The sequence below is a fragment of the Macrotis lagotis genome, chromosome 7 (assembly GCF_037893015.1).
Source record: "Macrotis lagotis isolate mMagLag1 chromosome 7, bilby.v1.9.chrom.fasta, whole genome shotgun sequence".
NCBI classification, from domain to species: Eukaryota; Metazoa; Chordata; class Mammalia; order Peramelemorphia; family Peramelidae; genus Macrotis; species Macrotis lagotis.
The window spans coordinates 201,502,403-201,558,034 of NC_133664.1; the positions used below are offsets into that span (position 1 = coordinate 201,502,403).

Consider the following 55,632-nt stretch of genomic DNA (forward strand, 5'->3'; position numbering starts at 1 on the left):
TGCTCTCCAGAAAGTTTGGATGAGTTCACAGCTCCACCAACAATGTATTAGTGTCCCAGATAACCCACATCCCTTCCAACACTGATAATTGTCCTTTCTGGTCATATTGGCGAGTCTGAGAGGTGTGAGGTGGTATCTCAGAGATGCTTTCATTTGCATTTCTCTAATAAGTAATGATTTAGATCAATTTTTCATATGGCTATGGATTGCTTTGATTTCCTCAGCTGTAAATTGTCTTTGCATATCCTTTGACCATTTGTCAATTAGTGACCCCAGTTATTTCTAATGAGATAATAATTCTAATAGACATTCAATAAGGATAAATGCAAAGACTTAATCAACAAAAATGTATTAATTGCCAACTCTGTGCCTGGGACTATGCCTTTAAACCCTGAGGATACACAGACAAAACCAAACCCAGCCAAACCTGAAACAGTTCTTGTCCTCAGTGAGCTTATAGTTTAAAAGAGAAGTCAAGGACATAGGTAACAGTAGAGAGGAAGGCACTGGGGGTCAGGCAGGGAGAGCAGAAAAGGTCTCAGGAAGAAGGTAACCCAAGCTTGAAGGAAATTAAGGTTGCCAGGAGGTGGATATGAGAAGAAAGAACCTCCCAGACATGAGGGACAATGATAGTGGATGGAGCCACAATGAGGCTAGCGTATCTGGATAGAAGAGAGGAGACAGCAAAGTGATTAGAAAGGTTGGAAGGGGCCAGGTTGTAAATGACTTAAAAGGATAAAGTTAATATTGATCCTGAATATAATAAAAAAAAAAACACTTTAGTATATTGAGTGAGGAGTGATAGACTCTCATGGGGTGTAAAATAGAGAGACCAAACAGAGTGCTCTTGACATAATCCAGGTACGAGGTAATTAGAGTTATTGCTGTGTGAGTGAAAAGAAAGTGTTATATTTGAGAAAAAATGTGCAGTAAAGGTAACAATTTGGGGAACTGATTTGATAGATGGGTCGAGGAAGGTGGAGGGGTTGAAGATAGCAGTTGATGACCAGGAGGATGGAGTTGTCCTCAATAGAAAGAAGTTGGAAGAGGAGTAGATTTCATGGAAAAGATGATGGAGTCTCTTTTAGACATTCTGAGTTTGAGATATATATGGAACCTTGATTTTGAAGCTAAAGGGAAAGTTAGGCAAGCGGACTGGAGCTCAGGAAAGAGGCTGCGATGGGATAGATCTGGAAATCATTTGCTTTGACATTATAATTAAACCTATAGAAGCTGATAAGGGAAGTGTGTAGAGAGAAAAGATAATAACAGGGAACCAAGATTTGAGAAAACAACCACAGAGCTGAGTTATGATCCCTAAAGGAGACTGAGAAGGAGCTTCTGCTCTTAGTCTGAACTGCTTAATATTTTTCATCAATAAATAACCTATGAAAAATATAGATGACATTGATCCACTTTGCATATGACAAAAACTGGGGAGGAATAGTTCACATGGAGGTATTGTGACAAGCTGGAGCACTGGGTTAAATCTTTTTTGTTATTTTTTTTTTTAATCTTTTTATTTTTGAAGAGGCAATCGGGATTAAGTGACTTGGCTGGGGTCAAGTTAAGTATCTCACACAGGATTTGAACTCAGATCCTTCTGACTCCAAGCAGGAAGAGATTCAAAAGCCAGGAGTCACCACACAGTGGAAAGAAAAGAGTATCCGGTCAAAATGTACCATGGAGATCAAGAAGTGGGAGTATTGAAACAAAGGTATTAGATTTGCGAATTTGTTTACCTTCCAAAAATCAACTTTCCAATACAAAATGAGGGAGGGATAATTCTGAAAAAAGAAAAAAATCTGGAGTTTTTAGTGCACTGACAAACAAATATGAGTCAATGACGCCATATAAACTCTAGGTTCAAATATATAATCCTCTCTTTGACTTATAAAGCAAATTGTCCCCTTTCTACCTTTCCAGTCTTCTCACACTTTACTCCCATCAATGTATCCACTGATCCTGCACTGCGCTCCACCTCCTGACTCCTGACTTTTTCCTTTGGGTTACAATAATAATCCCAGAAGCAGTACCCCTTACCTGGAATGCTCTCCCTCTTCATCTCTGCCTCCTGGCTTCCCTTAAAATTCAACTCAAATTTTTTGTCTTTTTTGTTTTTTACAAGGCAATGGGGTTAAGTGACTGTCCAAGGTCACACAGCTAAGTATCAATCCAATCTGAGACTAAATTTGAACTCAGGTCTTCCTGACTCTGGGACAGTTGCTCTGTCCACTGCACCACCTAGCTGCCCCCTCAAATCTTATCTCCTTCAAGAAGCCTTTCACAAGCTCCATTCCCTATTCCTACCTGAGCCCCCCTTACCCATTCCAAATGCTTTTCCTCTGAAATTACCTTCAGTTTCCCCTATATACATCTTGATAAAGTACAAAAATGAGTAATACCTGGGGACCTCCCACCTCCCTGAAGGACACAGATTGGGGATGTCTTTTCATATCTCTTCTCTTGAGTCCTGTGTGATCTTTATAATTTTATAACATTTCCTTAGGTCTTTTTGGTGTGTCATTCTTTCCATTTGCATTACTATAGTTACTACATATATTGGAAAACTAATATTTATTAAATATTAGTTTATTTGATCCTCACAACAACCCCGGGGAAATAGTTACTGTTATTATCTCCATTTTATAGTTTGGGAAATTGAGGCAACCAGTTAGCTAGTAATTTCTTGAAGTTAGATTTGAATTTAGGTCCTTGACTCCCTGCCCAGATCAATATTCACTTCATTACCTGCCTTGGAAGAAGCCACTTTATGGCCCTTGGGTCTCAGTTTCTCCATCTATCACAGGAGGATATCAATACTAGGATTGTCAGAGTAGTAAAGAGCAAATGAAACAATGGTTGGGAGAGCTTGTGTTGACTTTAAAATGTAGTATAACTGTGATATTTGTGTGTGAAGTGCCTATTCCCAGTTTGTGACTGGGATTCTTCCTTTAAATAAGTGTTGTTGTGCAGTGGTACCTGACTCTTTGTGTCCCCATTTGGAGTTATCTTGCAGAGTTACTGGAGGGATTTGTCATTTCCTTCTCCAGCTCATTTACACATGAGGAAACAGAGGCTGACGGGGCAAGGTGACTTATCCAGGGTCACATACCTAGGAAATATCAGAGGCCATATTTGAATACAAAAAGATGAGTCTTCCTGACTCCAAAACTAGCAAATGCTTTATCCCTTTAGCTTTCCTTAATCCAGAGTGAGTCTAGGGATAGGAGGATATATAGTATGTTTTCAAGGGATCTGCAATAATAATATCTCAAGCTGAGACAATATTAAACTTTGCAAGGCCACACAGCTAGGTAATTATTAAGTATCTGAGACTGGATTTGAACCCAGGTACTCCTGACTCCAGGGCCGGTGCTTTATCCACTATGCCACCTAGCCGCCCCTACATTGCCTCTTTATAAAAAGTTTCTATATTTCAGATATGTGATATTCCTCTAGTGTTAGGATTTTTCCTTTGGGTTACAATAATAATCCCAGTAAAAATTCAAATACTTCATGAAGGGTGGCAAATTCTGCCATTTTCAATCATTAATATCTGTATTAAGGAATTAGTTAAAGAATTCAGTTTTCTGACAGGGGTGATATAAGGGGCAGTCTAGGTCCAGGCAGTTTTCAGAGTGGGGAAGTCATAATATCAGCACTGCTAATATTTCCACAGTTAGTGGAAAAACCCTGGAGACCTTAGTCTCCTTCCTTGGAATCATAGATAAGAACTCTCCTTTATCCTCTCTTCAACCCATAATGTCTCTCTCCTTTTTATGGGAAGGGGGAAAGGTAATGGGGTTAAGTGACTTGTCCAAGGTCACACCCATAATGATAATGACTCTTTTCTACCTTTCCCTCAATATCCTTTGGGGTTAGATAGACTTGTACAACCTCAATTCCCTTCCTCAGGTTTCATTGCTCACCCCTCATTTTAGAGCTTTTCCTCCTCTTTCCCTAAGTGACACTAGTCTATAAATAATAGCATGTCACTGTATTAGTTATCCAGCAAGGAATTAGAATCACTAGATTGTCTAAGAGGCAGTCTGCTTCTGCCTATCTGTCCAGGGCCTCATCCGTTTCTCTTGGGCTTGTTGTGCATCCTTTTAAAAATATTGCAGAATTCTTATTGTCCAACTGAAGTCACTCAATTTCAGAAACCTAGACTTTTACTTCTATTGCCAATCATGCAACTGTTATTTGATTCAGCCTTATCGGACTGGGCTTGAAATAAATTTAAGGAATAAAATAGAATTTACTCAAAATGTTAAAATATATTATATGGTCTATAGCAAGCCAATGGGCTCCCACCCATTTAGAACCCCCATCTGAATTCCTGACCACCATGGATAAAAAGACAATATACTGTGATAAAAATACTAATAGTTAATATTGAGTTTATTGTTCATGGTGTAAACCAGTTCTGGGTTCTGCCCACAGAGATTTAATCATAGAGCGGCAGGGAGATAGAGACTTGATATTCTAGATAGGTTGGTCTTATCCAGCGTTCCAAGTTCTGTGGTCAGCCTCTGACTGTAACCTTGAGATCTACAGAGTTAATTGGAATAAGAAAGAGAAGCTAATGCAAGTGGAGGAAGCAGGACACCATTACAAACAAGCAGATATGAGAGAAAGTCATGGAGCAACAGAAGGGGTTGGGTCAATATGAGGGGCTGTGGTGACCATTCCTTATCTAAGGCAGAGAGAACTAAATGTGAACTGAATTCACCTAGTCAAATCTGCACTGTTGGTGAAACATGGCCAAAGAAAGATGATGGCACACTCCCTTCCCTTCCTTTCCCTCACTCCCACATCCACATCTTTTCCCTTTTTCTAGGGAAAGAGCTGAATGTGTTGAGAGTTATCCACTTTAAACAAAAGTAAGCCTTTGATCTAAAAGTGTATAAACATTTCTGAGTCTTTAAATGTGACAAAGTGCTGATCAATATTGTTTTTGTCCATTTTTAAAATTTGTTTTTCTAACAACATGCAAGAATAGCTTTCACCAATCCTTTTTTTTCTGCAAGGTTTTGAGCTCTACATTTTTCTCCCTACTTCCCTTCTGCCCCCCTCCCAGAAAGCAATATATAGGCTCTACATGTGTATGCTGAAAATTCATATTAATTATGTTGTGAAAGAAGAATAAAATCCAAAAAAACTCAATATAATACACAAGACAACTCTTAAAGAGAGATAGTAAGCTTTAGTCTACATTTAAATTCCACAGTTCCCTCTCTGGATTTGAATGGTATTTTCCATCACAAGATTTTTAGAACTGTCTTTGATTATTGTGCTGCCGAAATGAACAAGTTCATCATCATTGATCATCACCCCATGTCATTAGTGTGTATAATTTTCTTCTGGTTCTGCTCATTTCCCTTAGTATCAGTTCATGTAAGTCTTTCCAGGCTTCTCTGAAATCCCATCCCTCATGATTTCTTATGGAACACTTAAAGAATACTAAACAATAGTGTTTCATCACATTCATTTACTACAACTTGTTCAGCCATTCCCCAATTGATGGACCAGTAGGATCAGAGTATCATAGTTTTATTGCCCAATTCCAAATGGCGCTCCAAAATGGTTGGATCAGTTCACAACTCCACCAACAATGCATTTGTGTCCTGTTTTCCCACAACCCCTCCAATAGTGATCATTTTCCTTTTTAGTCATATTGGCCAATCTGATGGGTGTGAGGTGGTACCTCAGTTATTTTAATTCAAATTTCCCTGATCAATAGTGACTATAGATAGTAGCAAAACTTTAATTTCTTAATCTGAGAATTGCCTTACTATATCCTTTGGCCATTTATCAATTGGGGAATGACTCGTTTTCTTAGAAATTTGATTCAGTTCTCTGTATATAATTTTAGAAATGAGTCTTTATCAGAAACACTAGTTGTAATTTAATACATTCTTTTTAATCTAGGTTGCATTAGTTTTCTTTGTGTAAAAACTTTTCACTCTAATGTAATCAAAATTATCCACTTTGTCTTTTATAATGTTCTCTCTCTTCTTTGGTCATAAACTGTTCCCCTTTCCATAGATCTAACAGATAAACTATTCCTCATTCTCCTAATTGGCTTATAATATTACTTTTTATGTCTAAATCCTGCACCCATTTTGATGTTATATTGGTATAGTGTGTGAAATGTTGGTCTATGCCTGGTTTCTACCATACTGTATTATTACTTAATGAAGAAGAGAGATCTTACCTCTTGTTTTAGAAACAAGATTTTGGTTGTCTCTTTGGTTTTAGAGACAAGAATTTGGGGTTTAGAGCTACATATTCGCTTAATAATTACCTAGCTGTGTGGCCTTGAGCAAGCCACTTAACCCCATTGCCTTGCAAAAAATAAAAATAAAAATAAATCACATATAACATGAAGGAAATCCAACAAAAACTCCTATTTGGAGACATCTCCCTACAACCATCTCCTAAAACTTCTTCAGATTCAGACCTTCCCTGATTTTTGAGTGTGTTTGGGGGGTTCCCAGTATATAGCCACAGCTAATGGAAAGGAATAAGGGAAGGGAGGAGAGTATATATTTATTTGTGTGTGTGTGTGTGTGTGTGTGTGTGTGTGAAGGGTTAGGGAGGAGAGTGTGTATTGGATGGGATAGCTCATAAATTCTTTTTTGTCTTACCCAATGGAAACTTCCTGACCCTGTGGGTTCCCACAGAGAAGAAAAGTCCATATTGGTAGAATAGTTGTGCTTCTAAAAGGGTTTGTCCATTCAAAAATGCAGTCATTATATACTGACACCTTGCCTCCCTGGCTTCCTTTAAGTCTCAACTAAAATCCCTTATTTTTATTTTTCCCCCCAACCCCTCAAAATTCTAGAGTCTACCTTCAAGTTACTTCCTATTTATCTAGTATATAGCTTGCTTTGTATACATTCTTATGTATTTTGTCTCTCTCCTTAGATTGTAAGCTCCCTGGAGGCAGGGACTGTCTTTTCTCCCTTTCTGATTCCTTAGGTATTTTTTTTTTTGGTCTGATATACAGTAGACAATATATGTTGATTGATTGAAAGTTTCCACTTTTTTTTAAGTTTTTTTTTTGCAAGAAAGTTTCCACTTTCATTGGCATTCTCTTCCCTGCCCTCTCCACTAAGAGAAATGCAAGAGGGGGATCTGCCTGGTTTTTGTTTTTAGTTCAGAATGGTGACTAAGGATGTATTGGAGGGATGTAAGGAAGGAGGACTTGAGGAGATGAACACATCCAGAGAGTCTTGTGAGGAGGAAAAAGACAGGTGAAACTCGGGAGAGATGGAACCTCAACTTGACCACAACTATCACAGTGCAGGCAATGTTATCTTCGGGGTCCAAGCCTCAAGCCTAATGCTAAACATGGGCAAATGACCTGATGCTTACCGGCAGTATTGACCTCATCCAGGTCTTTCAGTCAACAACCTTGGAAGGAATACTACATATAAAATAGTCAGCCAACCAACATATTTTAAGCTCCTACTAGATGCTAGGAGCTTATATTCTAATAGGGGCACAACATGCAAGCAATTATGTATGTCCAAGATCTATAAAGAGGAAATTGGAGGAATCTCTGAGGGGAGGCACTAGCAGAAATTGAAGGGGAAGGATGGGTGGTTAGAGAGGGAGAATATGATTGGAAAAGACTTGTTGTGGAAGATGGAATTTGAGCTGAATGTTTAAGTAAGCCAGGAGATAGACTAGGAAGGAGAACATTCCAGACCTGGAAACTGCCACCAAAAATAATGGAGTCAGGAGACCAGTGTCTTGTGTGAAGAACAGTAAGAACATTGTCATTAGTAGAGGGGAGCAAATTTAAGAAGACAGGGAGGAAGGAAGGAGACTGGTTGTGAAGGATGTCAAAATTTTACATTTGTTTTTCTAAGTATATATATATATATATATATATATATATATATATATTACATAATATATCACATAATATAATATGATTTTATATTTGATCTTGGAGGTAATAGGGAACTACTGGAATTTGAGGAGTTGGTGTTGACATGACCTGTTTTAGGAAGATCACTTTGGTGGTTGACAGATGGGATGGGGAAACTACCTGGAGGGTTAATGCATTCTCTAGGTATGAGATGATGAGGGCCTGCACTGGGGTGTTAGGAGAGTGGACTGAAGGAGCCAGAGGGAGCCAGAGAAGTTCTGACAGTAGAAATGACAAGATTTGGCAACAGATTGGAGATGATTAAAATCCAAACCCTGTCTTCAAGGAGCAAACAGTCCAGAAGGGCAGTGAAAGTGAGGAGAGAGAATCCACACAACACGATTGTCAAAAGCAGAAAGTGATTAATCTCGAGTTAGGGGTATAAAGTATTTGAGGTTCTTAAAGGTTCAAATCCTTTCAAGTAGGGGATCAGGGAAGGTTTCCTGGGGGTGAGTAGTATTTAGAGCTTTGAAATACAGCTAGGATTTTTAAGATGCACACAGGGAGATAGGGCATTTTATTACAAAATATGACTGAGGGAGAGAAGACAAGAACTACAAGGATGAGTTTTGTAAATGGCGATTATCTAGTTTAGCTGACTGACAGAGAAGAGTGGGAGGTAAAGTTGGAAAGAGAGTTTGAATCCAAAGCATAGAGGGTCTTGAATATTAGACTGAAAAGTATAAACTTTTGATAGAAAGTAATGAACCATTTAACAGATTTTTGAAAAGAGGAGAGGGGCATGATCAAAAGAAGATTAATCTGACTGGCTGTAGTACAGTTAGAAAAGGGGAGAATGCAGGCAGGGAGACCAGTTAGGAGACTATTTCAATAGTCTGGATCAGTCTTTATTGGTCTAATAGTTGATGCTGTTAACAGAAATGGGGAAGAGAAAGGGCAGGTTGGTCACTCAGTGAGCATTTATTACATGCTTCCTACACCCCAAACACTGAGCTAAGCCTTGGAGGTACAAAGAGAGACAACCTACAGTCAATTCACAAGTTTAATGGTCTCTAGTACCTGGGTTGAGGAAGGAGGTGATGAATTCAGTTTTGGACATGTTGAGTTCAGGGAGTATCCAAGTCATGACCAGAAAGCACTCTTAAGTTTAGGGAGAAACATCAGGGTCATCTTCTGCCTAGAGGGAATAATTGAGTTTCCAGGCTGGGAGGGTGGGGAAGGGTGTCCTCGGGCACCAGAGTGGGGTGAGGAAAGAGTCAGGAAATGGAGGGGAGAGATAAGAAGGGTGGGCAGGTCATCAGGAAAAGGCAGTGGATGCCGGATCAGAAATGCAGACACCTCTTACAGTGATCATAGTGGGCCACATATATCTACTTAGTCTGATCCTGGAAGCAAGGGCCAGAATAAAGGAAAACCAGACTCTGTTGCTTTTAAAGTGTATGGGAAGTGACTGGGGGGGGGGGGGAAGGGAAGGAGGAGGGGAGGAAGGAGAGAAGGAAACTGGAAGGGAAAGGGTTAAGGGAGCGGAGTGGGGGTGGGGAGCCAGCCTATGGCAGGAGGACACACCTGTGTGGCAACCCTTTGCAGGCGTGGCCCAGGTGAGCTAGGCGGTAGGAGGACGGAGGCAAGGGAGAGGCCTTGATGGTAGGCCTGTGGACACAGAAGCTCAGACTCTCCTTTACTATCCTATCCTGACCCTTGAAGTGGGGGCAGTCAAGGGTCCAGAGGAGGTAGGTAAAGGGGGGGGCAGGGTAGAGGCTGCTAGGCCCAGCCGGCCAACGAGGCAGATGAAGATCTACAATGGTGGTGAGGAGAGTGGAGCTTACAATGGGCATAGGCCTCAGACCTTGGAGAAGTAGAAAAGAGACTGGCACAGGCCTGGGGTTTGTGGACCGCGCAAGAGGACGGTAAGTGACTCCCAACTGGCCAATAGCAGTTCACTGTTTTCCGACATCTTGGAGGGTGCTGAGTGAGGTTGGGGGGGAAAGATTCTACTAGAAATGAAATGAGCCCAATACCTCCACACCCCCAAATAGAGCTAATTGTGAGGAAGGCATTTCTTTGGCCTCTTTCCAACCGGGGTTCAAGGGCTGTGGCATGCTAGCAGTGTTGGCACAGGCTGGCCTCCTTCTCACTGCCCAGACTGAACTGTACCTGTCACTTCCCCAGGGCTGGTGGCCCCACCTTCCTCATCTTGGGCAGGCTGGGACTGGTGCCCCATCTTACCCAGTAGTGTTTGGGTGCTGGTTGGGAGTCTCTAATACTGCCGGGTAATGATGGAGGTCCTTTCCTAATGACGCCTCCTGTTACCGATAGCCACAGGCTCCAGCCTAGAAATAGAATGTCAATATGGCTTTTTTCCCTTTTGATTTCTGATCTATTGGTAAGATTGGCTGGTTAGAGAAGGGACTCAGTGGGACAACTCTCCCATCACCCTCCTGTGATTGGTCAGCTTTCCCTCTGAGGTATGTGATTGGTCAACTTGTGAATCTATAACCCACAACTGACCAGGAATGTTCTTCTGGTGTTTGGGATTTGCTTTAGTTCTTTGGGGGACCCCCATTTAGCCTCAGAGAGTAGAGATCCCTGTTGTGATTGGTTAGCTCTGGCTCTGGATGCGCCCAGCCGGCCAGCTCTGGGGCCATCTTCCAGTGCAGTGTTGGATCATGTAATCTTGAAGCTTCTAACACTGTCTGGTAAAGATGCCCTCCGGGCTGGTTCTCCCTTCGATGACTTGACTCTGGAGATCTTCAGGGAGATCTGGGGTCCACTGAAAGGCTCCTTTTTATGCCTTTAGTAGGGTATTGGGAGATAGCAAGGGGTTGGGGTCCTTATTTCAGCTGAGGTCTTTGGACCATCCTTGAAGAGACAGATGGCTGCCCAGAAGGTGGGGCAGGACTTTGCTCTCTGCATCTCCATCCATTCATCAAAGGATCCCTATGCTCCTTGTTGTGGTAAAGAGTTAAATGAAGAAGGCAAAAGAGGGCTCTAGTGGAATCTGGGTGATTGTCCAAGCTTGGGGTCATCTATAATGTCTAGAATTAACTTTGCTAGTTCCAGTTTCTCTAGGTAATCCAGCTTTAGTTTTGCAAGCATTTTCTCTTAAGAGAGTATCCTTGAAGTGAAGACTCAAGGCAATTCAGGGTACCATCAACGATGAGGTTGTAGGGCAAGTCCCAAGAATCTGAGAGTAGCAGGCCCAGGTCAGATAGCAGATGAATCGGATAGAGATGCAAGCGACAAAAGGCTGAGTTGAATCGCTGCACTCCTGGAAGTTTGAACTGGGTCAATGTACATCTGAACTATAAGAATGGGGAACTGATGACTGAGGACAGAGCTGTGCTAGAATGAGGAGTGAGGAATGCTCTATGACCCTTCTGAATATGAAGTCTTATATTTCTGGGAAAAGAATCCCAAACTAAACAAAAGCTGACATTCTCTGGAGTTTTTAAAAACAGAGACAAGGACTCAAATAGATGCTTAGGCCCAGATTCCTTTCCTCACTTTAAGGGTGCTGTTTAACCCACACTACTGCTCATTTTAATTTTATATGGATGACTTTACCCTTCTTCAGTGGAAGAATGGAAAGTATACTTCCACTCTTTACTCTAGTAAACGTGTCATAAGTGATAAGGAAGGCTTGGCAGAGGTGTGAGGGCAAGCACCTGGGACAGGTACCATCTTCTGGAGTTAAACAGGTTCTGAGAAATTAGAACTGTGATCATAATCCCCTTCTTTTGATTCAGTCTACAGGTCTTCAATAATCAGTGTGCCTGGTCTTCTCAACAAACATACAAGCGTTAGCTAGGAAGTATTTGACTTAATTGTCATAACTCCCACAAAGATAAAAGATCTGATAAATGACAGGGGCAGTCCCCTATTGCCTAGGTCCAGCAAACCTGCTCTGCTGTTGCCTCAAGAAAGGAGCAAGTAGCTGAGGTTGGTTCTAGCTGCAAAACCAGGATGTAGATTAGTGCTTATCTGTGCTCAGGACTTAACCCCACAGCCAGCCCCCTTTTTCTGCTGGAACAGACTTTTGCACCCCACCTCCCCATACCTCACTACAGCACTGAGCCTGGGCTGAATTCTTTGCACCCCCTGCTGGTGAACCAGAAGATGTGCATCTGAGCAGTCCAGTTCTGAGCTTTTATTGGTGGAAAGATAAGCCAAGAAGCTCCAAAACTGTGATGGATTCCACTTAAGTAATAAAAATTTATTGAGAATTCCTGGGATAGCTGCTGTCTCCTCCCAGGCTTGGAGGGAAACCAGCTCTAAAAGAAATCACTGAGAAATCACACAGTCCTTATACCCCAGACTCCCAGCAAAATATGGGGAGGGGGATTAGGGAAAGAACATTTGTCAGTCTTCATTTATCCAACGAGTTGGGGAGGTGGTGGAGGAAAGTCACATGATGGTGGGGTGAGGGAGGTGGACCCATCTGCTGGCTCATCCAAGACTAACTCAGGGAGGAAGAGATCAGCTTTCTCTTGAGTTCAAGGCGAGGTCTCTATTTCTTGCCCTTGATGAGGCTGTCACTGTAGAGAAGGGTCAGCCATCAGAGACAGAGTAACCCAGTAAGACACCTCACCCAGTTTCCACAAAAAAGCAGAAGCACAATGTAATGATAGCAAGGATAACCTCAGGATGAGTTGTATCCAAGCTAGAGATGCTGAGGTCTCAGGAGAGGCCCCCCCCCCCAAGCTTGAGTTAGAAGGCAATTCTCATTGTATCCCCATCTCTAAGAAGGGCTTTCACCCACAATACCCATTCACAGCCACAACTTACCTTCCCCTGTAGGTAGCATGTAGAAAGGAGGCAGACATACAAAGAGAAAGAGATAATTTAGCATTCTTTGGGTTCAAAAAGTATTATCTTCCACCCTATACCCAGCAACCCTCCCTAAAAAATCTAAGGACAGCTAACAAGACAAATGAGGCTTGTACCTAGAACTAAAACCCACTGAGTTCTAGAACCCAAGCACTTACCCTGTCTCCTCCTTCATGCCCTCCCCTATAATTTAAGCCTCAAGGTTGGGAGCACAAGTCTTCCCCACTGAGACTGAGGCTGTGACTCTGCCCAAGGTCATGGATCTCACTAAAGACTAGAACTGAGGGATGGCTCTCCTCTGCCTTCCAGGGTTTTTTTGTGTGTGTGAGATTATCTCACCGAGTGAAGCTTTCATCCTGCAAGTTCAGTACAAGGTTGTCAGCAGTGAGATAGATTCGGTTCTGAGATGTGGCGATCTGGAGCCAAGGGAAAGGTGTGAGCCCCTTGCCAAGCTTGAGGTCTTTGCTGCCCCCCTCCTGACGCCCATCCCTGCTCTCCACACTTACGGTTTTGGAGATGTTCTGGGCAGCTCGAATCTTTCGAAGTTTGATGTAGCCAGGGTTCTTGCTCAGAGCTTCCCCAAGGTAAATATGCAGTTAAGGAGCCACAGAAGCATCACTGTCCTTCCTTATCCTGCCTCACATTCCTCCCTCTCTGAGGCTGTCAGATCTAGGGGTTTGCGCTCAGACGCAGCCAGTGCCTCTGCTTTTGCCCTGACCCCACCTGTGGGCCCCTGCTGGGTATAGCTGCCAAGGACTGGAGGCAGCCACTGGGAACCCAGGAGCCTGAGAATTCTGTTGATCTGCCTTTACAGCAGGGGTCCAGAACTTTGGCTCCCCTACCAAGATTTCAGACCCCCATTATTATAATCCCTCCAACCTCCCCCACCCTCCGGAGGAGCCAGGAGTCAGAAGGCACGGAGGTCGCATTCGCCTTGGAGTCATCATCCAGCCAGGGAGGAAAAAGTGGTGTCACCAATTCCCTCGGGATTGGTTTCTGGCATATGGAGGATATCATCTTGGCAGCCTCAGCTTCCCCCTCAGCTTGCACAATCTTCTGCCGCTGCTCCTGTTTTGCCTTTTCTACCAAAAACTGAGCCCTCTGGGCCTCCTGCTGGGCTATGGTGGGACAAAACATAGGTGTGTTTGCCTTCCTGCCCCATGCTGCACAGCAACTCTGATGCAGCACCCTGTAGATATCCACGTGACTCACCTACTTGCTTGGCCTCGACGGCGGCTGTGTACTCTCTGCTGAAACTCAGTTCAGTGATGGCTACGTCATCCAGAATGAGGCTGAAGTCCTTGGCCCGTTCTGTTAGCTCCCGACGGATCAACAAGGACACCTGGGGGGATGGGGGGTACGTGTGGACAGCAGCAAAGAAGGGTAAGAGAAGTTGAGTAAGGTAACAAGCTAAAACCCAGATTTCCAGAGGCTACCTTCTCCTTCTCCCTTGGGGTTCCTGCCTTGGTTCTGACAGGTCTTTAGTCTCCCTTAACACTGGCTTGTGGGTGGGGCCTCTCAGCTGGGTGAGCCTTTTTTGGTCTCCTGCTGTCTCTGGAGAATCCCTGCCCTCTAATCCCTCAATCTAGCACTACTCTCTTGCTCTTTCCCAGTTGCCCAAAGGATTCAGAAACTTCCAAGCTGCCTCTATATAAAAAATTCAAGAACTTCGCTACAACTCTGCCCTAGGAAATGAGCCCAGGTAGTTAGGGGCTTCAAATCCCTTAGGATTTGGCAGGAGGAAGAGGAAGGGGTCAGACCTGGGCCCTCTGGGTGATGAGCTGGGAGGCGTTGAACTTGGCCACAACGCTCTTGAGCACCTCATTGACAATAGAGGGCAGCACCCGCTCCTCATAATCCAACCCGAGGCGCTGGTACATGCTGGGCAGCTCCAGGGCATTGGGTCGGGAGAGCACTCGGAGGGAAATGTTCACCATCTGAAGGTCTTGGCAGGGAACAAGAGAAAGCATTAGTCAGGACTCAAGGATGCCCCATCCTTTTCCAGACATCCGAGTGACCTCCCACAGTCTCTTTAGTGCCTGACAATGCTGGGAACATGAGGCAGGAATTTTCTTAGCAGCTAACTAGGGACAGTACCGGATGCTTCGTGACCACTTGTGGATTATCAGAAAGAATCTTCCCTCCCCCAGATATATGAAAGAGACCTGAGAATTTCATTAAAGAATGTACAGACAAGCTCAGCTCAAGTCTGGGCTTTAGAGCAACAAATTCTAATCTTTGCTTGGGAAGTAGGGGGGGGTGGGGTGGAAAGGGAGAAGGCACATCTGAATTCATTCCTCATTTACTTAGTACCACAAATGCCAATAATGCCCAACATGCTACACAGTGAAAGATCCAACAGTCACTCCAAGCCTAAAACCACTTCATAGTGGGTTGATATTGGTTGGACTAAAGTACATCAATCAAGTAGTTCAAGTCAGTAAGCTTGAAGTACCTACTATGTACAGAAAACTGATGGAAATCAAGAGAGGTCTGGAGGAGAGAGTTAAAGGTAAAGCATAGTCTGGGACTTAAGTACTGGTCCTAAATCTCCCTTTAGAAATGTACCGCCTGAATGATTTTGTTTGTTTCCTTGCACATGAAAGTTCTTTCAAATTTTAAAGTGTTGAACAATGTACATGATGAAGACTTGGTGAAAGAGTTGGCCTTTGAATGACAGAACTTCAACGGGAAAGGAGACTCACTGTTGACTCAGTCCTGTTGAGAAGATCTATGGAAGTGGAAAATGCCAGGCTACACTCAGAATACACAGGTCTGAAAGGGGCTAGACTTGATGGCATCAGATTGTGGCAGGCTCTAAGTGGGCTTTGTTATAATTCAGTAATAAAAATACCTTTACTGTGAGTTTTGAGGTCTGCAAAGCACTTTAAATGTTTTACCCTCAAAAATGAGTTTGTGAAATTGGTTCTAGCATTACCTTCATTTTATGAAGAAACTGTGATTCAGAGGGATAACTGGTCCATAGTCATTCAACTAGTTAATTGTCTGAGAAAGTATTCCACCTAAACCTATCTAGGTCCAGTATTATTTCCATAATGCCATGCTACTTTCTCAGGATGCAGCTGTGATGTCTAAGAAAGAGAATAGCAAGACTAAATTTATATCAATAGAGGTCATTCCAGCAGCAGCTTGGAGTTTCCCTCATTGAGAAAAAAAATTAAAGTAGAAAGGCTCATTGCAAAAATATCAGACCAAGTAGGTCTAGACTAAAAAGAACTCTAGATAATATGAGAATAAGAATAGAAAAGATACCAAAATATCTTCTAGAATTTTAAATTTAATTTGGAGAAAAGTCTTGTAGATGGTTTGACTTTTGTTTAGAGCAAATGGGGAGCAGGTCTCTCTCATTCAGTTTCTTTGAAATTAGGGTTGCAATAGATAATCTCTAAGGTCCAGGACTCACAATAGAAAGGCAGAGTGACTATACATACCCACTTTAGGTTTGGGAGTATAGAGTTTATTCTAAGGACAACAAGAAGTCCATAAAAGTTTCTGAAAAGGAAGTAACAAGTGCCCTCAATAGGAGAAGATATTAGAAAAGGAAGACTAGTTAATCAACCTACCTCTAAATTTATGTCATGAAAATAACAATCCAGATGAGAGGTACTGAAGTCCTGAAAGAAAGGAAGGCTCCTGACTAGCAACAAGTGTGACTGGGAGGAATCAGAGATGATAGCCTTAAAGTAAGGGCTATGTTGTTTTTGTGTGATGCAAGAGGTCTCCCACCTTTATCCATCTGCGCCCTGGTCTCTCCTATACAAGTTATAGGCTTTAACCTCTTTGGGTCCCACCTCCTTCCCCTCCTTGCCTCCGGGTGCTCAGACCCACCTTTGGAGCCTGTGGGAGAAGATATCTTGCGGGGCCGGGCACGAATGTCATAGATGATGGGGTACTGGAACCAGGGGATCCTGGGGGTGAGGAGGGACGGGAAGAAGCTAAGTCATAGGGGGCTCACAGAGGGTCCTGCTATCCCTTACCCCTTCTAGCCACCTGAATCCCAGTCACCTTTCCCCTCCAGCCACAGAGGTTGAGGAGATACCTCTTCTCCCTATTGCTTTTTTTTTTTTTAGGTTTTTGCAAGGCCACACAGCTAGGTAATTATTAAGTGTCTGAGGCCGGATTTGAACCCAGGTACTCCTGACTCCAGGGCAGGTGCTTTATCCACCGCGCCACCTAGCCGCCCCTCTCCCTTTCACTCTTACACAAGTGTTCGATCCCTCAGGCCCTCTGAATAGGTATTGAAATGGGAATTTTAAAGATCTAACCCCGGGGGGACCCATTTGCAGAGGCTGCAGAGAATGTCGTCTTGTGAGATCCTCTCGGGGGAGGGGGAGAGGAAAAGATTGAGAAACTCGGAATGCAGGTGGCTTTGCCCAGGACCGAGGGCAAAATCCGGGCATCCTACATTTGGCCTTTCCGTGCCCCGACTTACCTGAAGTGCAGTCCTTCTGCGAGGATGGTGTCCTGCTGCACGCCCCCGATTCGGTTAAAGAAAATGGCTCTTTGCCCACCTTCCACTACAAGGGGGGAGAGGGAGGAGAGGATCAACAGAGAATAGCGGGGCCGGCGGGGGAGGGGCCGGGGCCGGGGCGCCGGGGCGGGGCCGCGTCCACGTGGGGCTCCCCCTCTCACCCGTGAACACGGACTCTCGCACTCCGTAGGCCACGGCCCCGGCCCCGAGCAGCAGCTTCAGCGCCGTGCCCATGCCGCGGGGCCCGGCGGGCAGCCGCCCTGCGAAGTCCTTCAGGTTCTGGGCCATGTCCGCTCCCTGACGCCGCGGCGGGGCACGAGGCCGGGGCAGCCGACCGCTTCTCCCCTTGCCCTTCCGCAAGTCCCCGGCCCTGGCCCTGGCCCCGCGGCCGGCGCTGCCTCTCCCGGGATCCGCGCCTCTCGCACGAGGCTCCGCCACCAGCCCGGCTCCTCCCAGGAGAAAGGGCACCGGAAGCGCGCTCTCTCCTCTACGTTCCCCCTATTTCCGGAGAGGCCGCGAAGCTGGGGCACTGCCGCCTCCGCGTGACCGGAAGTTGCGTCTCCCCGCCCGCCCCTTCCCGTGGGGCGGTCTTCCGGGGAGGGGTTTCAACAGCCTCTACGTTCGGTTCGCAAGTCCTCTTCCAAGAAGGCAACCGGAAGTCACGGCGTCCGGGCGGAAGTCGCGTCCCCACGCCCGTTTCAGGAGATCCTAGGTAAATCTATTTCCAACCCGTGCCCGGCCGCAAGATGGCGGCGCCCAGTGATGGTTTTCAGGCACGTGAACGGCGCAATCGGGATCCGGAGCGAGACTGGGAGGCGGCGGAGCCCAAACGGCCCCGTCTTGGAGCGGGGACCAAAGGCGGGGGTCGGCGACTCGTGGTGGTGCTGGAAGGAGCCAGTCTAGAGACCGTCAAGGTATCGTAGGAGAGGAGAGGAACCGGGGCGGGGGCAGAGCCCGGGTGCGGGGACGTTAGCAGCCTGTCCGACCCGCCCCCCTCGAGTTTGGGGGAGTCGTGGAGGCTCCCCCCCCCGGGGCCTAGTCACGCCGCGGTGGAACTCGTGGGCTTTAAGCCTGAATCTCAGGGCTTAGGGTTAGGGTTAGGAGGAGCTCGGCCCGGGCTGCGCCAGCGGCCTTCCGGGGGGCAGGCCGCGCTTGTCCCCCGCGCCGCCCCTCTCCTGGTGATGGCAGCACTTGGGGCCTCCCCGTGACAATTAACGGGAATCCCTTCCCTCACCGCTGGCTTCTTCTCATACTTTGAACCTATGGTTTTAACGAAGAGACCTATGGACTAGGTGGTCGGGTTACCTCTAGAGTGGAAAAAAGAGGCTCGGAGGAGCGGAGCGCATTTTGGGGGTTCACCATCCGCAATGCCTCGGGCAAGGCCTTCGGTTTCTTTGGTTACTGCTGAGGCCCTTCACACCTCATATCGATTGAGCTCAATCTTTTTGAGGATTAAATGGTGCTTACTAAAGTTTGGAACACTTGCAAAAAGACTTTGCTGTTTACAAGTATAGACTAGACTTGGTCCTTTCAGCAGCCTCATTCTCTCTACCACTTTTCTGAGACTATCATCTCCAATATCTCATTCTGGCAGAATTCTCAAAAAAATTTATGGTGTTTGACTTGCACTCAAATCTCCAAAAATTTTTAAAATTTTTTTTGCAAGACACTGGGATTAAGTGGCTAGCCCAAGGCCACACAGCTAGGTAATTATTAAGTGTCCGAGGCCGCATCTGAACTCGGGTCCTCCTGACTCCATCCACTGCGCCACCTAGCTGCCCCAATTTTCATCTTTCTTGATCTGCTTTGTTCAATACTATCGACTCTTCTGAGTCTACCTCTTTGGGTTTTGGGGACCCTGTCCTGGTTGTTTCTACTTTTTGTTGCTTCTCAGTTTCAGAGCTAGTTTGTTATTCATGTTATAACCCCTTGGCTGTAAGTGTTTCTTACAGTTCATTTCTGAGTTCCTTTATCTCTTCATGACCTCAGCCAGCTCTCGTGAATTTGATTATTCTTCATTTGACTGAGAGATCACTATTAAGGTCTTCAGCTTCATAAATGAAATCATTTTCTTAGACATACTCAGAGGCTCTTATCTGACACTTTACAATTTGTTAAGACTAGCCTCAGAGAGCCCACTATCCTCAGTGAAAGATCAGAATAGAACAGCAAAAGTCAAAAAACAAGAAAGGGTAAAGCAGACCATAGACTAGACAGATTTAGAAACATGCTGCCCTACCCCCTTTACTGAGCCATTGACCATGACCTAGCCATTTAATTGGATATCTAAAACTGAATTTATTGCCTTTCTCTCCAAACTTTTCAGTCTGTTAAAAGGCATGTGTTCTTTTCAATGTCTCAGATTGATAATCTTGATGTTATTCTCAACTCCTCAGGATTTCATCTCACATTTTGTGCCAAATCCCTTCCCTACCTCATTTCTTTCATCTGATCCTTTCTCACTCTCATAACAATGACCTTAAATGATTTTTGTATTCCTTTTTCATCTTACATGCTTAATTTGACCCAAATGAAAGGGTTTAAATGTCAAGTAGTCTAGTATGTCTAGGTATTTTTGGTGCCTAAAGACTAGGATAGCTGTATCCAGAAGCATCAGTTATTGTAGTTCTAGAAGACCACAGTTGTGATCAATATTAAGGGATGGGGTACCCATACTGATGAAAATACTGAGTACTCATTTGCAAACCTGTCTACGCAAAGTTTTAAGCTGTCTCTTTTGTGTTCCCACAAGTGTGAACTCTCAATGTAAATATTGAGTTATCTTTATATAGCACTTTTTAAAAAACAACTTAACAGAATGATTTGTCATTATCTCTTGTCAAAGTTCCTGTTAAAATATGTTATTTAGAACTCTTCGTATTCCCTATCAAAGGGTGAACACTCTACACTCTTAGATTATATTAGGGAGGAGAGGGAAATGCTATTAAATTTTAAATCATCTAAAAACTTGTCTTGCTATTAAGAGTTTTAAAAATCAGCCATCCCCCTTCTTCTCTATTGGTGTATTTAATACTACAAATATGATAATCAAGTGTGCCTTGTCATAGTCTCATTGAAAGCAGACCTGGGTCCTTTTGTCCAGATCCTCTTAAATTTATTAATTCCTTCCACTGAATCCCTGACAAGTGATTATCTGATACTGCTGCTGACACTACCTTTTTGTAATCGATCCTCTAACATTAAAAAAAAACCTTAAGGTTGCAGCTATACAGACTCTCCCCCTTATATCTTTGTACATTTCTGAATATTACAAAATAGTTGTGAATATGCTCAAAACTTCATTCTAGTTCTACTACTGTGATTTTTGAAGTTGCCTAGTTTGTACCCTCATTTTATAAATGAGGCAACAGTCGTAGAAAAGAGCTTCTTTGAGGCTGGGATACATTCTCAAGTCTTCAAGTCCACTTTTACTCCACAGTCCAAGTTTGTTACCTCTTCCACATTTCCCATTAGGTCTTTATCATTCTCCTGCCTGGCAATTTCTCATACTTGTACTATGTTTTTTGAATTCTTTGTTGCAGATTTATCTATAATTTTTATTTAGTTTGCTTGATGATGTCTACTCACCATTGGACCTTGGTCCTTAGTTCAACCTCCTTATTTTATTTCCCATCACAGTAACCTTTACCTACTCTGCAAACTTTACAATTTGTGTTCATCTTCATTCCTTTCTGTTATAATTGTACATATATATTATATTACTCCTATCTGCTTCAAAATTTGTCATGCTGAAAACAGCAATTGTGCTTTCCACCTAGGGGGCTTTTGTACTACTTGGCTTTATGTAGGGTTTCACTTGACAGGTGCTGTAACTTAAAATCATGATAGATTTCTTGAAACCCTATTTGTCTAGTTTCAGCCACAGTGAGTTTTTCAGTTTAACCTGGGGGGGGGGAATTTGGGGTAGATCATCTATTTCAAATGTACATGGGGTATCTTTGTAAACACAGTGGTAAATGCTTCATCCATCCTTATTATACTTCTTTCTCTTCCCAGGTAGGGAAAACCTATGAGCTGCTCAACTGTGACAAACACAAATCTATACTCTTGAAAAACGGACGGGACCCTGGAGAAGTGAGACCAGATATAGCCCACCAGGTAGCTTCAGGAACCAGGCCCATATACACTTCAAGACTTTACATGAAGAGTGAAGCTGATTACTTCTCTATTTTCACTGATTCTGATTACTATTTTTCTCAGAGCTTGTTGATGCTGATGGATAGCCCCCTGAACCGTGCTGGCTTGCTCCAGGTTTATATCCATACTCAGAAAAATGTTCTGATTGAAGTGAACCCCCAGACTCGGATTCCTAGGACCTTTGACCGCTTCTGTGGCCTCATGGGTGAGAGATAAATCTAATGAAGCAGGATGGCTAATTATGGGTATAGTAATCACCATACTATACCATGTGAACAGAAATAAGGTTGGGCTGTATTCAGTTTACAGACTTGATTGAAAGTCAGATGGGTCCACGGTCTTTCATAGTCTGACTAGCACTTGTTGGAAAGGAAGGCATGGTGGTCTGGTGGTGTTCTTGCTTTACAAAGGGGGCTCCTCTAATTTTTTCCTTGATGGGGGATGGAAATGATGAAATCCATTCTGCCTTTCTTTCTGTAGTTCAGCTCCTGCACAAACTCAGTGTTCGAGCAGCTGATGGCCCCCAGAAGCTGTTGAAGGTAAGGACTTAATCATTAGCAGGCTAAGGGGAGAGAAGAAAGGGAAGCCTGGGAAGTCCATTGTTTCTTAATTTTTAGTTCTTGTTTCTTAGACTGAACGTGTTGTCTCTTCTCCTTAGGTGATCAAGAATCCAGTGTCAGACCATTTTCCTGTAGGCTGTATGAAGATTGGCACTTCCTTTTCTGTCCCTGTAGTCAGTGATGTTAAAGAGTTAGCTCCCAGCAGTGACCCTGTCGTCTTTGTTGTTGGGGCCTTTGCCCACGGCTCGGTGAGAGATGCTTTTAGGACTGCCATAAAATGGCAGTGCAGTTTGATGTAAAAATAGGAAAGAAAAGGACTGTTTTTTGCAATATTGAAGTGAGGACCATGCTTGGATACTTTTGATGCAAGATATTTTGAGTAATGTTAGTATGGTTTGTCCTTAACAAGGCACAGAGATACCCCTATTAATCTCTCCTGAGATATTAACTGGTTTCAGTTATTTGCTTCCTGAGAGGAGACAGTTCTCTTTTTTTGTATAGCAACTCCTCTTCATTATTTTCTTTTTTCCCCTCTTTCTAGATCAACGTGGATTACACAGAGAAGATGGTATCCATCAGCAACTATCCCCTTTCTGCTGCTCTTACCTGTGCCAAACTTACCACTGCTTTTGAGGAAGCATGGGGTATCATTTAACTCTGGAAGACCTTGTTCCCTTTACATTAAGACTATTTATCCCAGCTTGAAAGTCATGGAACTGACTTCTGGACAGTCCTGCTTACAGGATGCTATTGCACCAAGGAACTGTTCTTTTCATACTGGCTTTTCCATGTAAATTTTTTTTATAAACAGGATTGTTCAAGGAGAATTTCTATGTTTACTGGGCAATCCTGATCTATTTAAACTGCAAATAGAGGACGAATCCATGGGTTCAAGAACAATGATTGATGGGAGAGGGAAAGGAATGGTCTTAGGAAAGCTCTTGACTAGGGGAGGAAAAAAGGCAGCCTGGAACACTAGATGAAAAACTGAACAAACAGAAGTGGTTTTATCTGGTACAATTCCAAGGTAGAAAAATGAAGCAGGTAGAACCTGTGTCCCTTCCATGGGGAGGTGGTTGTGGTATCGGCACATGTATGATCATAGTAAATCAGCAGAAAAGAAAACACAGATTCCCAGCTGGAAGGAGAGAGATAAGGCAATGTGTGTGGGGCAGCCCAGGAGATGGGTTCCTCCACACTCCCCTAGGGTTTCTTTCCCTTTAGCTGGCAGAGGAGACCTGCAGTAGCTGTTAAGCCTTCCTGTTCCTGGTTCTATCTTCTGCATATTCTCAGGGCAAAAAGAGTCCTGTGAAAAGGGAGGCAGTCCCTGCACCAGGCCCATTTTAGGCCACCTGCAAAAGAAGAGAAGAGGCTGACTAGAACCATTCCAACAATATAACTATCCAATATCCAAACTCTCATCTACTAATTGCTGCTCACTTACCAGGGAGGCAGATCACTCTGCTTTCTTTAATTTTTCTTTCCTTGGCACCATTATTTTACGAACGTAAGGCAATATAAACAGAAGGCTCAGGAAGAAGACATGGCCAAGAAAGTAGACAGACTTGTAGACCTGTGTGGAGATATGGATCATTGAGGCTGAGGATGTGATAAAATTCTTGAGCTTCACATCCTGGCTTTTAGTTATTCTTTCAATCGCAATGGGCAACCCCCCTCAATCCATCTCACAACTTACTTCGAACCATTTATCCCATGTAAAAAGGCAAAAGGCAGTCATAGAATAACCCATGAAGAGCCAATGAATGGTTTGCTGTACTAGGTAGAAGACAGGCTGCAGGATTGTAATGGATGACAGCTTGCTCAAGATAGGGCTTTCTGTAATCAAGCTGGCTACCTGTAAGGGATAGACAGGGATGACTAGTCAGTGCCTGGACCCCACTGCACCCTTCTCTTCAAGTCTAGTATTTGGGCCCCACCTGTCTCTCCACAATAACAATGAGGAACTCCATCTGAAAGCAAATCAGATAGCCAGAGTGCAGCCCATGCCACAGGGCCAAGAAAAGCAGGGACAGGCCCTGGGATACCATTTTGTTCCCGAGGAACTTGAGCCTCTTAAAGATGTACCTGGAGACAAGAAAAGAAATGGTTTGAGTCCTAAGCAAATCGGGTCTTTTCTCCCTGTACCCTCTGCTCTGTCCTGTCTCATTTCCCAAGAAAAGCTGGACCATTTGCTAGTTCCTTTATTGAAGCTGTTAAGACAGGCAGAAGGAACTGGGATGGGGGTGAAGAAAGGGATGGAAGCATGGTGCAGGTGGCAAAATAACTTTCCAAGGTACTAGGTTTTTGCCAGAGCTGAGGATGAAGCCAGTTCACTGCACCTGATCTCAGTCTCCAGGGTCATATAAATGAAGATGTAGCTCAGTTTCAGGCAAGGCCTAGTAAAGTACTGCTCAAAAGGAGATGATGAATGATGACAAGTCTGTTTCCAATTCTGGGTTAAGAGAAAAGGAGCTCAGTTGCTTACCGAGCTACCCAGGCATTGGTGTTGATGTTGAAAGAGGCAATTGTGCCTGTGAACCGGGGTGTGGTCTCAAATAGCCATACTTTCATGTTGGCACAAGCATCCCACAGTGGATGTTCCTTCTCGTCCAATCCATTGAAGCCCAGACCAGTCAGAATGCACACTCCTTCCTGAAGGAAGGAATAAATGAGTCAGGGGCACAACTACTGGTAAAGAGATAGCTTCTTTCTTACTCCGTCCGAGCTCTGTTCTCCTTCCCTTGTCTCTTTGCTACTCACCGTGACCAGCCAACAGGTGACGTATTTGTAGAGCACAAACTTGCCCCAAACTAGCATGTATAGACAACGGAACCAGAAGGGATGGTTCTTTGAGAAAGAGAAAACACGAATTAAGAACACTAATGAATCTAGGCCCCTCCAAGTAAAATCCTAATTTAACTTGTACTCTTGACTGACCTGCCCATCTGCCTCACACTTGATTCCATTTCTTCCTTACAATTTTACTGGCATTGGGTCTTACTCCATGGTTAGCTGTCAAGTAATTATTAGTTCTCTGTGTGCTCTGAGCACTGACCAAAAGAAGGGGAAAAAGGGAACATGTTCAGGTTTTCTGGCTGGTTAGATGGGAGGACAGAAACTGGAATTTGTTGCCTCCTGGGCCCTCTGACCTTCATGGAAGCCTCACATTAAACAATGTCCAGGCATAGAAAGAACATGTTGAGAGGACTTTGCTGGAGGGAAGCAGCTGGATACTGACAGTTCTAAGAACAGCTTGGCCTTGACATTAGTACTAATTGTCCCAGAATGAGGTAAGGTACATAAAGAACGCATGAGGGTGCCCATGAAAGTATTCTCTATACAGTTTCCCTGTCAACTAACAATGAGCCCCAGTGTTAATAGGTGGTATTCATCAGGATAAATACTCACTGCATAGTCTTCGGAGAGCAGATAGTCTTCTGGGATATAGGGACTGAGAAGGGTATAGCCCACCAGGTAGAAGAGGCCCAAACTCAGGCGCTTGAGAGCAGGGAGAAAACTGCAGGGAGAAGTGAAGTCAGTATATGTATCTTCACCCTTCTCATTTAAAACGTGGAGAAGGGTGGTCTAGATAGAGCCTTCACTGTGCAGCTGGAATGGGGGAGATACTTTCTAAAGTGCTCAGTTGTGATGACATGAGGTATTAGACATTAAAGAAGCATTTAGAGGGAGCTTTTGAAGTTTTAAAAGTCTAACAGTGCTTAGGTACTTAGAATAGAGATCTTCCCAACTACTTTCTTTTCTTTCAGGGATACTACAGATTTATCAACAAGATGAGGCTATAGCTATAAGAATGCAATGAAGACACTCAAATATTAACTGATTAAGCCACAAATGTTGGCTTGTTATATCTCCTAATTCATGGAGTGCTTGTTTGAGCAAACCCCAGAACTTTACTAGCAAAGATATGGACAAAATTTAGTTCATACAAGATGTGTTGAAAAAACAGTTGCATTTTATTCAATAGATTACCACAAGCTACACAAGTCAGGTGGAACATCTTGGCACATCTTTACTGATGGCCTATTTTAACAGTCTAGGAGTTAGATAATACAGGGGTCATGTTTTCCAGTGCTCTCTGGGATAGTCATTAGAAGAGTCCCTATAACAAGTGACTGCAATCCTAGAAGGATAAGATAGACTTCTTGATCTCTGGGGATACGATTACCTGTTGGGTTTCTTTCCTGGTACATCAGTCATCTGTCCCTGCACCAGCTTCATGTAGTTATTCATGGAAAACTGCGGTCCCACCAAAAAGCCCCCATAGAAGTAGGAGAAACCACCAATTTCCAACAAAGAAGGGACTCTCAAAATGGCATATTTTTGCTGCTCAACAGACAATGAATTCTGTGCCAAAGGAAAGAATGGATGTTTCAGGAATAGTCTTGTGACTCTCCCCACCAGACAGTTTGACTGATCTTCATTCTGAGCCCCATTTCTCTAGGATTCCAAAGCATCTACTTGAGAAGGGAAAGACCCCTGTGCAAGTCATTTTGTATGTGTATAAGTTGTTTGGGGAGGGAACTGAGCAATATGGAGCTCCTTTCTCTCAGTTGCCCTGTTGTCAGTGATCTCTGGACTTCTGTCAAGAGCTTGAACCTTGGCAGGTAAGATCTGCTGATCCTTGCTCAGGTGCTATCTAGAGCAGGACAATAACCCAGGCTATGGAAGATATCCTGCTCCTGAGATCTGAGGTCTATGCCTTGGTGATATTAGCCTTTTCCCCTCCCATTGGTTGTTTCCTCAGTCTCCCTGTGGAATGTATATTTACTTACCCAATCTCTCCCTCCATCATAGTAGTCAACAGCCAGACCTGGGCGGAGAGAGAAGGTGGGGTAAAGCGGAGGGGGAGGGTGACTGAATGTGGGTGGGAACTGCATAATCCTAAGAGGGAGGGGAGAAAATAGGAGAATCTTGGAGGACAGGGGAGGAGCCTAATACAGGCATCAGAACTGGACGAAAAGAATTGAAGTCATGATCACTTACCAATCAACTTCAAGGTCAGGACGCAGTGTGGCATTGTCCACTTGATGTCATATTTGTCAGTGGCTGTGTAAAAGTAGCCAGCAAGAAGGTAGGTCTGCCAGAAGGAACAGTATTTCATTATCACTACCACTTTGAATTTTATCTATTTCTTCCAGTGCAGTGTCTTACTACACCCTCTTTCCCATGAGACCATCCAATGAGAGCTATAGAGTGAAAAGAGAAAGTTACCATCTGGAATAAGAAGGTGGTCAAGACGGCAGTAACAGTGCGGCCCATCAGCCGAAGAATGAGGAACTGTAGCACCACACATATCAGAGAATGGTAGAGCTGGTTTCCTAAAAGGAGATGAAAGAATATGATTCTGAAGGTTTCACACTGTTTCTGAATATTTGAATCTGAGAAAGCTTATTAAGGAACAAAATCATTCTGAAACTAGATTCAGTTCCAGGACATTATGTTGGTTTCCCTTTATCCATAAAAAAGGATTTAGGTTGGAAACAATATTTTTGTAAAAGACCAGCAGCTCAGTGAGGTCATTAATTCCTGAGAATGTAGCACATCTGAGGATCCAAAATGTAGGCACTAGAAGGATGGCTTCTTTCTGATGTTAGTCATGCCACTTCAAAGTTCCTTTTGAAGTGAAAAAAATGTTTGGAATTAGAGGACCTGGTTTAAGTTCTTGATCACATGGATGAAATGATCTTTGACCTCATCAGTCTCTGGCCTCAGTTTTGAAGGAAAAACTGGAAGTTGGCTTTATCCATCTAAGGGAGTAGAAAACTCTTAATTGGCAAGTGATTCAGACCTAGGTTTGATTGCATCTCACAGGGTCAAAGGGAAATCAAACTTCTATTTATATTTATGGGAAACTACTCAAGCATTTTATTTTTTTTATGTTTTTGCAAGGCAAATGGGGTTAAGTGGCTTGCCCAAAGCCACACAGCTAGGTAATTATTAAGTGTCTGAGACCAGATTTGAACCCAGGTACTCCTGACTCCAGGGCTGGTGCTTTATTGGGAAATGTATTGGAGAGAAAAATTTCGGATGATCTGTTAGTCATTTTGAGATAAAAGGAAGAATCAATGTTTTCTTCTAAACAAACCATCTGCTTCTCAAGAAACTATTTATCCATCAGAGTCTCCTTAAGGTGACTGTATTTACTTTCCTCTCTTACTCCTATTATGAGGAGTATTTTACAAATGAGGATACTATCATAGTTCTTACGATAGTTCATAGTTACTTACCAAAGTTAAAATAGGCAATTGAGAGGCCTGTAAGAATGTGGAAGAGATGGATGAGGTAGCAATCCTTGTAGAAAAGGAACTGTCGATAAAACAAGGCAAAGGGGTATCCTGAAAAGAAGAAGAGATGCAAAGATTACCATCCCAGCTATCCAGGCACCATCCCAAAATTTTGCTAGGGAAGCTTCTCTAGCATGATACTTCTAAGCATAGAAGAAAAAAACAATGACATATGTGCTGATGATGAGGTCAGAAACAAGACCCCAGAAACAAATTATTTTCTATAAAAAGTTTTAGCACAGCAGAGTTAATTTTGGAGTGTTAATAATTTGGGCCTTGAGAAAGGTTTCCTGTTTATATACTTGAGAATCTTGAGGTTGCTTCTTTAAACTAAATTTTCCCTCTAAATGATCTAATTTGTAAATATGTATCATAAACTTTATCCTACATTATTACAGCCTGCTTCAGCAGTTTCAAGCATCATCGTAGGAGGAGTTACATTAATTATAAGTGTGGGAGGAAAAAACCCAACTAACTATCTTGGCACTAGTGGATGCTTATATATAATAATAAAAAAAAACTTTTTATTGTTTTAAGGCACAAATCATTTCTCACCCAGCTGCAATCTTGGACTTAACACTGCTCTACAGAAACTCATCATTCTTCAAATTTATATTAACCCTGAAAGTCACATTTATTAATATCATCTGCTCCTGAGACCCTTTCCTTCCTTTATCCATCTGACTGGGGAGAGAGTGGACATTGAGATTGCTCCTCCCAGATCCTTCATTAAAGAGGACTCCCAGATCATTCACCTAGTCATTTTCTTTCTTTTCTTTTTGAAAGGCAATGGGGACTTGCCCAAGGTCACAAAGCTAAGTAAAAATTTAGTGTCTGAGGTCAAATTTGAACTTAGGTCCTCCTGATTCCAGGGCCAGGTGCTCTATCTAGTGCTTCACCTAGCTGCCCCCCCACCTAATCATTTTCTACCTAGCTTCATATGTCACTCTTCTCCCTTTAGATTGTAAACTCCTTGTGACCAGGGACTGTCTTTCACATTTCTTTACATCACAATCCCTGGTTCACTTCCTAGAACATAGTGCTTAATGTCTATTGATCAAAGGAGTGACATGTAGAGATGTGAAGACCAAAGCAAATTGATGGAGCCAGTGTCAACTCAATGTGCCATGGCATAATTGTCCTTTGAAAGTAGAAACAGTTTGTTTTAGGGTGAATTTTAAAGGAATTATCAAAGATCCTGGACCTAAACTCTAGAACACTTGGATAATTCATTGAAGATAACAATATCTCACTGAGGCTTAGGCAGCCAGATGATATAATAGTCTTTGTAATTTGCATATATGGCAAATCAGAAGAGGCTTGATAAAGGTAAATTAATAACAGGGTAGAAAAGAGAAATCAGGATAACTGACTACCAATGCTATAATATGGCCACCCTCAGACAATGCATGCCAAGCAGAGCCTAAGGCCATTCTGGTAACCAATTGGGTAGACTTGGACAAATCCAAGTAGTAGCAACAGTTTATATCAGCTTAGGTACACTAACTGGGAAGTAAGCTTAGACCAAAGGTATACCACAGGAGGTAATAATGCAGGATAAATTTATATATGTAAATTATATATATACACATGTATATACATACATAAAAATATAAAAAATAAAATATGGTATATTTGGAAATTTTGTCTTCCATTTGGGGGAAAAACTTAGTAAAGACACAACCTTAATATACTCAGTGTATTTACATGAAGTTAGAACTATTTGGGTCAAATCACAGGCCTTCTCAATAGGGAAGATTATGGGCAATAAAGTTTATATTAGGATACCCCATCATTAAAAAGTGAAATGAACTCTGATGAGCTATTTCTTAGGCTCCTTAAGGACTTCTAGCTTTCTACCAAGTCCTACTTATCTGATGACTCATTGTGACAGAATAGTGCCCTATTATAACCTTCTCAAAGGTTATGCATACAGATTGCATGCTCTGACATGATCTACCTGGACTGGAAAGGTTTCAAATATGGTCTCAGCACCAGGCTGTGTCTACTTTCTAATGGTCACCCTGGCCAGATATGGAGTAGCTTATTTTGAGTAGGTTGGTGTATCATTAAGTGATGAATTCCCCTCGAGTTCAACAACTCAGGACTCAAAAATAATAGACGGCTGTACTCTTGGGCAGTCCCCTTGGTGGACTAAGACTTGGGATGTGCTAAGAATCACTTAGTTTTGAGACTACCTACAAAGGTTAGATGTTTTAAGAGTGAGATTCTACCTCCAATGACTACATTGCAGAGTCAATCTACTTTATTATGTTAGTGCAAAGGCAACAAGAAACACCATTTCATTGGATACTTATATTGAGATTATTCATGAGCATTTGTAATGAGACCACTAGGAAAAAGTAATTGAAGCTTATGTATAATTGCAGAGGATGAGAAATTCTATAAAGAACTAAGATCTTCTAAGTTAAAGTAACATACACTTAAATGTTTAAGTTTTGTTGGTGATTTTTTTTTTACAGTTTACTTACCATATAAACTACTTTTCCAACATGGAATCCTCTTGTTACAGTGAGTAATAGTTAAGTAAAACCACTCAGTATCTGACAGTATAGACAACATTACACAACTCTAATTCTTTACTTTTCAACTCCAAGGAGGAAAGTCAATAGACTTTTGATACTCGGGGACTTCACTGCAAATAGGAGCTTGTGAAAAGGCTTGGGAAGGTGCTCAGCACAGAATCACAATGAACACTGAGTAACATAAAAAAAAAAAAACCAACCAAAAAAACCTGATTATATCTTGACAGACAGGAAACAACTGGTTATTGATAGGGGAAGTAAAGAAAAAGTCTACTGAAACAAAACAGACCTCAAGACACTAATTGAAGGTGACTGTAAAGTTCCCAAATTCAACAGTCACTTAATATCCTATTAGGTGAGTGTTTACATGACCATTTATATCTAGCTGGCCCCTTGCCATGCTTCTTTTGCTGCCCTCATCTCACTTTCCAGATCTCGACTGTAATAAATTCACTATTATTATTTTGCCTGAAATGGAATGTCAATCAGCTCCCACGTAGATCTATTCCTCATTGTTTTAACTTTCCTCCCTGGTAACCCTGTATATGCTGTCTACCAAATTATATTGTAAACTTGAGAGCAGAACTTTTCTGTATCTGCATCCTCAGTACCTACCATAGTGTACTTGGGACATGATAAATGATTAATAGTGCTCATTTATTCACTTATCCATTTGAAAGAAACAAAAAGCGAACAAATTGTTAGAAAAATTGGATTTGATAAAAAAAATTGATCATGCATTAAAAACAAAAATACAAACAAATCCAGAATTATAAAGATCATAAAACGTTATAAATTGTAATCAGTAGAGGAAATATGAGGGCATCAAACAATACCCTAAATAAAAATTAAGTCAAAAGCTGAACTAAGTAATAAAAAAACAGATTTTTAAAAATGGAAACTATATTGTTAATTCCCAAACAAGTTCAATTGAGGAGATTTTTAAAGATTAAAAAAACTCTCCATTGTTCATGGATGTGCTGTACTTACAATGACAAAATTTACCTGGGGGCAAGACATGAAGAATCTCATGGGAAACAAAGAAAAATGAAGCAATGAGAGGGATGTAGCATTACTTGATCTCAAGATATGCAATCAAAATTATTTGGTACCGATTTAAAGAAAGCTCATAATTGAGAGAGACTAGGGTAAGTCATCTAGAAGAAAATGAACTCTGGTCTAGTGTTTCAAAGGCCCAAAGATATCAATTTCTGGCCTATGGACTTCCTAATGACAAAAATACCAGGAGAGTAAGAAAGAAGTTAGGCAGGAATTAAAATTTAGACCAAAATTTATACTAACAATAAGGCCCAAATAGATATCACTGTAATATGAAAGATGAGAATATTTAAAATTTATTTATTTATTTATTTAAGGCAATGGGGTTTAAGTGACTTGCCCAAGGTCACACAGCTAGGCATTTTTTTAAGGTTTGGGGGCTGAATTTGAACTCAGGTCCTCCTGACCTCAGGGCCAGTGCTCTATTCATTTTGTCACCTGCCCTGAGAATAATTTTTATAAAAATATGATGCTATAATCTCTTTGCTGCTATTTCATTTTATTTTTGCCTCAGTGTTCAGTAGTGATTTGGGTTTATAGTGTGCTTTCTCCATTTTATCCTTTCCTAGTTTGGGAATTAGCACTAATATGCTTCACAGTACTTTCTTTACTTTTGGAAAATTTAGTAGCATAGGAATTATTTTTTTAAATGTTTTACAACATTTACTGATAAATCAGTCTAGAGGATGTTTTCATTAATATGCTAAAAAGCACACATTATTTTTAATGGAGGAAAAAAGGGGATGCATGGAACAAGATTTCCTATGCCAATTATTGTAATAAGAAAAGGAAGTAAAAGAATATGCATTGGATCACAGGATTATAACACTAGAGTTGGAAAGGATTTGAGAAATTTATCTGATTCAATTCCTTCATTTTATAGTTGAGGAAAATCAGGCTCAGATAGGCTGCCACTTTCCCAAGGTCACACAAATGGTGGGCAGAATTTAATCCTACATTTTTGAACTCCCAAGTCAATATTCTCTTGGAAAAGGAAGATAAAATTATTTTTCTATTATATGATAGCTTATTTAAAAATCCTAAATCAGCAAAAAAAAGTTGAGATAATTGTTTCAGCAAAGTAACAGGATACAAAAGAAATTTAAAAAAAATGACTAGTCTGGTATATTACTAGCAAAAGCTAGGAGAGGAGGAAGAAGAAATACTATTAAAATAATTTAATATCATGACATATCAGTGAATTAAACTATTAAGACAAACAGGATTCCACATTAATATAATAATAAAATGATGCTACTAAAATTAGCAGAAGTATTTAACAGTATACTTAAACATTTTGTTGACATCTTTTTTAGACCTCACCTTCATTTCCAATTATCATTCCTCCCCTTCCCACATCCAGCAAGTCATCCCTTCTAAAAAAGAGAAAAAAGGAATTCAGCAAAACTAACCAATACAACAACCTAGTCTGACAGTATATTCATTGCTTTACACTTAAACAGCTGCACTTCTGCAAAGAATTTAAGGAAAGTTTTGCATTATATCTTATAGAATGTGAAAAATGATAATAAAAAATCTTATGGAGAAAAAAATCAAGAAACTCTAGGAAAAATATGAAAAAAGTAGTAATGAAAGAGGGTTGACAAAATTAAATCTTAAATTATATCAAACAATAATTACTAAAGCTATTTTGTTAAAAAAATTAGAAAAGCTGATCAGTGGAATAGATTTTGAGAAACAAGAATCAGAAGAAAATGGAATGGAAAATAAATTTTATAATCTAGCTTCCTATAAACTTAAGAACACAAAATACTGAGAAAATAACACTTGATTCAAGAAGAAAAACTGGCTAAGCGTCTGGTGGAATTATAGTTCCAGGTTAGAAACTTACAACATGGACCACAATAAATTTCAAGTGAATAATCTAAATAAAAAAAGTTCCACTATTAAAGTTATTAAAAAGTCATAACTGTGGAGAGGGGATGAATATGTAAACAAGCATAACTCAGAGATTATAAAAGATCAAATCTCTTTTGAAAAGCTTTTGTGTTAAAAATATATATACAGTAAAATAAAGATTATATAATGCATTAAACAACTAAAAGTTTGATATTTAAAAGCTCTTGTAAAATGAGACAAATCTATAATATTAAGAGCTATTCCTTATCAGTGGCCAAAAGATGAATGTTCTCAAAATGAGCGAATGAAGTAAAAAGCATTTATTATTAAACTCTTACCAACCACTGGATTATTAAGTAGTGGGAATATAAATAGCAAAAAAAAAAATAAGAATCTCAAGGAGATCACAGACTATTTGGGAGATACAACCCATGTAAAAGAGGTCAGCTGCAGAATAGATGGAAAGATTTGGAAGTTGAAAATAAGACAGATGGGAAGGTCCAAAAATTCTTACGCTACATCAACAAATTATATGACACTATAATTCCCAGGTCTCTGGAAAGCAAGGCTTCAGAGCAAATGGTAAAGCCTAGAAGACTTTTAAGATGTTAACAGGGTAGAGGGTAAGACCTAATGATATACCATTTTACTGGAAGGAGGGCTTTTAGCCATCCATGTCCAGAGAAAAAACTATGGACTCTGAATGAAGACCAAAGCATAGTATTTTCACTTTTTAAAATTTGTTTTATGATTTCTTTCTTTCTCATGTTTTTTCCCCCTTTAGTTCTGATTCTTCTTTCCCAACATGATTAATATGGAAATATGTTAAACATGATTATACATGTATAACCTTTATCAGAGTACTTAGTGTCTTGGGGGGGTAGGTGAAAGGAGGGTGTAGAAAAATGCGGAACACAAAAGCTTACAAAAAGATGAATATTGAAAATTATCTTTGCATGTAATTGGAAAAAGAAAAAGAAATTTAAATTTAAAAATGCTCTAAATTGCTAATAAAGAAACACAAGTTAAAACATCAAAATGTCAAAAAAAGAAAAATTCATTATTAGCTTAGAGGAACTCAGTAAAACTTGCACACTAATACATTCACTATCAGTGGATCTTTGAACTACTCCTACTTCAAACATTCTGGAAAACGATTAGGAATTCTGTTAAAAAAAATTACAAAACTCTTTAAACCTCCGACCCAGCAATTCTACTACTGAGTTAAACGCTCTAGGAGAATTAAGGCCACATCCAATTGAAAAAAGCAAAACATTGGAATCTGTGTCCCAAAATATTGGGGTAATGGTTTGGATTATGGTCTGTGAATTAATTACTGCTACATAAAGAATAAAGATATTAACAATCCAAAGGAATGGGGGAAAACTTTTATAAAGATAGGATCTGGCACATGGTAAGTACATTAATTTTTTTTATTTATTGACTGCTAAAATAATACAGAGAAGGGCAGCTAGGTGGCGCAGTGGATAGAGCACTGGCCCTGGAGTCAGGAGAGGTAAGTTCAAATCCGACCTCAGACACTTACTAATTAGCTAGCTGTGTGAACTTTGGTCAAGTCACTTAATCCCACTGCCTTTCAAAAAAAACAAAAAAAAAATTAAAAAGAAAACCTAAGAGAACCAACCTCCCCCAACATAAACTCCAATATATACCGTTATTAAAACTATATAAAAGAAAGCAGCTTTAAATAATAGATATAAAACTCACTACTAGCACTGTCAGTTTTTCTGCTTCTAACTTGTAAAACCTGTATAAATCTTTTTCTTAAAATTTAAACAGATGAAAAACTATTAAGGTCTAAGTTTTTAAGTACTACATAAATATCTACAATCACTCCAATACGCTGTCCATATAACTATTTTAAAGAATTTTATAATATGGGGTTTCAACTGGGAATATGCCAGAAATTTTTATGAGTAGTCTTGATAAAATTTACCATTAACTAAAAATAAAATCATTATCATAATGTACAATTTAAACTTTATTCTCTGAATCTTTTTTCCTCCAAAACTGATACACTATTTTGACAGAAGCTTTTCAACAACCAAACTCCTCAACAAGGTACAATACCTAAAAACAGTAAAACCACCTAACAGCAGAATTATCACTGAGAATACATCGCTTTCCATTTTTTATAATTCATGATTATTAATGAAAAAGGATATATGTTGTGATTCTGAAATGAGAGTTTATTACACTGCTTACTGTATTGTATATGAGTTTGTTGCCTCTTAATGTTGATTTTAACTGATGAAGTAACTGTTTTTTTGGTTTGGTGTTCTTCATTCTGTATTATTACTTCAAATAATTTTTCTCAGATAGGAATTTTTCATATCTGTCATTCCTTTTGGAGCACTTTCATTGCATATTATAACCACAAATGGACGTAGATAACAGCAATTGGAGACTTCTGTAGTGATGAAGGAATAAGAAGTTTCCAGCAAGCCTAACTTTTCATCAGCCCTCTCAAAAATAGCAACAAAAAACCCCAAAAAAGATAGGGCAGCTAGGTGGCACAGTGGATAAAGCACCGGCCCTGGAGTCAGGAGTACCTGGGTTCAAATCCGGTCTCAGACACTTAATAATTACCTAGCTGTGTGGCCTTGGGCAAGTCACTTTAACCCCATTTGCCTTGCAAAAAAAAAAAGAAACAAAATTACCAGAAATCTTCAAAAGAAATTTTTTAGAAAAAGCCTTTCAAATATGAAATGTAATTTTTGTTTTTTGTTCTTTTTTTAGGTTTTTGCAAGGCAAATGGGGTTAAGTGGCTTGCCAAAGGCCACACAGCTAGGTAATTATTAAGTGTCTGAGACCGGATTTGAACCCAGGTACTCCTGACTCCAGGGCCGGTGCTTTTAACACTACACAACCTAGCAGCCCCTTAACTTTGTATCTTTCTCAGTGCTTACTTATCAGTGTTCTGAATGCACCAAGTTGGTATATGTTAGACAAACAAGTGAATACACAAAGTCTTGGTTTTACATCAAACAGCTCTAATCACTTCCCCCCAAATTATGTCTCCAATAAGATCCTATGTAATCAACTGTGGAATCTATGTGGCTAGTCATGACAGTATTTAGGTAAGGAAGAAGAAGCTGCAAAATAAGAGTCTGGAAGACTTCTAATTTGAAAATTCTATGATGGGAGAGGAGTAATGTGGCAAAGGAGTGGGTTTGACTTGAAGTGCAGAAATCCTGAGCTCTAATCCTGCATGACTACCAGCAATATATCATAAGCAAGTCCCTTAATCTCTAAGAGCCTCAATTTCCTTATCTGTAAAATGAGGTTAATAATCTAGATATCTCATGTATCTACCTCTTAGTATTACTGTAAGACTAAGATGAGATGCAGACTGCAAACCTGAAAGGGATATGAATGTCAGCTCTCTTCAGGCTTACGGATTTCATTCTCCTTCCCTTCAGTCGATTCAACAAACATGTACTAAAATCCTAGTATGTACTATTTAGGAACTGCAAATTGACACTTGGCAAAAATAGTGAATACATCTCAGATCACAATGCAATAAAAATCACATGCAATACTGGGCCAGGAAGATATAGACCTAAAACTAACTAGAAAATAAATAACCTCATTTTAAAGAACAAGTGGATCAAACAACAAATTATAGAAAGAATTATTTCATCGTAGATAATGACAATAATGAAACAACATACCAAAATTTATGGGACACAGCCAAGGCAGCTGTCAGGGGATATATTATATCTTTAAGTGCTTACATGAATAAATTAGAGAAAGAGGAAATCAATGAACTAAACATGTAACTAAAAAAATTAGAGAAAGTACAAATTAAAACCCCCAATTAAATACCAAATTAGAAATTCTAAAAATTACAGGAGAAATTAATAAAATCGAAAGCAAGAAAACTATTGAACTAATAAATAAAACCAAGAGCATTGCTTTATGAAAAAAACAATAAAATTGATAAACCTCTGGTTAATTTGATTAAGAAAAATAAAGAAGAGAACTAAATTGCTAGTACCATAAATAAAAAGGGTAAACTCACCACCAATGAGAAAATTAAAATAATAATTCAGAACTATTTTGCCCAACTCTATGCCAATAAATTTGATAATCTAAGTGAAATGGATGAATATTTACAAAAATAAGTTGCCCAGGCTAAATGAAGAAAAAAATTAAAAATCTAAATAACCCTATCTCAGAAAAAGAAATTCAATAAGCCATTATTGAACTCCCTAAGAAAAAAATCTCCAGGGTCAGATGGATTCACAAGTGAATTCTATCAAACATTTAGGGAACAATTGGTTCCAATTCTATATAAACTCTTTGGAAAAATAGGTGAAGATAGAACTCTGCCTCTTTTATTGACACCAATATGGTGCTGATACCTATACCAGGAAGAGTTAAAAACAGAGAATGAAAATTACAGACATCTCCCTGGTGAATATAGATGCAAAAATCTTAAATAAAATAGCAAAATGATTACAACAAATTTTTGCTAGATTAATATACTATGACCAAGTAGAATTTATCCCAGGAATGCAGGTTGTTTCAATATTAGGAAAACTGTTAGTATAATTAATTATACCAATAACCTATCATAAATCATATGATTATATCAATAGATGCTGAAAAAGCTTGACAAAATATAGCACCTATTCCTACTAAAAACACTAGAGAATGTAGGAATAAATGGATTGTTCCTTAGAATGAAAAGCAGTATCTATCTGAAACCATCAACAAGCATTATATTCAATGGGGAGAGGCTAGAGGCATTCCCAACAATATCAGGGTTGTGAAATAAGGATGCCCATTATCACCACTACTATTCAGTATCATATTAGAAATTCAGCAATTAGAGAAGAAAAAGAAATTGAAGGAATTAGAATTGGGAAGGAAGAGACAAACTCTCAGTCTTGGCAGATGACATGATAGTATACCTAGAGAATCCCAAAAATCAACTAAAAAACTACTAGAAATAATTAGCAACTTTAGCAAAGTCACAGGATAAACCCTCAAAAATCCTCAACATTTCTATATATGACTAACAAGATGCAGCAGAAAGAGCTAGAAAGAGAAATTCCATTCAAAGTAACTTCAGACAACATAAAACATCTGAGAGTCTATTTGCCAAGGCAGACTCGGAAGCTTTTTGAAAACAATTACAAAACATTTTTCAAGCAAATAAAATCAGATTTAAAGGGGTGGCTAGCTGGTGCAGTGGATAGAGCACCAGCCTTGGAGTCAGGAGTACTTGGGTTCAAATCCAACCTCAGACACTTAGTAATTACCTAGCTATGTGGCCTTGGACAAGCCACTTAACCCCACTGCCTTGAAAAATCTAAAAAAAAAAATCAGATTTAAATAACGGGGCAAATATCAACTGCTCATGGATAGGTTGCGCTAATATAATAAAAATGACAACCAAAATTAAGCTACTTGTTTAGTGCCCTACTAATCAAAACTCCAAAAAATTACTTTAATGAGTTAGGAAAAATTGTAAGTAAATTCATACGGAGAAATAAAGTCAAGAATTTCCAGGGATTTAATGAAAAAAATTACAAAAGAAGGTGGCTTTGTCCTACCAGATCTAAAATTATATTATAAAGCATCAGTTATCAAAACTGTCTGGTATTGGCTAAGAAATAGAATCATGGATCAGTGGAATAGACTAGGTGCAATAGCAGGAATTGATTATAGTAATCTGCTGTTTGATAAATCCATAGAGTCCAGCTAACTATTGGGATAAAAACTTTCTCTTCAATAAAAACTGTGGGGAAAATTGGAAGTTAGTATGGCAAAAACTTGGATTAGACCAACACTTCACTCCCTATACCAAGATAAGATCCAAATGGATACAGGATTTAGACATAAAAAAGCAATACTATATGCAAACTAGGAGATCAAAGAATAGTTTACCTGTCAGATCTATGGAAAGGGAAGCAGTTTATGACCAAGGAAGAGATGGAGAACATCACTAAAAGCAAACTAGATGATTTTAGTTACATTAAATTAAAAAGTTTTGCAAAGACAAAACCAATGTAAACAAGATCAAAAGAAATGTAGTAAATTGGGAAACAATTTTTATAACTACTGTTTCTGACAAAGGACTCATTTCTAAAATATATACAGAGAACTGAGTCAAATTTTTAAAAAAACAAGCCATTTTGGGGCGGCTAGCCGGTGCAGTGGATAAAGCACCAGCACTGGAGTCAGGAGTGCCTGGGTTCAAATCTGGTCTCAGACACTTAATAATTGCTGTGTGGCCATGGGCAAGCCACTTAACCCCATTTGCCTTGCAAGAAACCTAAAAAAAACCCCAAACCATAAAGCACTGGCCTTGGAGTCAGGAGTACCTGGGTTCAAATCCGGTCTCAGACACTTAATAATTACCTAGCTGTGTGGCCTTGGGCAAGCCACTTAACCCCATTTGCCTTGCAAAAATACCTAAAAAAAAAAACCCAAACCAAAAAAAACAAAAAAAACCCCAAGCCATTCCTAAATTGATAAATGGTCAAAGGATATGCAAAGGCAATTTGCAGATGAGGAAATCAAAGCAATCAGTCATATGAAAAATTGCTCTAAATCTACTTATTAGAAATGCAAATTAAAGTGTCTCTGAGGTACCACTTCACACTTCTCAGACTGGCCAAGGACAATGATCAATGTTGGAAGGGATGTGGGAAATCTGGGATCCTAATACATTGTTGGTGGAGCTGTGAACTCATCCAGCCTTTCTGGAGAGCAATTTGGAATTATTACCAAAGGGCATCAAAAATGTGCATACCCTTTGATACAGCTATACCACTACTGGGTATATACCCTGAAGAGATCATGAAAAAGGGTAAAAACACCACTTGTACAAATATATTCATAGCAGCCCTGTTTGTGGTGGCAAAGAAATGGAAACTGAGGGAATGTCCATCAATTGGGGAATGGCTTAATAAACTGTGATATATGTATGCCACGGAACATTATTGTTCTATTAGAAACCAGGAGGGACTGGAATTCAGGGAAGCCTGGAGGGATTTGCATGAACTGATTCTGAGTGAGATAAGCAGAACCAGAAGAACATTGTATACCTTAACAGCAACATGGGGATAATGATCAACCTAAATGGACTCGCTCATTCCAAGAGTGTAACAATGAGGTACAGTTTTGTGGTATCTGCAATGGAGAATACATCTGTATCCAGATAAAGAATTGTGGAATTTGAATAAAGACCAAAGACTGTATTACCTTTAATTTTAAAAAAAGTTATCTTATTATATAATTTTGCTATCTCTTATACTTTATTTTTCTTCTTTAAGAATATGATCTCTCTCTCATTACATTCAACTTAGATCAATGTATACCATGGAAACAATGTAAAGACTAACAAACTGCCTTCTGTGGGGGGTGGGGAAAGGGAAGTGAAATTAGGGGAAAATCATAAAAATCAAAATAAATAAATAACTTTTTAAAAAAGTTGAGTTGACATTCTAATAAGTAGCATACAGATAAATAACAATGCAATTCAGGAAAGAGAGAACAAAAACACTGAGTTTAGTTCCCATCCTAGTAGGTGATACCTGATGGAGACTTAAAAGAAGGCTGGAGACTCTGAGAAGTTAAGTGGAACAGGGAGGACATCTTTACTCCAGGGACAGGCTCAGTGGTAAAAAGGCACAGAGAAAGGGATGGATTACTGGGCCCAGGAGACAGGGACTTCAGTGACCAGGTGGGTGAACCTATGGTATGCCTGGAGGGGAAAAATGGGAATTAAGTCTGAAAATATAGGCAAGAGCCAAATCTTAGAGAGTTTAATATGCCAGGTTGATTGTTTTCTTTTTCCAGGGCATATTTACTAAAACTAGAATGTACAGGAAAAAATTAACAAATCCACTGTGTAAAGGAAGACATAAAAACCGTAAAATATTTCATTATTAAAAAACATTTGATTATATAGAAATTAAAAACTTTGCAAAAACAAAAATCAATGTAATGTAAATTTCTTTAAGAGATTAAAGGATATGAAAAGTTATCTAAAGAAAAGGAAACTATCAACAACTATATGAAAATGTGTCAAATCATTATAAATAAGAGAAAGGCATATTAAAACAACTTTACTTCATACCCAGGAAATTGACAGGGATGAGAAAAACCCCAGAGAGTCAATGTTGGATCGACAATGATGGGAAGACAAAAATACTAATAAATATCCTGTCTCAAAACTATGAACTGTTCTGATCATTCTGGGGGCCCAATCTGGAATGGTGCAAGAGAAGTGACTGAACTGTGCATACTCTTGAATTCAGATAATTCAAGAAGTCAAAGAGAAAAAGGGATCAGATATAAGATATTGTGGAGGTAGCATTGCCAAGATCTGGCAAGTGGGAGATTTGCTAACAGTGGGAAGAACACAATGGATTTATGTTTGAATTCTACTTTTTTTTTAGGGTTTTTTTTTTGCAAGGCAAATGGGGTTAAGTGGCTTGCCCAAGGCCACACAGCTAGGTAATTATTAAGTGTCTGAGACCGGATTTGAACCCAGGTACTCCTGACTCCAAGGCCGCTGCTTTATCTACTACGCCACCTAACCGCCCCGACTACGCCACCTAGCCGCCCCTCTACTTTTTTTTTAAAGTTGAATTCTACTTCTAATGTTTGTTGTCTGGGAGAGACCTCTTGCAAATTCAGTAATCTCCCTGTGTTCATTTCCCTTATCTGTAAAATAACAGATTATATGGTTCTGAGTTAACTTCTAGTTCTTGATCTATGATCTTATAAAGATAATAGATTATAATGAAGCAGAAAAATGAGTTCAGCAAAACCTGAAATTTATATAAACTGATGTAGAATTAATAAGCAGAACCAGAAAAATAAATACATACATACATATATATATATATATATATATATATATATATATATATATATATATATATCTCTATATATCTATATAGGACACTGAAAGGAAACTAAACTCTGAATCACTGAAAAACAGATGATGTTTGTCCATTATTTTTGAAGACCACAACATCAGGGAGGTGATGCCATAACAAGCAAATGAATTAGATTTGAGTGAGGGGCTGTGCTAATTCACCAGCTTTTCTTCTTTGGAACCAAATGGGTCCAGTAGCCAGATATGAATCAGGATGATTGGACATGGCCTTGGATGCGAGGCAATCAGGATTAAGTGACTTGCTCAAGATCACATAGCTAGTAAGTGGCAAGCGTTGGAGGCTAGATTTGAACTCCCATCCTCCTGATTCCAAGGCTCTATCCACTGAGCCACCTAGTTGCCCTTGAAAAACAGAACAAATAGGGGTGGCTAGGTGGCGCAGAGTACCAGTCTTGGAGTCAGGAGTACCTGGGTTCAAATCTGACCTCAGACACTTAATAATTACCTAGCCATGTGGCCTTGGACAAGCCACTTTACCCCATTGCCTTGAAAAATCTAAAAAAAACCCTAGAACAAATGATGGGACCTACTGCCTTTCCTGTCATCCAAGAGGTGGGGACTACAAAGAGAAGCAATCAATGGATTGCTAATTTTTCCTTTTATTTCTGCTTTTCAGAGCAGTTATATATGTATAGAAACTACTGCAATGTAAAAAAACAAAAGGCATCAAGAAAATGAATTTTTCAAAATGCTAGGTTGAGTTTGTATTTTATTTCAAAACTTGGTGTCCTAGGTACAAAGTCTGGTAAGAGTCCTGTTCCTGAAAGCAATTTGGAGTGATGTAAAAGAAGAATGCTTCCTCTCTTCTTATAATAATGCTTTTTAAATGCATAAAATCATACAGGATTACAAAAGAAATAAATTATATTGAAATAAAGAAGTAATTTATTCCCATTCATGTTCACAGACCTGCCTGAAATCCATGAACCAAGGTTAAACACCCTGTCATGGAGGGAACAGAGGAGCGCACAGTTTTTGAATATTAATTTGAATATTAATTTGGCAGCTGTGTGAAGGATTGATTCAAAAAAGACAGACTGGAATAAGGAAAACTGGTTATAGGTCACTGAAAAAACTATTGCAGTAATCTAACTGAGAGATGATTGAGTTGATTTAGGGTAGTGGCTATAAGTAGAAAGAAAGGGATCAGATAATAGAGATAATATTTCTGAGATATGGCAACTGACTGGTTATCAATGGAGGGGTTATGAGGAGAGGTCAAATCATTAGGACAACTTGGGATGTGAACTTGATAGGACAGTAGTATTGTCCACAGAAATAGGGAATATTTGAAGGAAGATGGGATGAATTTAGAGTGGAAGGGAAAAAAAATCTATTTTGGATATACGGAGTTGGAGATACCAATGGGATGTCTGGATGGCACTTCTGGTCTCTCTCTTTACCCTGTCCTGTCCTTGGTTTATCCAAATCTCATCTCCAATTCTTCTGGGAAGACTTCACTGGGAATACCACCTGAAACTGACTATGTCATTTTTGTATTTTTATCACCAAGGAACTATTCTAGAAGATTACCTTGTACACAGCCAGTATTTCATAAATATTTATTGATCATAAAGTACTTATTTTAATTCCATGGGGTTTAAGTGGCTTGCCCAAGGCCACACAGTTAGGTAATTACCATTAAGTGTCGGAAGCTGGATTTGAACTCAGGTACTCCTGACTGCAGGGTTGGTGCTCTATCCACTGCGCCACCTAGTCACCCTTAACTCCATTACTTATTACAATACTGTTATTTTTCAAATGTGTATCTTAGCTTCAAAAGTAGACTACAAGTTTTTTAGTGTCCTGGAAGATCAAAGCACAAAACTTTGAGCTATGAGTTCAATAGATAATTATTGATTATAGAAACAGACTGGAGAATAGGAAGGTTTAGTACTGACATGCTAAATAGATTTTTTTTAAAACCCAAACTCCCTCCTGAGTCAAAAACTCAATGAGTCAGTTTACTTTGCACTTGTCTATCTCCTATACTAAAATGCACTCCGTCCCCCAAAACTGGCTAACAGAGATATTGTAAACCTGAAAGCACAAGATAAAATATTTTTCTTCTATCTTCAGAGAATGGACTAGATAAAGAAAAAAATTTTAAAAAATGGCCTAATCTTCCTTCCTTTCCGTGCAGAGATCAGAATGCTGCATAGATCATCAAAATTTAGTGATGTGTTGGTCAGATTTGCTTAACTGCTTTTCCCTCCCTCTCATTTTTTTAGAAAAAATTTTATTGATAATGTTTGTTTTCACTTTGTCTAAATTTCCTCCACTATCTCTTCCTTTTCCCCTCTGAGAACTATCCCATAAAATAAGATTTTTTTAAGAAAAGAAGGGAAAATTAACAAAACCTTCTCTCTCTTTTTACAAATCTTTATTATGTTTATTGGAAGGGTGGAGGTTGAAGGAACAGATTCAAAGATGAATGACAAAAATACAATATTAATTTTAAAAAAATCTAAAATTCTTTAGTTAAGGGCCCCTAAAATGTCTGTAGTTTAACCAACTAGCATTCAAGTGACTTGTTTCATATTTTTCTGGATTTTATGCCACATAGAGTATTTTTCCACCTATGCCTTCCATAACAGCATCATGCCCAAATCATGATTCAAAATCATCTAGTTTGACCCCTTCATTTTGCAGATAAGGAATATAAGGATCAGAGAGATGTGTCCAGCTCATGCAGGTAATTGGCAGAAGTGGAATTCAAACCCAGGCCCCTCTTTCCCTAGCTCCATTAACCATACTGTTCTTGGGTTTATGAGTTTACAATTCTATTATGTGCAGAAATCTGGAACAAAAATATTCATAAACTGTTTGTACCATATATATATGCAGTATACATGAAAACCAGAATTTTATCCATCAGAATACTGACATCCTCATCTTCCACAGTCTAGAAGGGTCCAGGTTGTGAAGAGATTTGAATGCCAAACAGGAGTCAATATTGGATTCTTAAGGCAACTGAGAGCTCTAGCACATGGAATAGGGTGGGGAAATCAGAGATGAAATTTAGGAAAATTATTTTTTGCAATATGTGGAAGATGAACTGGAGTGGGAAAGAGACAGGATGCACAGACAATATAGGAATGAATCCATTACATTTAGATGCACAATAAAACCAACTTTGTTAACTCCTTTATATGCTTCTATAATGAAACGGCTATATTAGTGGCAATTTTCCTTTGGTGTGGAGTTTTGTTTATAGCAAGAATTTCAAGACTGATATGACCCAGTTGCTCCCGTAGTATGACCACTTGTTCACTAGTCAAGGATCTCACATACAGAGTACTAATAGCAAGGCTAATTTTTATAGATTATCTAAAAACTACTTATCTCTTGGTACTCTCTGACCCCTTTTCTTCCATTCTGCCCAAATTACTACAAACTAAAGGGAAGCATAGGATCAATCATGAGCCATTTTATAACTTTCATTGTTACTTGATGGTCAGAGAACTCATTACCAAGTAGACAGCCTACTGATAAGCTTCTTTGTACTTGGTCATGCTGGCCTCAGAAAACAGAGTCTGGTGCCAGAATTATAGTCTTTCCAGTAAGATAGGACCTGCTAGAGTTTATATCATGTTGATATAGCCTTTGAGAAATTAGTCTCCCTTCCATGTCAGGAGGAAGCATTAGAGGAAGACTTTGTATCAGTCAAGTAGATAGGCATTTTTTTCCAACTCATTTTCTGATTTATTTTGAAGGCTTTAGTTGTAGAACTGGTCAATGAAATGACTTTAATATTCTTAAAGTTCTGTTGCTATGGATTTTATAACATGCAGGGTAGAAAGAAAAAGGAGTGACTAGAAAAAACAAACAGGAAGCTTCAGAGACTGATGAAACTTGTGGCTGTGAATGTGGAGGAAAGATTAAGAAATGTAGAAGTTGGCACTCCAGCAGCAGAATCTGCTATGTAACAAGTCCAGAAATCTTATTTACTTAATGTTTAACTACTGTCAGATGAACCTGGGCATTTAAAAAAAATTGCTCTTAAAAATCTTTGGGTACCATGTAACAATACCCTTTGCCTTCATGGAACTTACAAGGAATATTGGGAGGAGTGGTGATAGTGAATAAAGGAGCAGGAGACAGGGATAAGTAGAAAATATAATTAATCAATAGACATATATATTAAAGGCCATTGTGTATCACAAACTGCTAGGGGTTATTGGAGAGAAAAAAAATGATAAAATCAAAACAGACCCAGTCCTCAAGGAATTTACATTGTTTTAGGGAAACATGCAATACTAGTATGTGCATATGTGTGCATGCACATGTGTTCATATGCATAGATACAAGATGACTTTTTTTTTTTTAGGGGTGGACACTGTTAGGGGGAGAGAATCAGGAGAGGGTTCATATCCCATGACTGCTAAGTGGATTCTTCTGATTCCAAGTTCCATTACACCATGGACATTCCTGTTGGTTCCCAGTGAGAATCAGATAGAGTAGCCAGAGGCATGTGCAAATTCATGAAGCAGCAGCAAGGGCAACTGTCAGGGAAGGAGAAAGGTCAGGGACAAAACCCAGAAAAGGAACTCCAGAGGCAATGCTGGATCAAGGTCAGAGTCTTTGAGATTCATGATATTTACTAGAAGGTAAGAGTCAGTGCATGGAGGGGGGGGTAACTAAGCATGGGGATGGTCCAGAGACCCATTAAGGGCAGAGCAGGACAAAAACTTTTCAGGTAGGGGTCTGGTTAATGTGGCAGAAGCCAATAAAGCAAAAGATAGGTGGGTATTGTGTGCGTGCTTGAGAGCCTAGCAGTAAATTAGTAAAGGAGATCTACAACAGGTATGCTAAAAAGAATAAGCAAGGGAGAGAACATTTTCCATTGTGATGTGTGGTGAGAAATCAAGAAGGACTGGAGATGAACCTAGAAAAAGATAAGAACTTGAAAGTTAGAAGTATCGGTTTAGGCATGTTACCAGTTTGGGATTGCAAGGAGCTCATCTGGTTTGGCTAGAGCAAAGGATGTGTAAAGAGGAATGATGTGAAATGAAGCTGTGAGGGGGAGTTTGAGGTAGACTGTTGTGGGCCATTCATAGAAATAAAGGAGCTGGTATTTTGTCTGGGGGAAGCCAGGAGGTGATATGGTCACAGTTGAGTTTTAGAAAGATTATTTTGGTTAGCTGTGTGAAGGATGAATTGGAGGAATGTTGAAAGAAATGGGTGTGTGCTAGCATGATTGATTATTGTATCATAAGAAATGACAAGTATAAAAAATTTAGCTGATGAGGAATAAAAAAAGCAGAACCTAAAGAATAAGATACAGGATAACTTTAATAATGAAAGTAAAGTAATATAACCCCCCCCCCCACTCCAAACAGAATTCAAGTCAAATCCAATGATGATTTTTAGGTTGATCAGATAACTTAGGTGGGAACTTTCCCCTCTCTTTTAGGAAGACCATTAATATACACTGCCAGATGAAGGACCAGACTGTGAGTTCACAGTAGTGGTCATTTTGGCTTAACCATTGTTTTTATTATGAGGGAGGGCATTATAGAGAGAATAATTACTGGGAAAATTTTAAAAAGTTAATAATTTATAAAAAACGAATGATTTACAAAGAGAAGAGGCTGGCATCTGGCAGCTATTTTAAGAATACAGACTAAAGGTAATAGCCTGAACAAGGGTAGAGAAAGCAGATATTAGAGAACATAAATTTGTAAGATACACAGGTCCCATGAATTAATTACTTTCCTTTTAGTAACATTCAGTAGTTAGAGAAGGCAGGGCGGGTAGGATGGTAATTAGAGATTAGCAGGGTTTGAATAGCAGAATGACAAGGTCACATAGGGTGGAGGCCAACATTGTATAAAACTAGCTACAGGGTACAGACTTGAAGGAAAAAAGGAAAGTTAGGGTGGAAAATAGTGAAAAATGGAGACTGGCAGTCAGGATGAAGATTAAGAGAGAGTTTAGGAGGGAATTATTAATAGGTGATATGTAAAATTGGGAATTAGAAATTTCTGTGAAAAGTATGAAAAGTCAGGAACCTGGAAATAGACCTGTTTAGCCTAAAGGGATTTCCTCTTTTGTATCTGGCTGCAGAAGGAGAGTCAGAAATCATGGGATTTAGAGTGAATGAAAGGCTAGGAGTTTTTTTTGGTTCTTTGCAAGGCAATGAGTGAGTTGCCCAAGGTTACAAAGCTAGGTAATTATTATGTGTCTGAGTACAGATTTGAACTCAGGTCCTTTTGACTCCAGGGCTGGCCACCTAGCTGCCCCCAAGGCTAGGAGTTTTGAAGGCTCTCAACTTGGCTATTGAGGTCACTAAGATTGAAGGTAATGGTTGGGGCATTGAGTGAACCAATTACTAGATGGATTTGATTCCTAAAGAGCCTAACATGATTTTAGTCCAAAGAAAATTGCAGTTTGTTGCTGGGCACAAGAAGACTTCCTTTGATCCGAAAGATCACCAATTTGTGTGATGTAGACTCTGTCCCCTCCCTAGGAATGTCAGGATGCTCTAACTGTAGTCTGTGATTTGTTATCTGTGCCAAATCACAGCTCCTGGCCAAGAAGAGTGCAAGAGGAGCACTACTCTGCTAAAATAGGCAACCATCTGCTGCATTTTGGCCAGATTCTGAAGCTGGGAAAGGTCCACATACTAATTCCACAACAACAAAAGAACAGAAAGATTAAGGGGAATATTCTAGAAAACATTTATCTTTAGATACCCCTCTGATAAGAGTCCAGACCAAAATGTGGAGGAGTTTATCTGGAGGAGTGAATTTTAATCTTTTTGGAGTACTGGCCCTACTTCCAAAGTACTATAAAAAGAAATCTAAGTGAGTTCTGGACTTGGATTCAGGACATGGAGGCCTGAATCTAGCTCAGATTAAAAGAAATCATTTTGCAATGTTAGGTCTATTAGTTATATTTTACTGTATGGATTATTTTAAAATAGTTTCCATTTTCCTAACATCTAATTGATATTTTTGTGAAGGCAGGGAGAATCACTTTAACAGATGCACTATTTACTATCTGTGTGTTCATGGGCAAGTAAATCACTCAGATGCTCAGTTTCCTTATTTGTAAAATAGGTATAAAAATAGTTGTACTACTCATCTCATAAGGCTGTTGGAGGGAAAGTGCTCCTCAAACCTTACAGGGTTATGGGAACTAGAGTTGTTTTTAATTTCTACTGCACAGATGTATTAAGTAGAGTGGGTAAAGAAGTGGCCTCTGAGTCCAGAGGAACTCTCATAAAATGGCTGGAGCTAACTCTTCATGCAGTTGTTGTCTATAGAGCAGTGGCCTATCTTTCTGCATTGGTAGAGGGAGCTCCCAACTGAAATGGAAGCCTTAATCTTGCTGAGACAGACTCAACGCTCCAGGAAAAGGCACTTTAAGGGTCTGTGTAAGTGTTATTAGACCCAGGACACAGACAAGGAAATGGAGGTTCAAAGACTTTAAGGGAGAGGAAGCTGAACAGTTTGGAGGTCAGACTCCTGGTCCAAAGTTCTTTCCCCTTCATTCCACTTTATCTTAACACATACGATGAATTAAAAATCAATTCATGAGGAGAACTGTGTCTCCTTTGAGATAAACAGGGTCACCCTATACCAGTGGTTCTCAAAACTTTTTGATCTCAAGATCCCTTTTAACACTTCCAAAAATTATTGAGGACTGCCCCCCAACACACAAAAGAGCTTTTGTGGGTTATATCAATCATTTTTTTACCATAGAAATGAAAACATCTTAGTATTATTATGAAAATAGTTTTGAGCTTACAGATTCTCTGAGGGACTCCTACTTAAAAGACTTTAAACCTTAGTCCTTAGGACTATACAAAGTGGGGGGGGGGAGCCAAGATGGCTACAAGAGAGGACCCTCTCTTAGAAGCTCTCTCATAAAACTTCGAAACTAAGGACTATACAAAGTCATGTATGCTATGGCAGCCTCCCCAGAATTGTCCACTACTGGACTTCCTATTGGGTCATATATCAAGTAAATCTCCCTGCCTTCACAGAAATATCAATTGGGAAAATAAAATTATCTTAGCATAATCCACGCAATAAAATATGACTAATAGATTTAATATTGCAAAACAGCTTTTTTTAAAAAAAGAGGTACTCTGAACCCAAATTAATCTCTACATGGAAGGTTGTGTTGTTCTCTCTTTTTGACTGGGGGTGGTGGTAAGAGGTCCCCAAAAATTATACAACAGGACTTTAATTTTTAAATTTGATATTGTATGAAAAAAGTAAAAAACTTAGTACCATACTTCTAAGTTTGTTGGCTGCTAGTCTACATAGTGGAGGCAAATATATTTCCTAGTGCCTAGTTTAAAGGAAGGAAGAGCACCAGCACTTAGATCTATGACCTTTATCATATGCATGATATGAGTCCTTCTTTATTCATTTTCTTTCCCACAAATAGTTATGTTTCTGAACTACAATTTTAATTTTGTCATAAAATGGCTACTTATTTCCACAACATAGTTTTAGGTAGTTTAAGTCTATGTGTTAGGCTTAAAAAATGAAACAGTGATCGAGGACAAGGGTATATGCGTGATTAGGGCAAGATAGGGCTACTCAAGAACTTGGAACACCCGTTGTGTAAAACATGCTGAATAATACTTTGATGATAACTGAGAGTGAAAGGACAGAAGGAAGTGACAGAACAGCAGAGATAAGATTGGCCCAATGCAGGAAGGACCATGATTTGAAACAAAGAATTCAAAGTGAAGGGAAAAAAAAATCCATAGGGAAAAATGGTAAATCTGAGTAAAGGAAATAGGTGAGAACCCCAGGATAATAATAATGACTAAGGTCATGGACTTAGGCAATATCTATAATTTCAATTCGAAAAATATGCTTTGCTAATGTTATCTATCAGAAACCTATTTCTTATTAGATGAGGTCCAAAGTCCTCAAGCTGGCATTAAAAACCTTCTACCATCTGGCTGTATCTTATTATGTCTCTTCAATGTCACTCTTTACACCCACTCATCAGCCCATTCCAATCTATGACTCTCTTCATTCAGTTGCCTGTCCTCTCTTCATTGCTCCCAAACAAAACTATTCTTCAAAGTCCAATTTAAGTCCCTCCTTTTAAAGTAGTTAATTCAATCCTTACCTCCCTTCTCTGAATTTCTCTAGCAGAGGTATGCCACCCTATTTAGAATTTAATTACATACTGCTTCTATATTTTTATAGTTTCATGCACATAATCTTGCCTCACCAATTGACTATGTTTGTTCAGGGCAGAAATTGTCTTATTTTTTACTCTTTTCAGTTTCTAGACTAGTCTTCCACTAAAAAGACACCTCATTGTGGCAAGTTCTCCAAAAAGGATGTCAGCAAAAACCAAAGTTGTGGCTGTTTCTTCCAAACCAGAAAAATTACTCACCCAGCAACTGAGGCTCAGCCTAGCTAAGTTAAATTTCCAGACCTTTGGGTGATGATTTCTGTTTTGCCAAGGGAATTCAAAGGTTGCTTTCAATCTGTTTCTATGAAGAGCATCTACATAAAAAAGCATAGATCTTTTAAAGTATGCATCTAACATAGTAACATAGTAGAAGGCAGTTAGGGGAAGAGCTGAGTCTGGATTCAGGAAGACCAGCCTCAGATGCTTATTGCCTATAACACCTTGGGCAAGTCATTTTTTTGTTTTTTTTTTAAAATTTATTATTTAAGGCAATGGAGTTAAGTGACTTGTCCAAGGTCACACAGGCAATTATTAAGTGTCTGAGGCTGGATTTGAACTCAGGTCCTCCTGACTCCAGGGCTGGTGTTCTATCCACTGTGCCACCTAGCTGCCCTGGCAAGTCACTTTTTAACTTCTAGCTAGAGAAGGAAACCACTCTATACATCTGCCAAGAAAACCCCAACACCCATGGGTATTGGAGAGATATATAGACTATGGAGTCACAAAGAGTGGGACAAGACTGAAAACATCTCGTAAACAGTAACCAGTAAGCAGAAAGTTCTTGATGATGATTAGCAGTCAATAATGCTAACATATAGCATGGTGCAATTTAAAAAAGTGCTTAGACTTGGGTCAAAGGACCTAGGTTTGAATTAATCTAATAAGTCATTAACCAATCACTTGAGGTCTCAGTTTTGTTCTCTGCAATAGGAAATGCTTGGATTAGATGACCTTTACAGTCTGGTTCATATGTAAAAATGTTCTTCAGCAAACTACTGAAACAAAACCCTTAAGGACAAGACATTGAAGTGAAGGAGAAAGTTTTGCAATCATGCAATAGAACTGGATGTTCATGGTAAAAGAAGCTAGTGATGACATGCTGTATGATATGAAAACAGTTGTCTGCAAGCAAAAAAATCTGTGAATAACCTTTAAGACAATTGTCCTTTCTCCTCAAATACCAGCAAGTTCTATGGTATCAGGTGGGAGGGATATACTTATATAAATAGACAGAGGAAAAAATAATGGACACTTTCCCAGACTGATTTCTTGTGACATTCTCGCATGCACCATACACACAATCCTCAGCGGTCTGATACTAGCTGTTCATGTCCCCGGGCTGAAGCACCGGCTTGGCACCATCTGCTCCTGAGGATTCCTGGTTTCCTTTCAAGGTTCACCAGCTCAGGTGCCCTTTCCGGGTGACTTCAGCTGGCAAGGCTCTTCCCCTTCAGAAATTATTGTGCCTACTTGTCGGGGGACATCCTGTACTCTCCATGCCAAAGGGGAACCTAGCTAGAAGCGGCTTCTACCTCTCTGCTCCACTGGCTAGACTTTGGTGAAGAGCCTGCTCCTCGCCGGGGTCAGGCAGGGGGTCCCCTACGCAGACTGGTACCCACAAAGCAAGCTGCACAGGAGGCAAAGCCGTAATGACGGGGGGCTCCCTACGGGAGGCAGGGCTGCAGCGGATGCCCCGGGGGTCCGCACAACTGGGCTGGCGGGCCCTGGCGGGCAGGTGGGCGCACCTGTAGAGAGGCGCGGCCCCGGACAGGGTTAAGGCGAGGGGGTAGGGAGGCTGCTGGGCACCGACGCCGCCGCAGGGGCAGCAGCAGGGCCCGGCCCGGGGGCGGGGTGGCCGGGGCGCGGGGGTCCAGGGGCAGCGGCCTCAGCCTCCTAAAGGAGTGAGGGGGGGGGCGGGAGGCGGCCGTGCCCCGGAAGTGGCTGCTGCGACTTTGGGGGCGGATGGAGACGGGGGGGGGGGGTGTCGCACCCGGGCGAAGCCCCCGGGGGAGCACGGGGAGGCGCGCCCCTCTGCCCGGGGGAGCGGAGAGCACTGACCCAGGAAGATGGAGGTGATGAGCCGCAACGCCTGCTCCGAGGCACCGAGGTACGCCGACAGCTGCCCCAGCCAATGGTCCTCGACCCCCGCTCGGAGGACCCCCGACACCAGCTTGGCTACGGTCTCCGCGTCCTGATCAGCCGCCGTCGCCATCTTAACTCCGGGCGCCCCCGTGGGACGCCCCCCACCACACTCCGCGCGCCACGCTTGTGGGCAAAGCGCAACAGCTTCACCTCCACTCCAGCCCGAAGCCCGCCCACGGCGTGGACATTGGCTGTCAGCCCGCCCAGTCGGAAGGCTCGCGGGTTCTATTGGTGGGCACGAGCGAAGGGGCGGGGTTTGGGTGAAGCTCCGGGGGCGGAGGGCGGGGTTTGGCGTTCGGAAGGCATCGGTGCCTCCAACCAGACCGGCGACGCGGTAGGCCGGCGGGAAGAGGCCGGGGCTTAGAAGAGGGAACTGGAATTGCCATTGGAGGATTCCCAAACCGGCTGAGAAGTGATTTTACAATCCTGCTCCAACTGGTTGGGGAGGAGCCCCGGGAGGGGGCGGGGCGGGCAGGCTCCTTCCCTGTTTCCCATTGGCTGAGGCTCGAGCAGGCGAGAGTCGAGGAAGGGAGGGGTCACCGGTTCCTGCGAAAGAAGGTTACTCTGGGTCGCTTGAGTGAGGGGTTACTGGGGCACGCGAGTCCAGAGGGCAAAATAAAGCGTTTCTTCCGCCTCGCCTGCGCCCCCTAATGGCGCCTTTTGCGGCACTCTCCTCCGAAACGCCTCCCCCTCTCCGCCCACTTGGCTTTGGCATATCCGCCCCGAGATCCCCAGCCACGTGGCCGGTCTCCACTGCCCGCTGGCGGGGCAGTGCCCGGGCTGCGCCCCCGAGTCGGCCAGCCCTCCGCGCCCGTCTGGCCGCGGCTGGCTCCCGGGACCCCGAGCCCGGCGCCTCCCTCAGGGCTCGGAGAGGCAGGCGAGGCCTCCCTGCTAGAGCTTCCAGTCCGGGGAGGGGGGGGGGGGGGAGAGGCCAAGGGGAGGGAGGGGGGAGAGGCCAAGGGGAGGGAGGGGAGAGAGGCCAAGGGGAGGGAGGGGAGAGAGGCCAAGGGGAGAGAGGCCAAGGGGAGGGAGGCCAAGGGGAGGGAGGCCAAGGGGAGGGAGGGGAGAGAGGCCAAGGGGAGGGGGAGAGAGAGAGAGAGAGGCCAAGGGGAGAGGAGGGAGGGGGAGGGAGGGGAGGCCAAGGGGAGAGAGAGGCCAAGGGGAGGGGGGAGAGGGGAGAGAGAGGAGGGGAGGGAGGGGAGAGAGGCCAAGGGGAGGGAGGCAAGAGGGAGGAGAGGAGGGGAGAGGCCAAGGGAGGGAGGAGGCCAAGGGGAAGGGGAGGGAGGGGGGAGAGGCCAAGGGGAGGGAGGGGAGGAGGGGAGGCCAAGGGGAGGAGGGGAGGGAGGTCAAGGGGAGGGAGGGGGGAGAGGGGAGGGGAAGGAGGCCAAGGTGAGGGGAGAGAGGAGAGAGAGGCCAAGGTGAGGGGAGGGGAGAGAGAGGCCAAGGTGAGGGGAGGGGAAGGAGGCCAAGGTGAGGGGAGCCAGAGGAGAGAGAGGCCAAGGTGAGGGGAGAGAGAGAGAGCCAAGAGAGAGAGAGAGACAGACAGAGACAGAGAGAGAGAGAGAGAGAGAGGCCAAGGTGAGGGGAGCCAGAGGAGAGAGAGGCCAAGGTGAGGGGAGGGGAAGGAGGCCAAGGTGAGGGGAGCCAGAGGAGAGAGAG

At 41.1% G+C, this 55,632-nt stretch overlaps 3 protein-coding genes and 1 non-coding gene across 5 annotated transcripts; 1 reads left to right on the forward strand and 3 right to left on the reverse strand.

The window, feature by feature from the left end:
* Positions 1-12,094: 12,094 nt before the first annotated feature.
* Positions 12,095-17,730, reverse strand: PHB2 (prohibitin 2). Its single transcript, XM_074194519.1, has 8 exons — positions 17,387-17,730; positions 17,187-17,271; positions 16,583-16,662; positions 14,494-14,678; positions 13,946-14,075; positions 13,748-13,851; positions 13,240-13,317; positions 12,095-13,149 (listed from the first exon to the last, which is right to left on the reverse strand). The coding sequence occupies exons 1-8, from the start codon at positions 17,511-17,513 to the stop codon at positions 13,069-13,071; spliced, it is 870 nt and encodes a 289-aa protein (XP_074050620.1). The 5' UTR covers positions 17,514-17,730; the 3' UTR covers positions 12,095-13,068.
* On the reverse strand, positions 13,395-13,684 carry LOC141494610 (small nucleolar RNA U89). The gene has a single exon (XR_012470506.1). It is a non-coding gene; the product is annotated as a small nucleolar RNA U89 (small nucleolar RNA).
* Positions 17,731-17,789: 59 nt separating the features above from the next.
* EMG1 (EMG1 N1-specific pseudouridine methyltransferase) lies at positions 17,790-22,770 on the forward strand. 2 transcript variants are annotated; one of them, XM_074194521.1, is made up of 6 exons: positions 17,802-18,139; positions 21,243-21,344; positions 21,447-21,588; positions 21,864-21,922; positions 22,042-22,191; positions 22,485-22,770. In XM_074194521.1, exons 1-6 carry the CDS (start codon positions 17,972-17,974, stop codon positions 22,596-22,598), a joined length of 735 nt encoding a protein of 244 aa, XP_074050622.1. In that variant the 5' UTR covers positions 17,802-17,971; the 3' UTR covers positions 22,599-22,770. The 2 variants fall into 2 exon arrangements, with proteins under 2 accessions (XP_074050623.1, XP_074050622.1); XM_074194522.1 differs by lacking the exon at positions 22,042-22,191 and having other exon boundaries at positions 17,790-18,139.
* Positions 22,771-22,923: 153 nt separating this feature from the next.
* On the reverse strand, positions 22,924-54,142 carry LPCAT3 (lysophosphatidylcholine acyltransferase 3). The gene is made up of 13 exons (XM_074194518.1): positions 53,890-54,142; positions 28,192-28,299; positions 27,176-27,282; positions 26,948-27,041; positions 26,737-26,774; positions 26,130-26,308; positions 25,352-25,460; positions 24,704-24,790; positions 24,429-24,595; positions 23,881-24,028; positions 23,640-23,798; positions 23,388-23,516; positions 22,924-23,295 (listed from the first exon to the last, which is right to left on the reverse strand). The coding sequence occupies exons 1-12, from the start codon at positions 54,041-54,043 to the stop codon at positions 23,400-23,402; spliced, it is 1,467 nt and encodes a 488-aa protein (XP_074050619.1). The 5' UTR covers positions 54,044-54,142; the 3' UTR covers positions 22,924-23,295; positions 23,388-23,399.
* Between the last annotated feature and the right edge of the window lie 1,490 nt (positions 54,143-55,632).

Excerpts from the sequence above, each read along its gene's own strand:
- EMG1 (XM_074194521.1), top strand. The coding sequence starts at position 17,972 with ATGGCGGCGCCCAGTGATGGTTTTCAGGCACGTGAACGGCGCAATCGG. Across the intron at positions 18,140-21,242 it reads CCAGTCTAGAGACCGTCAAG|GTAGGGAAAACCTATGAGCT; the intron begins GTATCGTAGGAG and ends TTCTCTTCCCAG. Across the intron at positions 21,345-21,446 it reads GACCAGATATAGCCCACCAG|AGCTTGTTGATGCTGATGGA; the intron begins GTAGCTTCAGGA and ends TATTTTTCTCAG.
- PHB2 (XM_074194519.1), bottom strand. The coding sequence starts at position 17,513 with ATGGCCCAGAACCTGAAGGACTTCGCAGGGCGGCTGCCCGCCGGGCCC. Across the intron at positions 14,076-14,493 it reads TCATCACCCAGAGGGCCCAG|GTGTCCTTGTTGATCCGTCG; the intron begins GTCTGACCCCTT and ends CCATCCCCCCAG. Across the intron at positions 13,852-13,945 it reads CGTCGAGGCCAAGCAAGTAG|CCCAGCAGGAGGCCCAGAGG; the intron begins GTGAGTCACGTG and ends GTCCCACCATAG.
- LPCAT3 (XM_074194518.1), bottom strand. The coding sequence starts at position 54,043 with ATGGCGACGGCGGCTGATCAGGACGCGGAGACCGTAGCCAAGCTGGTG. Across the intron at positions 27,283-28,191 it reads AATTGCCTATTTTAACTTTG|GAAACCAGCTCTACCATTCT; the intron begins GTAAGTAACTAT and ends ATCTCCTTTTAG. Across the intron at positions 23,799-23,880 it reads TTGTTATTGTGGAGAGACAG|GTAGCCAGCTTGATTACAGA; the intron begins GTGGGGCCCAAA and ends TATCCCTTACAG.